Below are 68,448 nucleotides of genomic sequence, written 5' to 3' on the forward strand. Positions count from 1 at the left end.
CTAGGTTGGTCATAACTTTCCTTCCAAGGAGTAAACGTCTTTTAATTTCATGGCTGCAATCAGCATCCACAGTGATTTTGGAGCCCAAAAAAATGAAGTCTGACACTGTTTCCACTGTTTCCCCAGTTTCCCCATCTATTTCCCATGAAGTGATGGGACCAGATGCCATGATCTTAGTTTTCTGAATGTTGAGCTTCAAACCAACCTTTTCACTCTCCTCTTTCACTTTCATTAAGAGGCTTTTTAGTTCCTCTTCACTTTCTGCCATAAGGGTGGTGTCATCTGCATATCTGAGGTTATGGATATTTCTCCCAGCAATCTTGATTCCAGCTTGTGCTTCTTCCAACCCAACATTCCTCATGATGTACTCTGCATATAAGTTAAATAAGCAGGATGACAATATACAACTTTGACATACTCCTTTTCCTATCTGGAACCAGTCTGTTGTTCCATGTCCAGTTCTAACTGTTGCTTTCTGACCTGCTTACAGGTTTCTCAAAAGGCACCATATGACCCAGCAATCCCACTCCTAGTCATATACCATGAGGAAACGAAAATTGAAAAAGACACATGTATCCTATTGTTCATTGCAGCACTATTTACAATAGCTAGAACATGTAAGCAACCTAGATGTCCATTGACAGATGAATGGATAAAGAAGTAGTGGTATGTATACACAATGGAATGTTACTTAGCCATAAAAAGGAACACATTTGAGTCAGTTCTGATGAGGTCACTGAACATAGAACCTATTATACAGTGTGAAGTGAGTCAGAAAGAGAAAGATAAATGTCATATTCTAACACACATATATGGAATCTAGAAAAATGGTACTGAAGAATTAATTTGCATGTCAGCAGTGGAGAAACAGACATAGAGAATACACTTATGGACATGCGGAGAGGGGAGGAGAGGGTGAGATGTATGGAAAGAGTAACATGGAAACTTACATTACCATATGTAAAATAGATAGCCAAAGGGAATTTGCTGTATGGCTCAGGAAACTCAAACAGGGGCTCTGTATCAACCTAGAGGGATGGGATGAGGAGGAAGACAGAAGGGGATTACAAAAAGGAAGGGATATATGTATACCTATGGCTGATTCATGTTGAGGTTTGACAGAAAACAAAATTCTGTAAAGCAATTATCCTTCAATAAAAAAATTTTTTTTAAATACTTAGTTTGAGATACCTAAAAGAGACACTTGCTGAAGGATTAAAATGATACTGCTAACTCTGTCAATTAACATTGTGTTTGGTGTGTTAAATACTGTTATACTATTATTTGCTAGAAATTTTCCTATAAAAATATTATGGATACTAAAAATTATTTTGATTAAAAAATCACCTAATTATTTAATAAATAAATTGGTCATCAATGGCTCATTTTACAGTATAAGTCCTGGTAACCAAGTATATACCAACTTATCTTCTTTTCTGTATTAAAAAAGCTAAGAAGCGCATTTTGTACTTTTGCAAGTTTTGTAAGATGTTCACACTGGTGAAACATTAAATTATACACAGGACCTCTGTGTAATAGTTCTGATATGTGAATCATGTGAATCAATAGTTATCTCAAAACACAGTTTAATCTTTAAAACAACCAAAGAATAAGGGGATAGTTTATAGGTAATGAGCTCAGGGAATCTTTTCTTTTTCCCTGATGAAAGAATTTGACCTTGGATTAGCATTCTATTAATAGCTCTATTCCCCTGGTAACCAGCCAAGAAGTATGTCTACTGTTTCTTTCTGCTGCTACTGCTAAGTCACTTCAGTCGTGTCCGACTCTGTATGACCCCATAGACGGAAGCCCACCAGGCTCCCCTGTCCCTGGGACTCTCCAGGCAAGAACACTGGAGTGGGTTGCCATTTCCTTCTCCAATGTGTGAAAGTGGAAAGTGGAAAGTGAAATGTGAAAGTGAAGTCGCTCAGTCGTGTCCGACCCTTAGCGACCCCACGGACTGCAGCCTACCAGGCTCCTCCACCCATGGGATTTTCTAGGCAAGAGTACTGGATTGGCTTGCCATTGCCTTCTCCGGTTTCTTTCTAATCAATCTTATTTATGGTTTTGATTTCCTTGGTAACCTGCTCAAAAGATTCATCAACTGAATAATGAGGCAACATTGCTTAAAATAAAAATGACTCCTGATTGATAAAGTGTATTTAGACTAGGCAAGTCTCTTGGAGGATCCCTGGAAACTAAACTATGCTCATAGGTTGTTACAAGATGCATTAGATTTGATGGGGCCTGGTGCTGCACTCAATATGCCAGCAAATTTGGAAAACTCAGCAGTGGCCACAGGACTGGAAAAGGGCAGTCTTCATTCCAATCCCAAGGAAAGGGAATGCCAAAGAATGCTCAAACTACCGCACAATTGCACTCATCTCACACGCTAGTAAAGTCATGCTCAAAATTCTCCAAGCCAGGCTTCAGCAATATATGAACCATGAACTCTCAGATGTTCAAGCAGGTTTTAGAAAAGGCACAGGCACCAGAGATCAAATTGCCAACATCCGCTGGATCATGGAGAAAGCAAGAGAGTCCAGAAAAGCATCTATTTCTGCTTCATTGACTATGCCAAAGCCTTTGACTGTGTTGATCACAATAAAATGTGGAACATTCGGAAAGAGATGGGAATACCAGACCACCTGATCTGTCTCTGGAGAAACCTGTACGCAGGTCAGGAAGCAACAGTCAGAACTTTACATGAAACAACAGACTGGTTACAAATAGGAAAAGGAGTACGTCAAGGTTGTATATTGTCACCTTGCTTATTTAACTTATATGCAGAGTATATCATAAGGAACGCTGGGCTGGAAGAAGTACAAGCTGGAATCAAGATTGCTGGGAGAAATATCAATAACCTCAGATATGCAGATGACACTACCCTTATGGCAGAAAGTGAAGAGGAACTCAAAAGCCTCTTGATGAAAGTGAAAGAGGAGAGTGAAAAGGTTGGCTTGAAGCTCAACATTCAGAAAACAAAGATCATGGCATCTGGTCCCATCACTTCATGGGAAATAGATGGAAAAACAGTGGAGACAGTGTCAGACTTTATTTTTGGGGGCTCCAAAATCACTGCGGATGCTGATTGCAGCCATGAAATTAAAAGACGCTAACTCCTTGGAAGGAAAGTTATGACCAACCTAGATAATATATTAAAAAGCAGAGACATTACTTTGCCAACAAAGGTCTGTCTAGTCAAGGCAATGGTTTTTCCCATGGTCATGTATGGATGTGAGAGTTGGACTGTGAAGAAAGCTGATCGCCTAAGAATTGATGCTTTTGAACTGTGGTGCTGGAGAAGACTCTTGAGAGTCCCTTATACTGCAAGGAGATCCAACCAGTCCATTCTAAAGGAGATCAATCCTGGGTGTTCATTGGAAGGACTGATGCTAAAGCTGAAACTGCAGTACTTTGGCCACCTCATGCGAAGCGTTGACTCACTGGAAAGGACTCTGATGCTAGGAAAGGTTGGGGGCGGGAGGAGAAGGGGACAACAGAGAATGAGATGGCTGGATGGCATCACTGACTCCGTGGACATGAGTTTGAGTGAACTCCGGGAGTTGGTGATGGACAGGGAGGCCTGGCGTTCTGTGATTCATGGGGTTGCGGAGAGTCGGACACGACTGAGCGGCTGAACTGAACTGAACTGAACTGGGGCTTCAGAGCCATCATGAGTCTTGCTTCCTTGTACTTGTGCTATCACCTGAAACATCCAAGGAGACAGCTACTGAACAGCTGTATGCACTTTGAAAAGACTATTCCCACTGAATGGAAATGTCTGACAAATACCAGCTGGCACATTGTGCTTCTTGTATCTATTCAAAACATAAATGGAACAATAAAATGGTGTGAAATCAGCTGAAATTATGGCTGCTGTGCCAGAAGAGATGTCTGGATACTTGGTCAGGATGATGGCCCTAATTGCCAGGAGAAATATCAATAACCTCAGATATGCAGATGACACCACCCTTATGGCAGAAAATGAAGAGGAACCAAAAAGCCTCTTGAGGAAAGTGAAAGAGGAGAGTGAAAAAGTTGGCTTAAAGCTCAACATTCAGAAAACTAAGATCATGGCATCTGGTCCCATCACTTCATGGAAAATAGATGGGGAAACAGTGGAAACAGTGTCAGTTTTATTTTGGGGGGCTTCAAAATCACTGCAGATGCTGATTGCAGCCATGAAATTAAAAGACGCTTACTCCTTGGAAGGAAAGTTATGACCAACCTAGACAGCATATTAAAAAGCAGAGATATTACTTTGCCAACAAAGGTCCGTCTAGTCAAGGCTATGTTTTTTCCAGTGGTCATGTATGGATGTGAGAGTTGGACTGTGAAGAAAGCTGATCGCCAAAGAATTTATGTTTTTGAACTGTGGTGTTGGAGAAGACTCTTGAGAGTCCCTTGGACTGCAAGGAGATCCAACCAGTCCATTCTAAAGGAGATCAGTCCTGGGTGTTCATTGGAAGGACTGATGCTAAAGCTGAAACTCCCAATACTTTGGCCACCTCATGCGAAGTGTTGACTCACTGGAAAATACTCTGATATGAGTGATTGGGGTGGGAGGAGAAGGGGACGACAGAGAATGAGATGGCTGGATGGCATCACTGACTCGATGGACATGAGTTTGAGTGAACTCCGGGAGTTGATGATGGACAGGGAGGCCTGGCGTGCTGTGATTCATGGGGTCGCAAAGAGTCAGACATGACTGAGCGACTGAACTGTATTGAACTGAACCTGAACTATATATTCTTGGATAGAAGACATAAGATCTAAACATTTTTGTATGTTAAGATGTATGGGTACGTTTACTAATCATAATTTTCAACCTTTCCTGTTGGGATAGAGAATGCTTACTTCAGCCAAGAGACTTTCTCAGATTTTTCCTTCTGTGTGGGTTCATTTTTACCTGGTGTCTTAGGCCTTTAGAACATACAGAATCACATGCCTTATGAGCATACTGCTTTGGGCAGAGGAGGAAATCTGTAAAGGGTATCTTGAAATCTTTACAAAATACATGCTATGGTACCAAGAGATTAACATGCCACAGTTTGCTGCTACTTAATGTTTGCTAAACAAGTTATTGCTATTTGATTATTGTTAATGAAGGGAACTCAGACTCTACGAATTTTTTTAAAATATTATTCTTGTATCAAACAAAGGTATCTGAGGTTGAAATGCTGCCACTCATAGCTTACTAGAAGTGATTTAAGACTAGAATTGTTTGTTGATTTTGCACCACTAAGTCACATTTCTTGGACTGGTGTATTGCTGAGCTGAGAAATGAAAGAAAGTATTAGTAATGTCATCAATAACATGAATGAGAACAGAATAAGTGTGGATTGCTTTTCAGAACTTGATCAATTGTAAATGTTTCAAAATATGTGCATCTTAAACCAACCAATAGTTTTTGCTGAAGTTCCAGTATTTTGGTCGTCTATGTGAACAGTTGACTCCCTAGAAAAGTCCCTGATGCTGGGAAAGCTTGATGGCAGAAGGCAAAGAGGGTGTCAGAGAATGAGATGGCTGGATGGCATCACCAATGCAAAGGACATGAACTTGGGCAACTTTGGGAGATGGTGAGGGGCAGAGAGGCCTAGTGTGCTGCAGTCCATGGGGTCATGAAGAGTCGGACATAACTGGGTGACTGAATAATAACAATAGGACAAGATTAGAATTGTATTTCAAAGTTATTAACTGGTATAGGTATAAGGCAGAAGGCAAAGAGGAACTAAAGAGGCTCTTGGTGAAGGTGAAAGAGAAAAGGTAAAAAAACTCGCTTAAAACTCAACGTTCAAAAAAACTAAGATCATGGCATCCAGTTCCATCACTTCATGGCAAATAGATGGGAAAACAATGGAAACAGTGACAGACTTTATTTTCTTGGGTTCCAAAATCACTGTGGATGGTGACTGTAACCATGATATTAAAAGACACTTTCTCTTTGGAAGAAAATCTATGACAAATCTAGACAGCATATTAAAAAGTAGAGACATCACTTTGCCAACAAAGGTCCGTCTAGTCAAAGCTATGGTTTTTCCAGTAGTCATGTATGGATGTGAGAGTTGGACCATAAAGAAGGCTGAATGCCAAAGAATTGATGCTTTCAAACTGTGGTGTTGAAGAAGACTCTGGAGAGTCCCTTGGACTTCAAGGAGATCAAACTAGACAATCCTAAAGAAAATCCACCCTGAATGTCCATTGGAAGGACTGATGCTGAAGCTGAAGCTCCAGTACTTTGGCCAACTGATGCCAAGAGCCAACTCATTTGAAAAGACCCTGATGCTGGGAAAGATTGAAGGCAGGAGGAGAAGGGGATGACAGAGGATGAGATGGTTGGATGGCATCACCGACTAAATGGACATGAGTTTGAGCAAGCTCCAGGAGATGGTGAAGGACAGGGAAGCCTGGCGTGCTGCAGTCCATGGGGTCACAAAGAGCCAGACAGGACTGAGCGACTGAACAACAGCAATAGGTATAATGAAGTACAGTACTGATTACAGATATATGTTGTTATGTATTAGGCAATTCAATAATTAAACTTTATATTGAAAAATTTTAAAGATGATGCAAGGATTGGAACCATGAGGATGATGTGCAGTGTGACCCCTAAAGTCTACTGATAGAATGAGCACTGTGCTGCCAACTGGGGTCATCTGAAGACACAGAGCTGTGCTCAGGTACACAACTGAGCAATGATGAACATGGCTTATAATGAGAATGTAGAGTCTCTGCTCAGGATAAATTTCTTGACAGCATGAAATAACTGAACTGAGTTGATAACTTTTGATATCAATTTTTATCAATCTGAGTTTGAAACAATTCAGCCAGGCCTTTCAAAGGGATTCCCTACCTCCAGAATCATTGTTTAACACAACTAAATTTACCAGGGGAAGTTTAAGAGCAGCTAAATTAAGTTAATGTGATCAAAAGACTAAGGGACAGTTTACATTTATAAGGCATCTAGAGGTTTAATAAAATTTAATTTATGGCTGGGAAAATAAGAAAAATAGCTCTAATGGAGAACATTTTACATCACTGCAATTCCTATCTCCCCTTAGACCTGCTTGTATCCTTTGGTACCAAATAAATCATATTTCACAAAAGACTTGAAAACTGTGATTGTGACTTTAAAGAGACTTGAGCAGATATTTCACAAAAGAACATATAAAAATGGCCCATGAGCACCTGAAAAAGGGCTCAAATCATAAGTCTTCAGGTAAATGCAAATTAAAAGTACAAGGAGATGCCATTAATACTCAATAAAAAGGCAAAAATGAAAGAGATGACAGTACCAAACATTGGTGAACTTGTGGGACAAGTGGAACACTCTTGCATTGCTCCTGGATGTATAAAATGATACAATCACTTTGGGAAAATATTTAAAAGTTTGTTTTAAAGTTAAACATTCCCTATTGTTATGTACTGAATGTCTATGTTCCCCCCAAATTCATATGTTGAAGTCCTAACCCCAATGTGATGGGATTTGAAGATGAAGCCTTTGGGAAATAATTAGGGTTTAGATGAAGTCATGAGGGTGGGGCCCTCATGATGGGATTAGGGCTTTTATAAGAAAAGACACTAGACAGCTTACTCTCTTTCCTACACTCACAAAGAAGAGGTCATGTGGCAACAGCCTTCAAGCCAAGAGAAGAGGCCTCAGAATAAATCCACCATGCTAATGCCTCAATCTTAGACTTCTCAGATCATAACTCTCCAGGACTTTGAAGCCTCCAGAACTGTAAGAAATAACCTTCTGTTTTTTAAACCACTCAGTCTGTGGTATTTTGTTATGGCAGCCCAAGCACAGTAATACCCCTACCCCACAATCAGTTGTTCTGGTCTTAGGTATTTGCTCAAGAGAAATAAATGAATGCCCACCAAAATATCTGTGAACCAATGTTCATGGCAACTTTATTCATAATAACTTGTTATTGTTGCTGTTCAGTCACTAAGTTGTGTCTGACTCTTCGTGAACACAAGCACTGTATCTCACCAGGCTCCTCTGTCCTCCACTATGTCCCAGAGTTTGCTCAAATTAATGTCCACTGAGTCAGTGGTGCTACCTAACCTTATCTCATCCTCTGCCACTCCCTTCTTCTGCCTTCAATCTTGCCCAGCATCAGGGTCTTTTCCAGTGAGTCGGCTCTTTGCTTCAGGGGGCCAAAGTATTGGAACTTCAGCTTCAGCATAAATCCTTCCAATGAATATTCAAGGTTGATTTCCTTTAGGATTGACTGGTTTGATCTCCCTGCAGTCCAAGGGACTTTCAAGAGTCTTCTCCAGCACAATCTGAAAGCAATCCAAATGTCCATCAACAGATGAATGAATAAACATTGTACATTTGTGCAATAAAATACTATACAGTAATAAAAAGAAATATCAATACACAGACAAAATTATACAAATAATTAAATGCAAATTAAATAAAATTAATACAAAAGAATTAATCTCATAAATATCTTGAGGGAAAGAAATGAGACACAAAAAAGTACATACTACATGGTTCCATTTATATGAAGTTTTGCAACTGGCAAGACTAATTTACAGCAAAAGATATCACAACAGTGTTTGCTTCTGGGTGGATCGTTTTGAGTGGGAAGTAGCTTGAAGGAACTTCCTGGGATGATGAGAATGTTCTATGTTTTACCTGGGGTCAAACAAATTTATCAACATTTATGAAAATTTACACTTAAAAATCTGCATTTAAAAAATAATAGATAAACTAAGAAGCATCATTAACAGGACTGCTGCAAGTTGCTGCTTTGGCTAGTCTGTGATATTGTGATTTATAAAACAAACAAACAAACAACAACAACAAAAAATATATATATACAAGATCTTCTTCCAGTTTCCCAAAACCCTTGGGATTTCCTAAGTGATAAGAGTGATAATCAAATCCCACTGACCTTCAAAGTCCCTGGGGATTCCCAGTCTCTTCCCCAGATCCCCAGGTTGGGAAGTCTGTTGTGGGGCCTAGACCTTTACCAGCAGTGCAAGAACCTCTTTGGTATAACTGTTCTGCAGTTTGTGGATCATCTGCCTGGCGGTTCTAAGGTAGGGCTAATGACGACCTCCTCCAAGGGGAGTTATGCCATACCGCCACACTTTCCAGGACTGCTGCTGTCAATGCCTCTGTCCCCACAGCAGGCCACTGCTGACCCATGCCTCTGAAGGAGACCCTCAAACACTCACAGGCAGGTCTGGTTCAATTTCCTGTGGGAGTCGCCTCTCCTTTCCATGGATCCTGGTGTGCGCAAGGTTTTGTTTGTGCCCCCCAAGAGTCTCTGGCAGGTATGAGGTTTGATTTTAACAAGACTGTGCCCCTCCTACAGTCTCATTTTGGCTTCTCCTTTGTCCTTGGATGTGGAGTGTCTTTTTTTCAGTGGGTTCCAACATCCTCCTGTCAATGGCTGTGTTGCAGGGAGGAAGCCAATTCTGACTCCATGTTGGAAACTGTTACTTTGACTTGCTTTTCACTGCTTTTATTATTTATTTATTTTAATTGGAGGCTAATTACTTAACATTATTGTATTGGTTTTGCCATACATTGACATGAATCTGCCCCTGGTGTACATGTGTTCCCCATCTTGAACCCCCCTCCCACCTCCCTCCCCATCCCATCCCTCTGGTTCATCCCAGTACACCAGCCCCGAGTATCCTGTATCATGCATTGAACGTGGACTGGCGATTCATTTCACATATGATAAATACATGTTTCAATGCCATTCTCCCAAATCATACTCAATGGCTTGCCTGGAGGCCCCTGCCTCTCTGCTTGACTGTAAACTAAAGTGCCTTTTTTCAGCTCATGGAGATAGTTTGTCCCTGACCACCTGTGAATAGAAGAGATTAACACAGCCCTTCCAAAGGCTGGACATTCTCCTGGAGATGTTTCAGAGGACTGAAGACCATTTCACTTTACTTCCCCACTGCCTCTCCCTCTCTATTCTGCTGTTTGATTTTAGTTCCTCTCTGCTTCTTTCTCTCTGATCTACAAAAGAACCTTGTATCCAGATCCCAATAAGATGGTTATTTTGAGGTGCTAGCCTGCCATCTTCTCAGTCTGCCAGCTCCCCGATTAAAGTCATTTTCCTTGCCTCAACACCTCCTCTCTCAGATTCACTGGCCTGTCGTGCAGCAAGCAGGGCAAGCTTGGACTCAGTAACAACTGTTCGGTAGCTAGTTGCGATTTTGGTGTTCTTGCAGAGAACATGGGCACACGTCCCTTCTGCTCCTCATACTGTGGACAGTGACTCCAGCCATGAAATTAAAAGTGATGTTGGAGAAGACCTTTCAGAGTCCCTTGGACTGCAAAGAGATCCAACCTATCAATCCTAAAGGAAATCAACCCTGAATATTCATTGGAAGGACTGATGCTAAAGCTGAAGCTCCAATACTTTGGCCACCTAATGTGAAGAACCGACTCATTGGAAAAGACCCAGATGCTGGGAAAGATTGAAGGCAGGAGAAGAGGGTGAGAGAGGATGAAGTGGTTGGATGGCATCACTGACTCAATGGACATGAGTTTGAGCAAACTTCGGGAGACAGTGAAGGACAGGGGAGCCTGGTGTGCTGCAGTCCATGGGGTAGAAAACAGTCAGACACGACTGAGTGACTAAACAGCAACAAAGAGTGATAGGTGTGTCTTTTGATATTCATAACACCCCGTTTTCAACCACACCAGACCTTATGTTCTGGTGCTTCCTTGGTGGTTCAGATGATAAAGAATCTGCCTGCAATGTGGGAGACCCAGGTTTGATCCCTGGGTTGGGAAGATCCCCTTGACAAGGAAATGGCAACCCACTCCAGTATTCTTGCCTGGAAAATCCCATGGACAGAGGAGTCCATGGGGTTGTAAAGAGTCTGACACAACTGAGCAACTAAACAGCAGCAGACCTTGTGTTAATGAGGTAATTTCTGGAAAACACCTAAGGATGGGGGCTAACTGCCAGAGACCAAAGCATTATTAGAGGGTTGAAAGCAGCCCCACCCCATCTCTGGGGAGGGAAGAGGGGCTGGAGATTGAGTTCAATCACCAGTGACCAATGATTCAATCAATCATGTCTATGTAATGAAAGCTCTATAAAATTTCAAAATGACTAGGGTTCAGAGAGTCAATCTGTGGAGATGCTGGAAGAGTGGTCCTCAGAGAGAGCAAGAAAGCTCTGCATCCTTTCCCCATACCTCGCCCTATGAATGTCTCCCATTGGGCTGTTACTGATTAATAACTGGTTAGTAAGTAAAATGCTCTCCCAAGTTCTGTGAGCTGCTCTAGCAAATTAATCAAACTGGAGGAGGGGGCGAAGAAACTTCTGATTTATAGCCAGTATGTTAGAGCCACAAATAACAACCTAAACTTGAGATTGGTGTCTGAATTGGGGGTGGGCCTAGAAGTATGGGACAGTATTGTGGGACTGAAGACTTAACTTGCAGCATCTGATGTCATCCCCTGGTAAATTCAGTTCAGTTCAGTTGCTCAGTCGTGTCTGACTCTTTGCGACTGAACTGCAGCACTTCAGGCTTCCCTGTCCATCACCAACTCCTGGAGCTTGCTCAAACCCAGGTCCATAGAGTCAGTGATGCCATCCAGCCATCTCATCCTCTGTCGCCCCCTTCTCCTCCCGCCTTGAATCTCTCCCAGCATCAGGGTCTTTTCCAATGAGTCAGTTCTTTGCATCAGGTGGCCAAAGTATTGGAGTTTCAGCTTCTGCATCAGTCCTTCCAATGAACAGTCAGGACTGATTTCCTTTAGGATTGACTGGTTTGTTCTCTTTACAGTCCAAGGGACTCTCAAGAGTCTTCTCCAACACCACAGCTCAAAAACATCAATTCTTCGGCACTCGGCTTTCTTTATAGTCCAACTCTCACACCCATACATGACTACTAGAAAAACAATAGCTTTGACTAGATGGACCTTCATTGGCAAAGTAATGTCTCTGCTTTTTAATATGCTGTCTAGGTTGGTCCTAGCTTTTCTTCCAAGGAGCAAGCGTCTTTTAATTTCACGGCAGTAGTCACTATCTGCAGTGATTTTGGAGCCCCAAAAAATAAAGTGTGTCAGTGTTTTCATTGTTTCTCCACCTATTTGCCAGGGAGAGATGGTACTGGATATCATGATCTTAGTTTTTTGAATGTTGAGTTTTAAGCCATCTTTTTCACTCTTCTTCCACTTTCATCAAGAGGCTCTTAAGTTCCTCTTTACTTTCTGCCATAAGCATAGCGTCATCTGTGTATCTGAGGTTATCGATATTTCTCCAAGCAATCTTGATTCCAGCTTATGCTTCATCTAGTCCAGCATTTCTCATGATGTGCTCTACAGACTTTTTGTGACCCCATGGATTGTAGCCTTCCAGGCTCCTCTGTCCATGGAATCTCCAGGTAAACTGTGTCACAACTGAGTTTACAGCTTGGTGGGTGTTATAAAAAAAAAGACAGGTCTGACATTTAACATCCTCTCCTGTAGATGAATTTGGCAATAAGGAGTTCATGATCTGAGCCACAGTCAGCTCCTGGTCTTGTTTTTGCTAACTGTATACAGCTTCTCCATCTTTGGCTGCAAAGAATATAATCAATCTGATTTCGGTGTTGACATCTGGTGATGTCCATGTGTAGAGTCTTCTCTTGTGTTGTTGGAAGAGGGTGCTTGCTATGACCAGTGCGTTCTCTTGGCAAAACTCTATTAGCCTTTGCCCTGCTTCATTCCGTGCTCCAAGGCCAAATTTCCCTGTTACCCCAGGTGTTTCTTGACTTCCTACTTTTGTATTCCAGTCCACTATAATGAAAAGGACATCTTTTTTGGGTGTTAATTCTAAAAGGTCTTGTAGGTCTTCATAGAACCGTTCAACTTTGGCTTCTTCAGCGTTACTGGTTGGGGCATAGACTTGGATTACTGTAATATTGAATGGTTTGCCTTGGAAACGAACAGAGATCATTCTGTTGTTGTTGACCATGATGGCTGCTCCATTTCTTCTAAGGGATTCCTGCCCACAGTAGTAGATATAATGGTCATCTGAGGTAAATTCACCCATTCCAGTCCATTTTAGTTCACTGATTCCTAGAATGTCTATGTTCACTCTTGCCATCTCCTGTTTGATCACTTCCAATTTGCCTTGATTCATGGACTTAACATTCCAGGTTCCTACGCAATATTGCTCTTTACAGCATTGGACCTTGCTTCTATCACCAGTCACATCCACAACTGGGTATTGTTTTTGCTTTGGCTCCATCCCTTCATTCTTTCTGGAGTTATTTCTCCATTGATCTCCAGTAGCATATTGGGCACCTACCGACCTGGGGAGTTCCTCATTCAGTATCCTATCATTTTGCCTTTTGATATTGTTCATGGTGTTCTCAAGGCAAGTATACTGAAGTGGTTTGTCATTCCCTTCTCCAGTGGACTACATTCTGTCAGACCTCTCCACCATGACCCGCCTGTCTTGGGTGGCCCCACAGGGCATGGCTTAGTTTCATTGAGTTAGACAAGGCTGTGGTCCATGTGATTAGATCGACTAGTTTTCTGTGATTATGATTTCAGTGTGTCTACCCTCTGATGCCCTCTCGCAATACCTACCATCTTATTTGGGTTTTTCTTACCTTGGTCGTGGGGTATCTCTTCACGGCTGCTCCAGCAAAGCGCAGCCACTGCTCCTTACCTTGGATGAGGGGTATCTCCTCATGGCCACCCCTCCTTACCTTGAACATGGAGTAGCTCCTCTTGGCCCTCCTGCGCCCAAGCAGAGCTGAAGACAAAGTTGACATCAGTGAGTAAGCTTATTATGGTTCTCTGGTTGGCATCCATTTAGAAATATTTTTCACATCATCCCTTGCAGAAGAACAATGCTTGTTTAAAAAAAAAAACGTGGGTATGTGCCATTTTAAGCATTCAATATTGTCTTTATCACCTCATGCGACGAGTTGACTCACTGGAAAAGACTCTGATGCTGGGAAAGGTTGGGGGCGGGAGGAGAAGGGGACGACGGAGAATGAGATGGCTGGATGGCATCACCGACTCTGTGGACATGAGTTTGAGTGAACTCCGGGAGTTGGTGATGGACAGGGAGGCCTGGCGTGCTGTGATTCATGGGGTCGCGGAGAGTCGGACACGACTGAGCGACTGATCTGATCTGATCTGATTGTCTTTATCAGAGCCCTCATTGCTTTGTTCTCACCATACACTTTCTCAAAAGCAGTGCATTATTCAACAGTTTGTTGGCTAGACGAGAAGTGAAGTGAAGTGAAAGTCTCTCAGTCGTGTCCAGCGCTTTGTGACGCCATGGACTATACAGTCCATGGAATTCTCCAGGCCAGAATACTGGAATGGGTAGCCTTTCCCTTCTCCAGGGGATCTTCCCAACCTGGGGATCAAACCCAGGTTTCCCACATTGCAGGCAGATTCTTTACCAGCTGAGCCACAAGAGAAGCCCAAGAATACTGGAGTGGGTAGCTTATTCCCTTTTCCATTGGATCTTCCTGACCTAGGAATTGAACCAGGGTCTCCTGAATTGCAGGCAGATTCTTTACCAACTGAGCTATCAGGGAAGCCCCAACTAGATGAGAAGGCACTATAAAATTACCACCACTGGCAAATTGTTGAAGTATCTGGTTCCAGAGCCTGCTTAGGGCCTGCTGCTGCTGCTAAGTCACTTCAGTCATGTCCGACTCTGTGTGACACCATAGATGGCAGCCCACCAGGCTCCCCCGTCCCTGGAATCTTCCAGGCAAGAACACTGGAGTGGGTCGCCATTTCCTTCTCCAATGCATGAAAGTGAAAAGTGAAAGTGAAGTCGCTCAGTCGTGTCCGACTCTTAGTGACCCCATGGACTGCAGCTTACCAGGCTCCTCCGTCCATGGGATTTTCCAGGCGAGAGTACTGTAGTGGGGTGCCATTGCCTTCTCCTGCTTAGGGTCGGTAAACCCATTTTTAAGAGAAATATGACTGAAGACAGGGAAGCCCCATATGTAGGGTCTTTCAGTAATCAGGGAAGAAGTCTTCCTGGAAGAGACTGATTTCAGTATTCCTAGATTGTGGTACTCCAGAGAGTTTAACACCATTGGGCACTGCATCATTTTAAGAGTCTTCTGGTGACTGGGAAGAGGGCTAAGCTGGGAGGGATTGGGGGCGGGAGGAGACGGGGACGACAGAGAATGAGATGGATGGATGGCATCACCAACTCGATGGACATGAGTTTGAGTGAACTCCGGAAGCTGGTGATGAACAGGGAGGCCTGGCGTGCTGTGATTCATGGGGTCGCAAAGAGTTGGACACGACTGAGCGACTGAACTGAACTGAAAGGAGAAGAGGACCTTCCTTGCTCAGGAGAACAATGGAAATTGCAGCCTAGATATTAATTCCCTTATAGCTAATTTTGTTGAAAGATCTTAGGGGAAATAGATTTGTTCTAGACCGTGATCTACTTGACCTGACTATCATTTACACAGATGCGGAGCTACAAGACACTGTCCTCGATGAACGTCCGTTTCCTCCCGGAAGAACTAGGAACCGAGGAGTCAGCAGCCCACATCGCCCGACGACGAACAGGGGTCTGGGTTTGGGCGAGTGAGGCGCTCAACGAGCCCTCTCCTCGCAGACAAGCGCAGCCAACTACACGTCCCAGAATCCTTGGGTTCTCGCGTGAACTACACTTCCCAGAGGGGTATAGCGACAGTCCCTGCCCCGCCCCTCCTGTACCCACTTGGGGTGCCTGGCTTTTGCAGCTGGCGTGAGCAGCCACCCGGCCTGAGATTGGCCCAGGCAGCACCTCGGGCGAGTCCAGACCCGAAGCTGCTGTCAGGCTGTGGCAGTTCCGGAGCCTCCCGCCTGCAGCCCACGGAACCCCAGAGGCCTAGGCGAGGTAAGCGCGGGATGCGGGAGGGAAGACCCGGCCTCGGGAGGATGCGGCGTCGGGGCGCCGGACACAGGCCCAGCAGGAGCGAGCTGGGCCTTTGTGGGCGCCAGCGGGCCGAGGGCTGGGCATCCGGGCTCTGTCCGCCTGACGCCACCGCCTCCCGCAAACGTGCCCTGAACGCCACAAGTCGGGCACTTCCTCTCTTTTGGCCGGGCTCAGCCATCCTCCTGCTTCCTCCAGATAGGTTCCCAGCGCGCTACCTGCCCGGCTTCGTACGGCGTTTGAATTGCTCTGGGCCGGCAGTGAATGTGAGAAAATAATTTCCTTCCCTTACCATCGCCGCTGCTCTCCCTAGTGACAGGCTTGTTTTGCATGAGAAGTGAATCGCCGTCTTCCCCCGGTGGCAGAATCAGGACTGGAATCCAGGTCTCTGGTTGTCTGTACCTAGTTTCTCAAGACAGCAGCCTCCTCCGCCTTAGGAGAACTGATACTTTCCCTTTCCAAAGCAGTTTTCTCTAAAACTCTGGAAATTGTTTCCTTGCAAGGAGGAGGATGAGTTGGGTGGGAAAAGTCGAAGTCCAGAAAAGTTGTCACATATGCACGCAGGGAGTTTAGAGCAGGTGTCAGCCTCCCTGGCTGTGTGGACTGGGCCAGGTCGCTCCCACTCTGCCCTCAGTTTCCTGATCTGTAAAATGGGGTCCGACAGTGTCAACTGTGTTCAGTAATGCAGGTAGTGCCTGGCACTTCGTGAGGCTCAAGGAGTTGCTGCCGCTGCTGATTGAGTCCTAGGACGTTTTTCACTGAGCCAGGGAAAGAGCTGGGCCTGGAACAGGATGACCCATCCCTTCTGTTTGGTCCTGTCTACCCCTGGCTGCTCCTGACTTCCTTCTCTGAGGGCACTTGGCATCATTCTCAGGGAGTGTAAATGATTCAGAGCTGCTGATTCAGAGGGGTGGAAAACAGAGGGGCTTCCTCCTGGCTCGCTTTGTCTTCCCTCAGATCTGGCTTCTGGAGACTTCACCCATCCTCAGGGGACACTGCCCAGAAAGAAGACATGGCTACTGAACAGAGGGAAGCAAGGTCTCAGGTGAGCTCATTGTCATCTCAAGTCTTAGGGACAGCTGGGGTTTTTTACCCTCAAAGTAAAATTCTCTACCCAATACAATTTTCACCAGGTTTTGGAGCTCAAGTCCTTTTCTCTTGAAAGAACTCTTACAACTGGTCCACCGCGGGGGATGATGGGTTCTGTAGAGAATATTTGCCTTCCCCCTCCCCAGTCCACCCTCCCCCATCCATGTCTAGTGTTTCTCTTTTTTTTTTCCCCTAATAGGTGCTCTTTTAGTCATTAACCACAATTTACTATATGATTACTGGTTTGAGAAGTAAGATACCACATGTCTTATACCACTTGGGGTCAGAACATACAAACATACACCTTTGGCAGAGTTCCTTTCTGACATACTCCCTTTGCCCACTCATGTCCCCCTCCCTACCCTTGGCCAGAATGGTTTTCTTTTTCTTTCCACCCCTGAGAATCCTCATGATACTTTCCAAGGCTTTGCCCAGTCCACAGTTTCTAGTTTTTTCTCCTTCCTAACTTTCTGGATCATGCAGCTTGTTTCCATCACTGTCTTGATAACTGATCTTGACCTGCCATTTTTCATCTTTATGCTGTGAAAATGAGAGTGGGACCCCATCCAGGTGAACCAGTGTGCAAATAATGGATAACCGTGTCGGAGGGGACATAGATGGAGTAGTCTCTTGACTTCAAGTGTAGAGAGAAGACTCCTCAGGAAGCAGCAGTAAGAGTTCCATAGGATATTGGTAGTGGAGAGCAGGGTATGCAGTGATTACTGAGTGGTTCTTTGGAGCTATATGGCCAGGTTTGTGCCTATATTCTCTGTTGCTGTTAATGTGCCTCAGTTTCTTCACCTGTGAAAGGAAAACAACAACCATGCCTACCTCCTAGCATAGATGAGAGGATCCTGGGAGTTAGTGCATGGAAAAAGTTTTGATCAGGGCCAGGCACATAATAGATGTTCAGTATGTGATGGTTGGGAGAAGGCAATGGCAACCCACTCCAGTACTCTTGCTTGAAAAACCCCATGGACGGAGGAGCTGTAGTCCATTGGGTCCCAAAGGGTCGGACACAACTGAGCGAATTCACATTTACTTTTCACTTTCATGCGTTGGAGAAAGAAATGGCAAGCCACTCCAGTGTTCTTCTTGCCTGGAGAATCCCAGGGACAGTGGAGCCTGGTGGGCTGCCGTCTGTGGGGCCGCACAGAGTCAGATACGACTGGAGGTGACTTAGCAGCAGCTGCAGCATGGGATGGTTGTGGTGGCTGATTGATATTAATATATGATACTATTATTGTTGGTAGATAGAAATGACTGTACAGTGTCCTTCCTTTACTCATCCTCATCTAACCATAATAGGTAATGTTGCTAGGGAATATCCCAAGGGCTTTAGCTTTCTTCTCACTATTATAGCAAAGTAGAAGTTATTACCCCCATTTTACACTTGCCACTGAGACTCAACAAAGTCAGGTAATCTGAAATCAAACCCAGGTTCTAAGTTCATGTTGGTTATTGTCCATTCATTCCTCTTGTACCTCTTTTCAGAACACAGGGCAAGCCTAACCCCCAAGATACCAGAGCTGTCTGCAATGGGATATTGTATATTTTCTGGACCCATGAAATGTGGTGGTTGATCTTCTGCAGCTATGGCTAGGACCTGCCTTTGCACATTTGGGTTGCTTTCTTCTAAGGCTTTCACATTCCATTCCAGCAGAGCCAAGCTGCTCTCTTGCCCCAAATCTTCCCTGTCCCTGTGTGTGAGTCCTATATGACATTTCTCCCTAACCTCACCTGCTGCCTGTATATCAGTACTGTGTAGCTGCTGCTGCTGCTGCTAAGTCGCTTCAGTCGTGTCTGACTCTAGGCAACCCCATAGATGGCAGCCCACCAGGCTCCGCCGTCCCTGGGATTCTCCAGGCAAGAACACTGGAGTGGCTTGCCATTTCCTTCTCCAATGCTGAAAGTAAAAAGTGAAAATGAAATTGCTCGGTTGTGTCTGACCCTTTGGTACCCAATGGACTGCAGTCTACCAGGCTTCTCCGTCCACGGGATTTTCCAGGCAAGAGTACTGGAGTGGGTTGCCATTGCCTTCTCCGTACTGCATGGGCTTGTGTGTAAAACTCAGTGACAGGACGTTTAATAAGACTAGAGAGAGAATATACCCACGAAGTGCTGGGTTAAAAGAAAACTTCCGTTACTGTCTTGTCTCTGCCATGGATAAAGTATGTGCCCTGGATCTTATGTTCCTCATCTCTAGAATGAGGATTAAACTAGGAAATGGTATATAGTCTTGTCCAGCAACACTTTTTTCTTTCATTGCTGAAATTATTCATGAATTTTCCTGTCTGCCAATTGGATTATTATTTCTTTTGAGGGTAAAGATCATTTCTTGTATCCCTCCCCTGTGCCAATAAATTATCTTATTATATGGCACCTGCATGTTAATGTTAAAAATTTCAGAAAATACGTATATAAAAAAGAAAGTAAAATCACTCTTACCCCAACAGCCCCTGGACAAAATAATGGTCATTCCTTTAATTTTCTATGCACCTTTATTATTTATTTATGTACATATGTACGTGTGTATTTTTCTTTTCTTTGCATTGTTCATTTAAGAAGACTTTCTTTTCTCTCCTTGCTATTCTCTGGACTTCTGCATTCAGTTGGGTATATTTTTCCCTTTCTCCTTTGCCTTTCACTCCTCTTCTTTTCTCAGAATTGTAAGGCCACCTCAGACAACCACTTTGCCTTCTTGCATTTCTTTTTCTTGGGGATGGTTTTGGTCACCACCTTCTGTACAGTGTTATGAACTTCTGTCCATAGGCACTTCAGGCGCTGTCTACCAGATCTAATCTCTTTTAATTTTTCATTGTGATATGTATACATAAGATTAAATTTACCACTTTAACCATTTTTAGTATATAATTCATTGACATTAAATACATTCAGATTGTTGTGTTACATCATTACTGTTTATCTTCACTGTATGGATTATCTCATTTATTTCTTAACCCTGTGAGATAGGCGTTGAGAGGAAGTTTTGCAGAGTGGTTAAGTATGAAGCCTTGGATGTTCCCTGGATTGGAATTCTATCTCTACCACTGACTAGCTGTGATATTGTGACTTATAATATGAAGTATATATTTGGTCTTTGTCCTTGTTTCTGGCACATAATTTCCAAAACCCTTGTGATTTCCTAAGTGATTAGTAATAAATGATTTTTATCCCTGAAGTTACTTCAGAGCGATGAAGGCAAAATGGATGTGCTTTGTTATTCATAACAAACCCTTTCATTCACACCAGAGTTAATGAGGTGACTTTTGGACCCCACCTAAAGATGGGGACTAATTGCCAGGGAACCTTGATTAAAGGGTTGGAACTTTCAGTCCTGCCCCCCTATGCCCCTGTTACCCACCCACCACCACCCTAGGAGATGAAAGTTGAATCAGTTGCTAATGGTCAATCATGCCTTTGTAATAAACCTTCATAAAAATCCAAAAGGGTTCAGAGTTCTTCCAGGTTGGTGAACATTTAAAGAGTCAGAGAGAATGGCAAATCCATAGTGCACCCCTTCCCTGTACATCTCTTTCATCTGCCAATTCCTGAGTTACATTCTTTTTATCATAAACCAGTAATCTAGTAAGTAAATGTTTTCCTGAGTTCTGTGAGCCACTCTGGCAAATTAATCAAACCTTAGGAGAGGGTTGTGGAAACCTCCGATTTACAGCCAGTCAGTCAGAAACACAGGTAATAACTTGGACTTGTGATTGACTGAAGGGGGCCAGTGTTGTGGTACTGATCCTTTAGCCTGTGGATTTGACACTGTCCTCAGTGTCAGAATTGAGTATCATTTTAAGACACCCAGCTGGTGTTGCGCAGTTGCTTGGTGTATGGAAAACCCCCCACATCTGGTGTCAAAAGTGAAACAGTACTGTATTTAGAGTCAAAGAGACTTACAAGAGGAGTGATTTTTTTCCTTCATACCAGCTGTGTGACTTGGATAAATTTCTCCTTTGCTTTCTCGTGTGTAAAATGGAGACAATTTCATAGGATTGTTGTGAAGACAAAATAAAGATTTACACTAAAGATTAATATAAAGCTCTAAGAATAGTACTTGGCCTGAAAAAATAGATGACAAGTGTGTTACTTTCCATCGTTACTGTCTTCAAGTTTCAGGAAGCATAAAGAGAGTGCCTTAAGTTATGTAAACCAATCCCTCTCAGTGATTATTTCTGTTTCCATTTCTTTGCTGTTACTAGGACGATGATAAACATCCTTTTATGTACATTTTTGTTCACTGTTCATTATCAAACAAATACGGTAATTGGAGCATTAAAGAATATGCACAGTTTACAGCTTGTAATGTGTGTTATCAAATCGCCATCAGAAAGATTATTCTAATTGACACTCCCACTAATGGAATTGATACCTCCACACATCTTTTGTGGTGGTTAACAGGGCCTGCTTCATACTTCATGCCACTCAGTATATATTTGTCACAGGTCAATTGTTCATTAAACAAATGATCTGGAAGTTTCACAACCCAGAATAGTATAGAAGCATTTCATGGTAGCCCATCTACTACCCACTGCCACCTTTTTCACCCTGTGTGATGGGTGGTCCTGGCTGAGCTGGGATGGCTTGTCTCTACAGGTGTCAGTGACGTTCGAAGATGTGGCTGTGCTCTTTACACGGGATGAGTGGAGAAAGCTGGCTCCTCCTCAGAGAAACTTGTACCAAGATGTGATGCTGGAGAACTATAGTAATCTTGTCTCCTTGGGTAAGGAAATTTCCCCTGTAGATACAGAATTCAGACATCTGGATACCTCAGTACCTGATTCCCTGGATAAAAGCCCTGGGTCATTTAAAAACTTTATCTGAGGTGTTTTTTTTTTTTTTTCCTTAACACTGTACAAACTGGATCTCCATAAATGAATCCAAAAAACTTTTTCACCCTCATAGGCATGGAATTGCCCCATGGATGGGACAGTCTACAGAGCTGCACATTAGAAATTCCCTCATTGTAGGCACTTCCTTATTTTCCCTCCAAGACTGAGCTATGATGTGTTTGCTCATCTCTTAACAGAGCACCCCTCAACCCTCTTCTTTGACCCAACACTTGCTTTTCTCAATTCTCTTTTACAGGGGTCAGCAAATTTTTTCTTTAAAGGGCCAGGGAGTAAGTATTTTAGGTTTTGTGGGCCATATATGGTCTCTGTAACATTTTTTTTTTTCAACCATTCTTTGCTCAAGAGCCATACATAAACAGATGGTAGCCTAGATTTGGCATATGAGACCCATAGTTTGCTGACCGCTGCCATCTTTCAAAGGGGTCAGTTAGTGTTTTCTCATTTTAAACAAGCTTCTTGATACAGAATCGTTTCCATAGATACCTGTTACAAATGTTAATTTAGTCTGTATATGTAACATGCATTTAACAGTGTATGCATATTCCCTCTTGTATGGAAAACTGTTTTTCCCTATTAATCAAGGCTGCACGTTTATCATGCCTCACTGACATGCAACTAAATGTTGCATTGTCTTTACCCTAACATACCCCCTCACATCGTGGGGTCACAGCTTAAGCACCCCACAGGAGTTCTTTGTATCATCCTTTGAGTTTTCTACTCAGATTTCAGATTCTTCTTTGCATCAAGGCAAAATCAAGTCTTTTTTTTTTTTTTTCTTTTTTTGCTCTATGAGCAGGACTCCTATTTCCCAAACCCAAAGTGATCTCCCTGTTGCAGCAAGGAGAAGATCCCTGGAAGGTAGAGAAAGAAAGCCCTGGAGGCTCCTCTCTAGGTGAGTGGGTGGGGAATCTCTGCAGGCAGCAGTCTGGTAAATGAGTGGGTGTGTGACTTGAAGATGTTGGTCAGGGAAGTTTTTCTGGCTTCTCAGTGCTCAGAAAGTGGTAGAGAAGGGATGCTAAGGCCCCCATTTGCAAGCTTCCTCTTTTTCTCTGATACTTCACAGGTGAATCTCAGGATCTTTTTTCTTATTCTTTCCTGTTGTTTCAGAGGAGAGCGGCATTTTCAAGTATTCATTCAGCAAGCTTAGTGTATTGAAGGAACTGCAGCAGATTCATTCTGACTGAAGCCCAGGGTCATGGGAAAAGAAAGAGATGAGGAAGGAAATAGATTAGAAAGCCAGGTGGGGGCCACACTATGAAGTACTTTGGTTCAGTTCTTATGGATGGGAGCTGTCCATGGTTGACTGGAAAATATTCAAGGAACCGAAGAATTATATGGTCCTTGATATCCTAGAAAAAATGGCCTCAGTCTGAGACACTATAGCTAACCTTCGGTAAAATCATACCTAAAGATGCTGAGTGCACCTCCACTGGCAGATAACACCACAGTCATAAAGAAAGAGCACTGGTGGAGGCAGAGCTCCAAGGCATGTAAGGGACTACAAAGCAAGTTATGGAGCATGATTATGACATGTCACCATTTATGTCTAGAGAAACTTACATGTATGTTTGTCTGTATGCATACTAGGTGTGTAAGTCCTGAGAAAAAAGTCAGGGGACACCTAACCTGGTAACTAGTTCCGTTTGGATTAGGATTGAGAATGGGCATGATGAAAAGTGACTTTATTTACATGTAATATAATTAAAATTTTCACAGAGAATATATTAATTCAGTCCTTACTTTGCAATTTGAATTTAATAAGGATGGTCACTTCAGAAACATTATTGAGCTTAGATTTGAAATGAGGAAAAACTAGAGGTGGGAACCTTCTGGAGATTATTGCATAATGTAGGCAAGACATTACCTAGAAGGCACATGCAGTGGGTTCAGGAGGAAAAAATAAGGGCCCCTTTTTTAACGGTATAGGACAAGTTTTGTGTGGGATGGGTTTCATTTGAGATGTGAGCAAAATACAGGTATACGTTACCAGTAAACAGCTGTAGAAGAGTTTATGGGTTGGAACTGAACAGGGAGGTCAGGGAGGCGTCAGTGCGAAGGTGGCATTTGAAGCCTTGAGCTGAGCGGTTAAAGGAATAGAGGAGCAGACAAGAGTCCCAGGAGACCTCGGTGTTTATGAGATGGGTTAAGAGGGAAGAATCTGTGATTGAGCCTGAGAAGAAGTCACCAGCAGACGGACTGTAGGATAGGCTATATCCATCCCTAAAGCCCACACACCTTTAGAACACTTTCTTCCTAAGGTGAGATCGTACAAGGTGAGATCTTTTGAGGTAGAAACCACTCTTGTCTTTGTTTATATCTTTTAACTGTCATTTGGGAAAAATGCACTAATTTTGTGGGAATTTCTGGAGACCACCACAGAGTAAACAGAGAATTCAGGCAGCAAGAAACCAGTGGAGAGTTGGGAAGGATATCAGTCCCACTGTCAGGTGTGGGCTGAGTCTGGAATGAAAGATCAGAGGAAGAAAAGGAAGAATTGTTCCCTTTCCCTTCACCTTAAGAGACTCTGATCCATGAGGAGTCCCCCTACCTGAGTGAAGTATTAATTGGATTAAACTGAACAGAAAGTATGACTGGAGTCCAAAGCTGTCCAGAGAGACCCCAAGGCCACCTCGCAGAGATGTGGAGTCCTTCTCAGGTTTGGAAAGTTGAAGGAAAACTCTGAGTGGGTGTCTGGAGGAAGTAAAGACGTCAGAGCCAACCAGTGTGTGCATTTCTTTTGATGCAATGAACTTCCTCTCTATGGTCAAAGGTGACAGCCAGATGGGGTGTCCTGGGAGTGCTGGCATGTGTTGTGTCCCTCCTGCACCCCTGGTGAATCCCCCATTTTCCTGGGCTGAAGTACCCTCGGAACAATTTCCTTCCAAGAGGAACTCACTTCACTGTGAGCTCAGGTGAAGGACCTGGATATTCTTGGAAGCACTTCGATTATTAACTTTAGACCAGAGCCAAAAACCAACCTTTTGAACAACCAGTGACAGAAAAGCTTATGCTTCCAGGGTAGGACTCCTAGGATCTCTAGTTGACAACAAATATGTTTTTTAAAATATTATTTTCACTTCAAAACTACTCACAAATAGGAAAAACAAACAAAAAGGGAAAACATACTGTCATCCCTGGATCAATATGTTTTATATTGAGAGATAGGAGGGAATGGCTCAAAAGGTACATACCTTATCTGAGTCTCTTACTTAAGAAATGAGTCCAAAGTCTATAATCAGTTTTCTGGAATATTATGTGTGTTATATGTGTGTATACGTATGTAATAGTTGTTCAGTTGCTCAGTCGTGTCTGACTCTTTGTGACTTCATGGTCTGCAGCATGCAAGGCTCCTCTGTCCTCCACTATCTCCCAGAGTTTGCTCAAACTCATGTCCATTGAATCAGTGATGCCATCCAACCGTCTCATTCTCTGCCACCCCCTTCTCCTATGCCTTCAGTCTTTCCCAGCATCAGGGTCTTTTCCATTGAGTCGGCTCTTTGCATCTGGTGGCCAAAGTATTGGAGCTTTGTCTTTAGCATCAGTCCTTCCAGTGAATATTCAGGGTTGATTTCCTTTAGGATTGACTAGTTTGATCTCCTTGCAGTCCAAGGGACTCTCAAGAGTTTTCTCCAGTACCACAGTTTGAAAGCATCAGTTCTTTGGTGCTCAGCCTTCTTTATAGTCCAACTCTCACATTCATATATGACTACTGGAAAAATCGTAGCTTTGACTATTTGGTCTCTTTTGGGGAAAGATATCTGTTTTTTAATACACGCTCTAGGTTTGTCATAGCTTTACTTTCAGGGAACAATCTCTTTAGATTGTTGCTATAGCATGCAGTGGTTTATATATATATAAAACAGGAATAATATGATTAAATCAACTTGAAGATCTCATGAGTTTGGTTTACATCCAATGTAAACCAATATTCTTTAATTAAAAAATTAAAAAACCCAATGATGATCTGAGTAAACAATTCCCTGTGATGAGAAAGTGCTTTTCTTTGTCTTTTTCTCTTCCTTTGTTGTATTTATGCAAGAATTCAGGGCAGACTGAACCTGGCAGGATGGTCAGCTGAGCAGTCACTTGTGGGCTGCCTTCAACTTGCTGAGATTTATTGGGGTTACATCTGCACAGAGAGTAGGGATCTTTTTCTGATTTGCAAAGAAGTACTGTAGGGGATGGAGAAAGCGATGGCACCCCACTCCAGTACTCTTGCCTGGAAAATCCCGTGGGCGGAGGAGCCTGGTAGGCTGCAGTCCATGGGGTTGCGAAGGGTCAGACACGACTGAGTGAATTCACTCTCACTTTTTACTTTCATGCATTGAAGAAGGAAATGGCAACCCACTCCAGTGTTCTTGCCTGGAGAATCCCAGGGACGGGGGAGCCTGGTGGGCTGCTGTCTATGGGGTCGCACAGAGTCGAACACAACTGAAATGACTTAGCAGCAGTAGCAGCAGCAGCTGTGGGGGATATAGCAGCAATCTAATGAAATAGCATGCAGTGATTTTAAACAGTGGATTTCTTAAAAGGTGAAAGTGTGTTTAATATGTTTAAGTTAGTCTTGTTCTTGCCCCCTGCCCTCCCCTCTTGCCACCAACATCTTTTTTCCTTGTAGCTGCTAGAATGGTCTATTTAAAATGTAGATCAGGTTATCTCACTCTCATGCCCAAAGCCTCTAGTGGCTTCTGCCACATAGAACACAATATAAAGCCCCCCAGCATGGCCCTCAGAGGCCTTTGTGGTCTGGTTCTGGCTACCTTTTCACCTTCAATCTCTTTCCTCTCTGCCCTTTATTGGAGAACTCTAATCACCCTGGTCTCCTTGTAGTTTGTCAGGTAGGCCAAACAGGCTCCCACCCCAGGGCCTCTGCACTTGCTTTTTCTTCTCCTGGATCATTTTTCTTCCTGGCAGCCAGGAGCCCATATGACTTACTTCCTTGCACTATACAGGTTTCTGCTCAGATGGCACTTTATTGCTTAGTCACAGCTCATCTGAACATGGTCTTTTGTCCTCCACATTCTTTATTCCTTCACCATGCTTTATTTTCTCTGAGTACTCGTCACTGCAAAAGAGTACATATTTATTTATTATCTGCTCTTACTCTGGATTATAAGTTCCCTTGTGCTGGATTGTCTGTTTATTTGTTCCCATATCCTTAGTACCTAAAGTAGTGCTTGGTTAGAGTCAGCTTCCAGTTAGTGAATGCATGAATGACTTGGTTAGGTAGTGGTGACAGTGCTAGAAAAAAGGGAACCAATTTCAGAGTTATGTGGCAGATAAAAGCAGCAGGACTTAGAGATGGATCAGATATGGAAGATAGAAGAGATGGAGTTGTCAAGGAGCTTCGCTTGGTTTGTGGCCTGTTCTGGGATGAACAATGATATCATTCACTGAGGTAGTGGTGATAGGAGATCAGATTTGGGGGTTAGTATAAATATGGTTTTAGATGAATTAAATTGAGTTGTCTTTTGGTTGATCCAGTTATTCAAGTGAAGATGTCAAATAGCCTGTTAGATTTAGAGTTCCATCCCTCATACACTGAGCATTAAATGTGAAGACTCTGTCACTAAAAGTGAAAGTGAAAGTGAAGTCGCTCAGTCGTGTCCAACTCTTTGCGACCCTGTGGACTGAAACCAGGTTCCTCTGTCCATGGGATTACTAAAAGATCATGAAGCAATGCTTGAATTTGAGTTAACCTGTAGAGTGGATTCAGGGTACAGCAAGAGCAAGAAAGAAGATAGGACTCAATCTAGAGAAACTGGCATTTCACGGCTAGGTAGAGAGAAATGAACCTGTAGGGATGATAAAGATAAGGTGTACTACAGAAGGAAACTCAGGAGTCTAGTGTCATTGAAGTCAAGGCTCATAAAGGATGGTATCAGTAGAGGTAGGGAAAATTAAATGAATTTGAGACTTATTTAGATGTTAGAAGAAACAAGTCTTGGTAATCAACTGAGGGAGAAGTATGAAGGGTGCCTTTTAAAGTTTTGATTCAGAACTGGTGCCATTTATAGAAACAATAGGTGCCATTTATAGGTTATGCAGGATGGAGGGAGGAATAGTCATAAATTCAGTTTTAGGCATGTTGAATTTGAGCTGTCTTTGAGACATCTAATTGCTGGTTTGAGTAGGATGTTGTATATTTAGGTATGGAGAGTAGAGAAGTCTTGCCTAGAATGTAGATGAACCTGGCCTGTGCAAAGGGTACAGAGTGAAAAGAATTGGGGGCCTAGCACTCAACCCTGCGGAACTCCAAGGATTAAAGATCAGGTAGAGGAAAAGGAGTGCACAAAGGAGACTGAAAAGCTGCAAAGGAAACTGAGGGTAGTGGACCATGAGAAGAATGTGGAGGCAAGCTCAGGCAGAGAACTCTGGCAGCTGCCTACTGTAGCTTAGGCAAAGAACTTCTCAATGAAAAGGAGTCACTGTTGGATGCTGCTGAAACGTAAGTTAGGTGAGGACTGAAGAGCACATCTTGCTTTATTACATGGAGTTCATTGTTGCCTTAAAGAGAGTGATGGTAAGAATAGAAGCCAAAAATGAGCCCATGAGGTGCATGAGGAAATGAACACATGTGGGATACTATAGAAGGTGAGATGTGTTGAGAAGGCAGCAGCAGCAGCTGGCAGAGCTCTTATATGCAAATATAAATAAACATATTTCTTTTTTCCCTTTGTCCACTCCATTATTCTACCCCTTTCACTTGGTATATATTGAAGCTCTTTGCATGTCAGTTCACAGAGGGCTTTCTCACTCTAAGGAGTGGTTCAGTGGTCTTCGGCTGGCTCTTTTCTAGGCAGAAGAGGTGATTTTGATTGTATGTGGCTTTGGGTAATGTTAACCCAGTTAATCCAACTATCCATCAAAGAAATCTGCTTGAATAAACTGGGTACGTTCTCACCAAGAAATTCTTTGCAACTGTAAAAAGGAATGAGGGAAGATCTCTATAAATTCCATTGTTGGATGATAATATTACTAAGTGAGGAAAAGTGCAGATAGCAAAGAAAAGAGGAGATACCAAAAAAGAAAAAGTGTGTATTTGCTTGTATTAAAAAAAAAAAAGAAAAGCCAAAAAAAAAAGAAAGATAAAAGTAGATCAATAAAGAACACAGCTGCCAGTGCAGGAGATGCAAATCCCATCCCTAGGTTGGGAAGATCCCCTGAAGGAAGGCATGGCAACCCACTCCAGTATTCTTGCCTGGAGACTCCTATGGACAAAGGAGCCTGGTGAGCTACAGTTCATAGGGTTGCGAAGAGTCAGACATGACTGAAGTTACCTAGCACACACACACGTATCAATAAAAAAGCTTACTTGTAAGGTGAAAGAATAAAAACAAAAAGGATTAAGAGAATAAAGATAGAATTAAATAAAACTGGAAAAGTGTTCCATAAATATTAAAACAAAATGAAACAAATGACCCTAATAGTTTATCATGCTGTTGGCTTAGTCGCATAGAGAAAAATTATCTCAATTGCCTTTAAATCACAGCAGTTTAAATAAAGGTCCTTAGTGGTTTATATCAATATTATGATTTATAATAAAAAATATATATTTGGTGCATGAGTGCTCAGTTGTGTTGAAACCTCATGGACTGCAGCCCACCATACTCCTCTGTCAATGGAATTTTCCAGGCAAGAATACTAGAGTGGGTTGCCTTTTCCTACTCCAGGGGATCTCACCAACCCAGGGATCAAGCCTGCATCTTCTGCATTGGCAGGAGGATTCTTTACCCCTGAGCCGCCTGGGTACAGTTCTTAAAACCCCGGGAAATCCTAGGTGATGAGAACCTAAAGGTGTCTTTGTTATGTTAATGATGTTTCTCTTGGACCCTACCTTAGAATGGGATTTGGTTTCCAGGACCAGTCATGGGATGAAAGGGTTGAAACTTTTAGTGCCACACCAGGGAGGGGAGGGGTCCTGGAGGTTGAACTAGTTGCCAATGGCCAATGATTTAATTAATCATGCCCATGTAATGAAGCCTCCATAAAACACCAAAAGGACAGATTCAGAAAGCCCCTGAGTTGCTGAACATGTGGAGATTTGGGGAGAGTGATTCACTCGGGGAGGGCATAAAATTCCATACCCTTTCCCCATACATTGCCCTGTACATCTGTTCCATCTGGTTTTTCTCAAGGTATATCCTCTTATAATTAACTGGTGATCTAGTAAGCAAAGGTGAGTTATGAGCCACTATAGCAAATTAATCAAACCTAAGAAGGGGGTCGGAGAAGGCAATGGCAAGCCACTCCAGTACTCTTGCCTAAAAAATCCCATGGATGGAGGAGCCTGGTAGGCTGCAGTCCGTGGGGTCACTATGGGTCGGACACGACTGAGCGACTTCACTTTCACTTTTCACTTTCACACATTGGAGAAGGAAATGGCAACTCACTCCAGTGTTTTTGCCTGGAGAATCCCAGGGACGGGGGAGCCTGGTGGGCTTCCGTCTATGGGGTCACACAGAGTCGGACACGACTGAAGTGACTTAGCAGTAGCAGTAGCAGTAGCAGCAAGAAGGGGGTTGTGGGAACCTTTGATTTATAGCCAATTCGTCAGAAGTACAGATGATAACCTGGGCTTGTGACAGATGTCTGAAGGTGGCAGGGGAAGTCTTATAGAACTGATCCCATAACCTATGGGATATGATACTATCTGTAGGTTTTAGTAGGAAATAGCAACTCACTCCAGTATTCCTGCCTGGGAAATTCCATGGACAGAGGAGCCTGATGGGCTCCAGCCCATGGGATCACAAAGAGTTGGATATGACTGAGCATGCATACTAGGTATTATAGATAATGTTAGAGTTGAATTGTAGGACACCCAGTTGGTATCCAAGAATCCTGTATTGATGTTTTAACCACCCCTGAGAAGCACATTGGAATTGAGTGAAGAACATTTACTATCTTACAGGCAAAGATAACTTCAAATAATTATGTTGATTTTGGTGGATATAATCAAAGTGTGTGGTTGTGTTTACAAGTGGAATTCTTATCTTTGAGAAATGTGTTCTGAAATATTGATGAAATGATATAATAGGGCGTTATCATACTTTAGCATACTCTAATGGAAGAAAAGTGAAGTGAAGTGAAGTCACTCAGTCGTGTCCAACTCTTTGCGACCCCATGGACTGTAACCTACCAGGCTCTTCCATCCATGGGATTTTCCAGGTAAGAATACTGGAGAGGGTTGCCATTTCCTTCTCCAGGAGATCACTACGAACAAAGCTAGTGGAAGTGATGGAATTCCAGTTGAGCTAGTTCAAATCCTGAAAGATGATGCTATGAAAGTGCTGCACTCAATATGCCAGCAAATTTGGAAAACTCAGCAGTGGCCACAGGACTGGAAAAGGGCAGTCTTCATTCCAATCCCAAAGAAAGGCAATGCCAAAGAATGCTCAAACTACCGCACAATTGCACTCATCTAACATGCTAGTAAAGTCATGCTCAAAATTCTCTAAGCCAGGCTTCAGCAATACATGAACCGTGAACTTCCAGATGTTCAAGCAGGTTTTAGAAAAGGCAGAGGCACCAGAGATCAAATTGCCAACATCCGCTGGATCATGGAGAAAGCAAGAGAGTTCCAGAAAAACATCTATTTCTTCTTCATTGACTATGCCAAAGCCTTTGACTGTGTGAATTACAATAAACTGTGGAAAATTCTGAAAGAGATGGGAATACCAGACCACCTGACCTGCCTCTTGAGAAACCTGTATGCAGGTCAGGAAGCAACAGTTAGAACTGGACATGGAAGAACAGACTGATTCCAAATAGGAAAAGGAGTACGTCAAGGTTGTATATTGTCACCCTGCTTATTTAACTTCTAGGCAGAATACATCATGAGGAACGCTGGGCTGGAAGAAGCACAAGCTGGAATAAAGATTGCCGGGAGAAATATCCATAAGCTAAGATATGCAGATGACACCACCCTTATGGCAGAAAGTGAAGAGGAACTCAGAAGCCTCTTGATGAAAGTGAAAGAGGAGAGTGAAAAAGTTGGCTTGAAGCTCAACATTTAGAAAACAAAGATCATGGCATCTGGTCCCATCACTTCATGGGAAATAGATGGAAAAACAGTGGAGACAGTGTCAGACTTTATTTTTTTGGGCTCCAAAATCACTGCAGATGCTGAATGCAGCCATGAAATTAAAAGACGCTTTCTCCTTGGAAGGAAAGTTATGACCAACCTAGATAGTGTATTAAAAACAGAGACATTACTTTGCCAACCAAGGTCCGTCTAGTCAAGGCCATGGTTTTTCCACTGGGCGTGTATGGATGTGAGAGTTGGACCCTGAAGAAAGGTGATCGCCGAAGAATTGATGCTTTTGAACTGTGGTGTTGGAGAAGACTCTTTAGAGTCCCTTGGACTGCAAGGAGATCTAACCAGTCCATTCTAAAGGAGATCAGACCTGGGTGTTCATTGGAAGGAGTGATGCTAAAGCTGAAACTCCAATACTTTGGCCACCTCATGCGACGAGTTGACTCACTGGAAAAGACTCTGATGCTGGGAGGGATTGGGGGCAGGAGGAGAAGGGGACGACAGAATGAGATGGCTGTATGGCATCACTGACTAGATGGACATGAGTTTGCGTGAACTCCGGGAGTTGGTGATGGACAGGGAGACCTGGCATGCTGTGATTCATGGGGTCGCAAAGAGTCGGACACAACTGAGCATCTGAACTGAATGGAAGAGATGTAAGGGAGTTATATTGGGTTGGCCAAAAAGTTCATTCGAGCTTTTCCATAACATCTTATAGAAAAACCGGAGTGAACTTTTTGGCTTTCTCAGCCTGTTCCAACAAAGTACCACAATTGTGTGGCTTTAAGCAACAGAAATTTATTTTCTCACAGTTTTGTGGGACCATGCTTTCTCTGAAACTCAAGATAGGGTCCTTCCTTGCCTCTCCCTACCTTCTCTCGTGGTGACCAGCAGTCCTTGTTCCTTGGGTTGCAGCTGACACAGTCCAGTCTATGCTTCTATTGTTATTTGGTGTTTCTGGGGGTATCTTGACGTGATCTTTCTGTGCTTGCCTGCGTCCAAATTTCCTTCTTATAAAGATACCAGTCATATTAGATCCCACCCTAATCACCTCATCTTAACTTGATTGAATCTGTGAAGTTACTATTACCAAATAAGGTCATATTCTGAGTTACTGGAAATTAGGACTTCAACACATCTTGTTGGTGATACAGTTCTACCCATAACAAGGTAATAAATGTAACAGCATTAGTAATTGTCGATGCTGGCTTGGCCATTCATTGTACAATTCACTCTACTTTTGTACGTGTCGAACATTTTCTGTAATACAAAGCTTTAAAAATTAGAATTACAAAGAACAAAATCTTTAAAACAGCATTTGTCTTTTTCATCAACATGTAAACATTACGGGATATATTTCAGATGTGCAGTTCTAGCCCCATTGTAGTGTTATGTATGCTGCTGTTGCTGCTGCTGCTAAGTTGCGTCAGTCGTGTCTGACGTGCGACCCCATACACGGCAGCCCACCAGGCTCCCCTGTTCCTGGGATTCTCCAGGCAAGAACACTGGAGTGGGTTGCCATTTCTCTCCAATGAATGAAAGTGAAAAGTGAAAGTGAAGTCGCTCAGTAGTGTCCAACTCTTAGCGACCCCATGGACTGCAGCCCACCAGGCTCCTCCATCCATGGGATTTTCCAGGCAAGAGTACTGGAGTGGGGTGCCATTGCCTTCTCTGGTGTTGAACTGCAGCCCACCAGGCTCCTCCATCCATGGGATTTTCCAAGAGTACTGGAGTGGGGTGCCATTGCCTTCTCTGGTGTTATGTATAATTCTCAGCAAATAACTCCCTCAGTTCTCTGACTGTGGAAAGTCTTGAAACTGCAAATGTATGTGACATTTTTATAGGAATAATTTTGAATCTGACCACCTGTAGAATAAGGTGGGGAAGGATATAGGTCTGGAAAGTTGACTTGGGTTCAAAGATTTTAATGCTGCCTTTAGCCTTCACACTACCCCATCTATCTAACCTATGGCTAAGCCTTTAAAATGCCATTTTAGACATTTCTTCCCCAAATTTTTGACCACACCTGTATGCCTTCCCTGCTTGCACTCACTACTATCTGAAGATAGTTTGGATGCTGTTCTAAGCTCACATTTGTATCCATTTCTGTCTTGTGTTTTTGTTGTACAGATTATCACATTGCAGTGTGATTGCCTACTCCTTTTTTGTCTTTAATGCAAAACAGTGAACTCCTTAAAGAAGTTAACTGTTTCTTTTCATTACCAGAACTGGAATGTCTTGTGGATCATGTACCTAGGATAGAGCCTAACATATTGTAGTTGCTTTTCAATTATTTGAAGAATGAATTAAATAAAGTACAATCAATGCTTTTTGAAATAAGAATTCTATATAATAAGAAGGTTAAATTTGGTAGGAAGTAATATTGGAAAAGTGAGAAACAGATCAAAGGATTAAATTGAAGGTCAGAAGCAATAGTCACTATAGAGTAAGAAGGTCCCGAACTTGGATGTATTAATGATGGTTGTTAGAAACATCTTAGTGATACAATTTAAGGGAATATGATGACTGACTATACATGGAATGCAGGAAAGAGAAGGTTCTGAGATGAAACTAAGAATTTATGACAAAGGAGCTGAGGAGGTTATGATATAATTCAGAGCTAGGAAGCACAGAAAGAAAAGTTTGAAAGGAATGCACTGGTTTCAGATTTGGACAAACTGAATTTGAAGAAAAATACACAAATGGAAAATCTAGCAGGCAACTGGAAATAACTCTAAAGTGTTTTGAGAGTCAGTGTAGTCATTGACATCGGAGGTGTGGGAGTAGATGAAATCACGTGGGAAGAGAAGATTGAAGAGAGACTCACAGATTCATAAGCACCAGGGAAGAGAATCTAGACCTAATGGACAGGTTTTAGTTGGGGTGGTAGTCACTGGCAAAATCACCTGGTCTCTAAACTTCTGACCTAAGTTATAGCCTTGTTTATGACATAGCTCAGGCCCAGGCTTGACTCTGAGAAGAGCAGAAGTTAAGGAGACACATCTGCATACTTACCAGAAACTTTAAACAGATCATAAAGAACACTAAGGATGTCCACAATCCAGGACTCATGTCCCCTTCAGCAGGAAACATGAATTTTGGACTAAAGTATTGGCACTTGAAGTAGAGTGAAATGAGTTTCCCATTATTGGTATGGAACCTTGTAGCTGTAATTACTTCCATTAAAGAATTAAAACTGCCCAAATCTGTTTCTCTATTCTCCTTTAAACAAAACTTTTCAAAAGCATTTCTATACTTGATGTTTCTCCCAGTGTTTCTTTGGTGCACTCCAGTGAGGCTTTATTCCTGTTCCATGAAAGGTAGTTATTAAATCCCAGATAGTCTCCATCTTGGCACAACCACTGTTAAGTTTTTAGTTCTCAACACGCACAGTCAACTAGCGATTCCAGTTCTGTTAGTAGGTGATAAGAATGCAGTCACCATATACCTCTACCTTCTTTCTAACCTACTTAACTAAAGGAACCTCATAATCTTCCCTGTTTCCTGCTTCTACTTGTGTGTCAACACTGTTCTCTACACAGTAGCCAACTTGAGTGAGGATGTAATTGCCTGTGACTTCCCTGCATACACAGAATAAAATTCCAGAGTCCTTATATGACCTGTTAGGCCTTATATGACTTGCCTCTACCTATTGCTTCAATATTATTTACCATTTTCTCTCTTGCTCAATGCACTCTAGTAGCCACACAGCCTCTTTGCTGTGTCTTAGAAGTCACCATACTTTGATATTTGCTGTTTCCTTCGCCTAGGAAGCTCTTGCTTCACACATCCATATGGTTGTTGTTTATTTACTTATTATTTGTCACACCTTCCCACATACACACACAGACACAAACACAAAACCAAGGTATAAGCTCCTTAAAGCTGAAATTCTTAGTCATCACATTTTCTACATTCCCTAGAACTTTACCTGGCCCATAGTAGGCACTTAATAAGTATTCGGGAATGGAAAGGATGTCTCCAGCATATGCAGAGATAACACACACACACACAAAAACAAAAATGTAGGGCTCTGGAAATTGCATGTAGTTCAGCATACCTGGCAAGAAGCCAGGGGAAGGAGATGAGTTCCCAGCTGAACAAAGGTTAGATCATGACATACTTTGTTCACTGTGTTAAGTACTCTGTACCTCATAAGTTGAAGATAAGTTGGAGAATCTTAAGGAAGTTTGCAGCATGGTAAAATGTGAATTTTAGAAAGATTACTCTTACAATGTAGAGACTGAATTGGCAGAGAGCAAGACTATTCAAAAAAAATCTTCATAACCCAGATAACCATGATGCTATAATCACTCACCTAGAGCCAGACATCCTGGAATGTGAACTCAAGTGGGCCTTAGGAAGCATCACTACAAACAAAGCTAGTGGATGTGATGGAGTCCCAGTTGAGCTATTTCAAATCCTAAAAGATGATGCTGTGAAGTGCTGCACTCAATATGCCAGCAAATGTGGAAAACTCAGCAGTGGCCACAGGGCTGGAAAAGGGCAGTTTTCATTCCAATCCCTAAGAACAACAAAGCCAAAGAATGTTCACACTATCACACATTACACTCATCTCACACGCCAGCAAAGTAATGCTCAAAATTCTCCAAGCCAGGCTTCAACAGTATGTGAACCGTGAACTTCCAGATGTTCAAGTTGGATTTTAGAAAAGGCAGAGGAACAAGAGATCAAATTGTCAACATCTGCTGGATCATCGAAAAAGCAAGAGAGTTCCAGAAAAAACATCTATTTCTGCTTTATTGACTATGCCAAAGCCTTTGACTGTGAGGATCACAACAAACTGTGGAAAATTCTGAAAGAGATGAGAATACCAGACCACCTGACCTGCCTCTTGAGAAACCTGTATGCAGGTCAGGAAGCAGCAGTTAGAACTGGACGTGAAACAATGGACTGGTTCCAAATTGGGAAAGGAGTATGTCAAGGCTATATATTGTCACCCTGCTTATTTAACTTATATACAGAGTACATCATGTGAAATGTTGGGCTGGATGAAGCACAAGCTGGAGTCAAGATTTTCAGGAGAAATATCAATAACCTCAAATACACAGATGACACCACCCTTATGGCAGAAAGTGAAGAAGAATGAAAGTGGAAGAGGAGAATGGAAAAGTTGGCTTAAAACTCAGCATTCTAAAAACTAAGATCATGGCATCCAGTCCCACCACTTCATGGCAGGTAGATGGGGAAACAATGGAAACAGTGACAGACTTCATTTTGGGGGGCTCCAAACTCACTGCAGTTGGTGACTGCAGCCATGAAATTAAAAGATGCTTGCTTCTTCAAGGAAAAGCTATGACCAACCTAGACAGCATATTAAAAAGCAGAGACCTTTGCTGACAAAGGTGTGTCTAGTCAAAGCTATGGTTTTTCCAGTAGTCATGTATGGATGTGAGAGTTGGACTATGAAGAAAGCTGAGTGCCGAAGAATTGATGCTTTTGAACTGTGGTGTTGGAGAAGATTCTTGAGAATCCCTTGGACTGCAAGGAGATCCAACCAGGCAATCCTAAAGAAAATCAACCTTGAATATCCATTGGAAGGACTGATGTGAAAGCTGAAACTCCAATACTTTGGCCACCTGATGTGAAGAACTGACTCATTAGCAAAGACCCTGATGCTGGGAAAGATTGAAGGCAGGAGGAGAAGGGGTTGACAGAAGATGAGACAGGTGGATGGCATCTCCAACTCGATGGACATGAGTCTGAGCAAGCTCCAGGAGTTAATGATGGACAGGGTAGCCTGGTGTGCTGCAGTCCACAGAGTTGCAAAGAGTTGGACACGACTGAGCAACTGAACTGACTGAAGTCTAGAGGTGGTGATGGTTGTTGTTGACCAATCATGTCCAGCTCTTTTGCGACCCCCATGGACTGTAGCCTGCCAGGATCCTCTGTCCAAGGGATTTCCTAGGGAAGAATACTGAAGTGGGTTGCCATTTCCTTCTCCAGAGGATCTTCCCAACCCAAGGATCAAACCCACATCTCCTGTATTGGCAGGTGGACTCTTTACCCCTGAGTCACCAGAATTAGGATACCATGGTAGAAACATTAAAGCGTGAGAAGCAGAGTACCATTTAGGTACCCGAGTCCAGTGCTTAAGAGCTCTAGTAAACTTGTTGGTCATAAAACAGCAGTCTTTACATACAGACCTATATAAAGGTATAGGTTTCTAACTAAGGCAGGATCTCTAACTACATTATAAATGACAATCCACAATTTTGGAATCTTTCTGTCTTTTTCCCAGCACATGTAGCCTGCAACCAATGACTGGTGTTCACAGGGAAAGTACTCCAGTTTTATGACTGCCTCCCATTCTTCTAACCAAATAGTGTTATTGAAAGTTGATCATTTAGCAAGATTTAGATGGACAAGGAACTTGGAAGGTATGAACAGAAAATTAAAAAAAAAAAAAACTCTTCTTTCTGTAACAGTAAATAGGAAAGATAAGAGAGATTTTGAAACAGCAGAAAGATTTTATGATTGGCTAAGTGAAAGAAGCTATTATTACTCTAAGTACACACTGTGGGCTTTTCTAGAAGATGTGGTCCCTAATTGAATGAATTATTTATTGACAGTTGTTGTTGTTGTTTTTAAATGAGTGTTATTCTCACTTGCCCTGCATGGCAAGCCTTGAAAAAGAGGAAAAGAAATAGTAAAAATGGGTGCATATAAAATTAGTCAAAGAGAATGTGTAGAGTGAAGGGAAAAAATCCCAAACTCTAGAGAAAGCAATTTTTTTTAAGGGGGAAAAGAAGTAGTTACCCATGAAGGAAACTGAGAAGTTAACTCTGGTAGAAGAAAAGAGAAGAGCAGAATATATTATGTTCACCAAGCAGAGACAATCTATACACAGATTGTGAACGTCAAGTAGAAATGTCAAAATACAGTAAGATGCAGAGGAACCCTTGAAATGGTTACTCTAACCCCAGAGACAATAAATAACTATATGTATACCTGTTCCCCTGGCAAAATTTAATATTCAATTAATTGCATCCTTACCCAATTAAAATTTATTTAACTTAATTCTGTTTTTTACCATGTTATCATGTTAGCCCTTTTTACCTTTTTTATATTTGATATTTGACTCTTTTGTATGTTGCTTGCATAGCCTTTCTTGCTTGATGCATTAGCAAGGTTACTTTCCTATCTTGCAATCTTTGGTTTCATGCCTACCTGTTGTTACCTCAGTTCAGTTCAGTCGCTCAGTCATGTCCGACTCTTTGCAACCCCATGAATCACAGAACGCCAGGCCTCTCTGTCCATCACCAACTCCCGGAGTTCACTCAAACTCATGTCCATCGAGTCGGTGATGCCATCCAGCCATCTCATTCTCTGTCGTCCCCATCTCCTCCTGCCCCCAATCGCTCCCAGCATCAGAGTCTTTTCCAGTGAGTCAACTCTTCGCATGAGGTGGCCAAAGTATTGGAGTTTCAGCTTTAGCATCAGTCCTTCCAATGAACACCCAGGATTGATCTCCTTTAGAATGGACTGGTTGGATCTCCTTGCAGTCCAAGAGACTTCCTTCCTGTTTGAAGTGGCTCTGAAACTCTCTCGTTACTTGTGTAATGTACTATTACATTAGTTACATTACTTGTGTAATGTACTATTACATTAGTTGCCTGGAGGCAACTGCTACAAGTGTTTGAATCGTGTGTGTGTGTGTGAAATTAATATATAAATTATTGAAAGTATTTGACATTGTTCAAAAATTTATATATATACTGTTGAGGAAGATTAATAAAACATTTTGTATATAATTCAGATGCCATTAGGAGGATCTATAGGTTAAAAGGGCATGCTAATCTGCTTGCAAAGAATACTTAGGATAGAAAAGGAAAGTGAAATATATTTAGATATAGGTAGATAGATAAGTATAATTACATGTATAGAATATATATATATATATTTAATACTGTGATGAGTGCCTGTGATAAGAGGAATGGATTGTGTAAACCCACAGTACCCCTGTGTTCACTATTTACAATAGCTCGGACATGGAAGCAACCTAGATGTCCATCAACAGATGAATGGATAAAGAAGTTGTGGTACATATACATAATGAAATACTACTCAGCCATAAAAGGAATGCATTTGAGTCTATTCTTATGAGGTGGATGAACCTAGAGCCTATTATACAGAATGAAGTAAATCTGAAAGGAAAAACAAATTTCATATATTAATGCATATATATGGAATCTAGAAAAATGGTACTAATGAACCTATTTTCAAGGCAAGAAGAGAGATGCAGACATAGAGAACAGACTTTGGAGACAGCAGGGAAGGAGAAGTTGGGACAAATGGAGAGAGTAATATTAACATATGTAGATTACCACGTGTAAAATAGCCAGTGGGAAGTTGCTCTAGGCACAGGGAGCTCAACCTGGTGCTCTGACAACCTAGAGTGGGGTGGGATGGGAGTTGGGGAAGAAGTTCAAAAGGGAAGGGACATGTGGATACTTATGGCTGATTCACGTTGTTGTATGGCAGAAGCCAACACTGTTGTAAAGCAGTTAGCCTCCAATTTAAATATTATTGTTTTCTACAAAACAATTAAAAACATTCAGTTAACTTTTGAATGGATTCTGACGGATACAAAGGAATTTGGCATGAGGGAAAAGAGATGAAGACTTTCCAGATTACGAATAATTATACAAATAAGAGAAATGTCATGAAGATAATTTAAAATTTTGTCATGGGCTTTGGACTCTGATCCCAGACTGCCTTTTCCAATTTATGGCTACCCTTTTAATCCTTCTTCTCTATTTTTCCATTAACTGATTCTCCTGGTCACTCTTACACTTACCCTCTTTAAATGGGTTTGTTTAGTATTTTCTCCACCCTCTTGTTCTCAGCTTGTGTTGGCTTCTATCTCTGTACTGCTTAATTAAATCTCCTAAGTTTTTCTTATTACCTTTTGGCTAGATATTGAGACCTTATTTGAATACCATAAATATTCAGTCTATACATTTAGTAGCCAAATGCTCTATCACATGAAACATTTTCAGTTTTTTCTTTCCTCTCCAGGATGGAAGAACAGTTATAAAACCACAAAGTCAACTCAGACACAAGGTCATTCATTTCAGGAACTGATAATGAAACGATCCAAAAGGAGTGGACCCTGGGACTTAAAATCAGAAAAACCCTGCAGATATGAAGTCAGATTAGAGAAAAAGCAGGAGAAAAAAGAAAGTGTACAGATAGTTTCAGTCACTCACAAGAAAATCCTCACTATAGAGAGGAAACATAAAAATACTCAATTTGGGCAAAACTTGAGCCCAAAGTCAGTCTTTTTTAGGCAACAGGTGTTCCCAAGAGAAAAAGCTCCACCAAAATGTGAAATACAAGTAAACAGCTTCAAACAAAATTTTAGTTTATTTAATCAACAAAAAACCAACACAGCTGGGAAACGTTATAAATGTAGCATGTGTGAGAAAACTTTCATAAATACTTCATCCCTTCGTAAACATGAGAAAAACCACAGTGGAGAGAAATTATTTAAATGTAAAGACTGTTCAAAAGCCTTTAACCAAAGTTCAGCACTTATTCAACATCAAATAACTCATACTGGAGAGAAACCCTATATATGTAAAGAATGTGGGAAAGCCTTCACTCTCAGTACATCTCTTTATAAACACTTGAGAACACATACTGTGGAGAAATCCTATAGGTGTAAAGAATGTGGTAAATCCTTCAGCAGAAGATCAGGCCTTTTTATACATCAAAAAATCCATGCTGGAGAAAATCCCTATAAATATAATCCAGGTAGGAAGGCATCTAGTTGCAGTACATCCCTTCCTGGATGTCAGAGAATTCATTCCAGAAAAAAGTCGTACTTATGTAATGAATGTGGTAATACCTTTAAGTCTAGTTCATCCCTTCGTTATCATCAGAGAATTCACACAGGAGAGAAACCTTTTAAATGTAGTGAGTGTGGGAGAGCCTTCAGTCAGAGTGCATCTCTTATTCAACATGAAAGAATTCACACTGGAGAAAAACCTTACAGATGTAATGAATGTGGAAAAGGCTTCACTTCTATTTCACGACTTAATAGACACCGAATAATTCATACTGGTGAGAAGTTTTATAATTGTAATGAATGTGGTAAAGCCTTAAGTTCCCACTCAACACTTATTATTCATGAAAGAATTCATACTGGGGAGAAACCATGTAAGTGTAAAGTGTGTGGGAAAGCCTTCAGACAAAGTTCAGCTCTTATCCAACATCAGAGAATGCACACTGGAGAAAGACCCTATAAATGCAATGAGTGTGGAAAAACATTCAGATGTAACTCATCCCTTAGTAATCATCAGAGAATTCACACGGGAGAGAAACCGTATCGCTGTGAAGAATGTGGGATATCTTTTGGCCAAAGTTCAGCTCTTATTCAGCATCGGCGGATTCATACAGGAGAGAAACCCTTCAAATGTAGTACATGTGGGAAAACTTTCAGACAAAGCTCATCACGTATCGCCCATCAGAGAATTCATACTGGAGAGAAACCCTATGAATGTAATACATGTGGGAAACTTTTCAATCACAGGTCATCTCTTACTAATCATTATAAAATTCATGTTGACGAGAACCCCTAGGAAGTAGATTTGCATGTTTCTGAAATCAAAGCTCACCAGAATACATGAGAGTGATGTAATAAATGTAATGGATATGAAAAGCCTTTCTATAGTTTCGTCCTCATCAGATAATAAGTCCCAAGGACAAACCTATTTAATGCATAATGAGGAAGCCTGACAGACAGTTTGTAATAACCTAAAATGAAGAATCCCTGACTGGAGACATTGACTTTGGGCATTTGTAAAATAATTGTTTTCTCTCCACAGCAGTGTAGTCTACCTGTCATATGTAATTGTTATAAGCATCTGGGTGATGAGGGGAGGTGTGCACTCAGTTTCGCATTGAAATAAATTAAATGTTAATGCTTTTTTTAAATAACTGACATTGTAATAGCATATAACAGGTGTGGTCAAAGAAATTATACATTTTTAGAAAAAAGGACCAAATAAAAGATAAAAATGAACTGTAAACTACCTCTCAATTTCTGGGGTTTGTCCTTTTCCTGACTTGCTGTCAAACTTTGTGCATGGATTTTATTTAAAAATAGAAATAAAAGTCTGTTCTCTTCTTCCTTTGTTCTTCTAGTAATTGCTATAAATTGCAAATATTATACTCAGAATTTTTTCTTTTTTTGCTCTGAACTAATTTATTATGAAAGTATACTTGCTAAATACTGTGAGCTGTCATCTTAGGGATATTAAATGGAAAAATAAGCAGTTTTCAAAGCTATTTAAAGTATTTAATACAGTATTGAAAGTTATTAAATGTTTAATATATGTGTATTTAATAATATAGATTCTAATTTCACACCAGAAGGGGCTGTCAAAAGTAGTTTAATGAATCTAGCATATGTGCCAAAATGTTGAAAGGTACATTGATCACATTGTGAAATAGAGTGTGTTTTTCCTTCTTGGTGTTCTTTAGTGTCAAAATAATTTCAGGAAAACAAAAGGAATAATTATAAACAACTCAGTGGTTTGTTTTTCTCCTAGCCTTGGGGCAGGTACTGTATTGCACACTGGAAACTTTAAGAAAAAAGTCACAGGCCTTTAAGAAGCTATATGAATGAAGTAAAGGGAATAGAGTTGAGGGACTATCAGATGAGTAAAGCAAATTATGTCAGTGTATATGAGTGTGGTTGTTTTAACAGGCAAATAGATTATGAAAATATTTTGCAGTGCAAGAACATTGTAGCAATTTGGACATGAAGAAAGAGATTGAATCTAACTAAGGAAGCCTGATTACATCAGAGAAAGTTTTCCAGAAGCAATGATTCCTGAGTCAGGTTTTGAAAGAATAACATGAACTCTCCAGAGGTTGAGATAAGCCTTCCAAATAAGAGGAAAGGTAAAGGCATATAATACCATGACATCTTTGTGGAAATTCAAGTATAAAACTAATGATTAGGAGAATGGCAGATGTTAAAGTTTGAGTAGAAGGCAAGAGACCAGATAACAAAAGCCCTGTTTGCCATGCAAGGGAGTTTAGATTTTATCCTGAAATTGATAGTCAGTTAAAGATGTTAAGCAAGGGACATTGTTTTGGCAACAGTGTGTAGAGAATGTATTTAGGATTTATTAAAGCCGGGGACTGATGCTAAAGCTGAAACTGCAATACTTTGGCCACCTCATGCGACGAGTTGACTCACTGGAAAAGACTCTGATGCTGGGAAAGGTTGGGGGCGGGAGGAGAAGGGGACGATGGAGAATGAGATGGCTGGATGGCATCACCGACTCGATGGACATGAGTTTGAGTGAACTCCGGGAGTTGGTGATGGACAGGGAGGCCTGGCGTGCTGTGATTCATGGGGTCGCGGAGAGTCGGACACGACTGAGCGACTGAACTGAACTGAACTGAACTGAGACTGATGCCTAGAAATCTGAGCTATGATAATTCAAGTGATAGATGAATGAGAGTCCAAACTAAAACAGAAAGCACATTTGGAGAATAGGATACAATATATTAGAACAAATAAGATGGTGTTCAGAAGCAGATAAATGAGTTTGGTGAGTGAGAAGAAAGCTAAGATGGCAAGTAAGTTTGACAGGTATCCTGTATATAGTGAATATGTCTTGTATGGACTGATTTTGAACTGCGTCTTGTGTTGATTTTTTTTGTTGTCCTTAATGTAATTAGTTGTGTTTTTTTTTTCCCGATAATGAAAATTGAGCAGTTAGAGCTGTATTTCTGTTTCAATAATTGGCACTTTCAGTTCAGTTCAGTTCAGTCGCTCAGTCGTGTCTGACTCTTTGCGACCCCATGAATCACAGCACGCCAGGCCTCCCTGTCCATCACCAACTCCCAGAGTACACTCAAACTCATGTCCACAGAGTCGGTGATGCCATCCAGCCATCTCATTCTCTGTCGTCCCCTTCTCCTCCCACCCCCAACCTTTCCCAGCATCAGAGTCTTTTCCAGTGAGTCAACTCGTCGCATGAGGTGGCCAAAGTATTGCAGTTTCAGCTTTAGCATCAGTCCCTCCAATGAACATCCAGGATTGATCTCCTTTAGAATGGACTGGTTGGATCTCCTTGCAGTATAAGGGACTCTCAAGAGTCTTCTCCAACACCACAGTTCAAAAGCATCAATTCTTCGGCGATCAGCTTTCTTCACAGTCCAACTCTCACATCCATACATGACCACGGGAAAAACCATTGCCTTGACTAGACGGACCTTGGTTGGCACTTAAATTACTTAAATAGCAATGCTATCTGAAAATTGTATCTCCACAGGGATCTGAACAATTATTTATAGTCTCGCCTATATTTTTGGCTGAGAAAAAACTGAAGTTGGAGGGTTGGGAGGTGGGGGTGGGGTATGTGCTAAGCTTAGTCACATCTGACTCTTTGCGACCCCATGGATTGTAGTCCAACAGGCTCCTCTCTCCATGGGGATTCTCCAGACAAGAATACTGGAGTGGACTGCCATGCCCTCCTTCAGGGGTCTTCCCAGCCCAGGGATCAAACCCAGGTCTCCCACATTGCAGGCAGATTCTTTACTTTCCCCGGGAACCTTTTGGGGTAGGGTGGGAGAAGGTAACAGAATTGAAAGTCTTCTTTTCCATGTTAAAGACTTTTTTGGTCATAGTCTCTCAAGTTGTAAGCAAGTAATCACCATTAGTTAGAGATTACTTTGGATCAGTACACATCCTCTAAAAATCAGCAGCAGTGGGCCCTGCATCTGACAGTTAGCTAGTTAATGAGACTCCAGCTTCTGAAAGTCAGCCTATCTTTTACCATCCCATGCCTGTAAACAAGTCAATCAGCAAATGCCTCAGTTCAGTAACTATATTTCTGAAAGTATGCCAGTCAATAACAACTTTATTCCAGTGATCACACTAACATAATTGAAAGACTGTCATTCCATAAACACTCCTGCTTCTGAAAATCCACCAATCGGACCAAGCTTCCCAAAACCTTGTATAAGATCCGCTGTGGCTTTCATTGGATAGGTTGTTCCTTGCAGATACAGCTCTCCTTTGCAGCCATACATGAAGTTCATTTTTTCTGCAGCACATACCAAAGTTCAGTTTATTGTTAGGCTGCAACCACTTCAACAGTTTAACCCCAGTTTACTGTTATAAATTTAGCTTCATGAGTGACAAATACATTAATGATGCTATGATACTATCAAATTCAATATTTTCAGTTTCTGTGGTGTTTGTTAGCATCTATTTTTTATTTTTGTATTTGAATCTTGAATGCAAATGTAGATTTGTGATTAACTTTCAGAACATTGGTTATCTATTAAATGAGGGAAAAATCCTTTTGAAACTTTTTTTGCAGTATGAAACTGTTTGTTCAATATAAAAAATGATAAAAAGTCAATTATAAACCAGTATCTATTAACAGCTAAACCTTAGAGATATGTGGTTCCTCAGCTATTAAAAAAAATACATTTTCTAATTAAAACAAATTCAGATGAAAATAATCACAGCAGAAGTTGTAAGGCTGTCCACATTGTATATCATCATGATCAACCTTTTCAGCACATATAACTGGTCAAACATACCAGGAGTATTTTCTGATTCTAAAATTGAAAGCAAATTTTAAGTGCCAGGATAAAATGCTACAATAATAAAAAATGTAATAGCTCTATTTACTATTACAGACATTATTAAAGATCTAAAATACATCATCTTTTTAAAACATAGCCCAAGGTGCAGGTATCAATATCAGAATAAATTATATTATTTTATATATGAATAAATTATATTAATTTATATAAATAAATTATATATATAAATAAATTATATTTATAATATCAGAATACAATATCAGAAAAAAATTCCCTTTCCTTGTATGTTTTTCTCATGAAAAAGACTTGCTTAGAAGGCTGCTGCTCACTTAATGAGTTAATGAGATGTATACTGCTTTTCATAGAGATAATACAAAATGCAAATTTGGGTGTATATGCAGGAGTGCAAATAATTTAAAGTTGAATCAAAGTGTAATGGATTCTATGCAAGGTGCTGGCTATCCTGTGCACAATTCTGCACTTTTGCATAATTCTGCGCAGACAACATCTGACATTCTGTTGACCCCAGAGTAATTATTGTGAAATTGTTGCATTACTTGAGCATTTAAACATTTGAGGAGTTGAAAGAATTTTTGTGACTTTGTTTGCATTTTATAATCTTCAATTTTCTAGCATTAAAAAACTTGTTTGGACTTCCTGTCTCAGTTTCTATACTGTGAACAGCTTGAAAGTGATCGCTCACATCCTTACAACAAGAATAAGTTGGACAGGCTGAAAATCAATGACTTTCCTTTTATCTTCCTGAGAACTGAGGTTGCTGGGCAAGTTTCAACACTGGTATGCAAAATCTGGTATGACAGGCATACCTGTATTCCAGAGAAATACAGATCTGCTTACCTGGAACAGAAACTACAGGAACCACAAAACATTAGAAATATTAAATGCTCATTTTGATAAATTGTCAATGGTTGAATGTGGACTGTCTTGAGAGTGAGAAATTCCTTGGGGGTTACAGTCTTAAGAGGTCGCCCATATTTCCACTGCCATTAGATTCAGAAACTCCTATGGATTTGCATGGTGGAGACCTGAGAAATATTCCCTCAGTGCTCTAAGAGATGAAGGATAATCATCGTGAAACACATCTAGAGTTCACCAAAAATGTCTACTCTCCTGGGGAAAAGAGTTTACCAGAGTCTTATGCTAGCTGAGATAAGGACATTCCTCCTACTTTGGCCCCATCTAACCTTTCTGTCTCACTAAGGAGGAGAAAAAAATAAACATGGAGTTGGGGGTAGGGGGTTTATTCAAGGAAAATCATTAGGAATGTTGCAATCAGAGGAGGGAGCACAGGGCAAGGAGCTTGGGAGAAAGCTGTACCACTGGATAAATATTTGTCCTAGACAGTCCCACTAAGAAAGAAAGAAAGTGAAGTTGCTCAGTCATGTCCGACTCTTTGCAACCCAGTGGACTGTAGCCTACCAGGCTCCTCCATCCATGGGATTCTCCAGACAAGAGTACTGGAGTGGGTTGCCGTTTCCTTCTCCAGGGATCTTCCCAACCCAGGGATCGAACCTGGGTCTCCCACATTGGAGGCAGACGCTTTAACCTCTGAGCCACCAGGGAAGTCCTGTAGTCCCACTAAGACTGAGATTTAATTGGAAAATTATAGACTCCTCCACCATACCCTGACCCCCACCCCAGAACTTGCCACCACACCAGCAACTCTGGATTACAGCAGAAAGAGCTACAAGATACAGACTCTCCTTGAGTGTTCCGCTTGCAATGTGGGCGACCTGGGTCCTATCCCTGGTTGGGAAGATCCCCTGGAGAAGGGAAAGGCTACCCACTCCAGTATTCTGGCCTGGAGAATTCTGTGGACTGTTTAGTCCATGGTGTCGCAGAGTCGGACACACCAGATCGACTTTCACTTTCACTTCAGGAGTGTTTAGTGTTTTGTCAATAGTGGAGACAAAGACAAGGATACTAGAGGAATTTGAGGACTCTGGCACCTATGGTTGCCCAACTCCTAGCCAAGTTAACATAAATCTGGGATAAAAAACTATGACTGTGTGGGATTTATCCCAGAAATTGAGGATATGTACAACATAAGAAAATCAATCAATATAATGCACTGCACTAGTAGAATGAAGGCAAAACACACACACACACAACCATCTTGATGCAGGAAAAACATTTCACAAAATTCAGTAACCTTTCATGATAAAATTACTGAGCAAACCAGGAATAGAAGGAAATTTCCTTAACATGATAAAGTACATTAATGAAAAATCCACAGCTAATCTCATATTGAAGAGTGAAAAACTGACAGCTTTCCCCCTAAGATTAGGAACAAACAAGGATGCTTGATTTTGCCACTTTTATTCAAGACTGCACTGGAAGTTGTAGTCAGAGCAATTAGGCAAGGCAAAGAAATAAAAGGCATTCAAACTAGAAAGCAAGAATTTTCTCAATTTTCAAATGACATGACTCTACATATAGAAATCGAAATAACCATCAAAAATCAATTAGAACTTTTAAATGAGTTGACAGTGTTTCAGGATACAAGACCAGCATGTAAAAATCAGTTTTATTTCTACATGCAAGTAATAGAAAATATAAAAGGAAAATTCATGTACAATAGCATCAAAAAGGATAATGTATTTAAGAAGAAATTTAACCAAGTAAATCCAAGACTTATACACTGAAAACTACAAAACATTGTTGAAATATATTAAAGAAGACCTAGATGTAAATAAATGGAAAGAACATTTGATATTCATGAACTGGAAGACATAATACTGTTAAAATAACAATGCTACCAAAATGATCTATAAATTCAATGCAATCATTATCAAAATTCCAATAGCCTTTCTGCAGAAGTGGAAAAGCAAATCCTAAAATTCATATGCAATTGCAAGGGATACCACACAGTGGAAACAATCTGGAAGTAGAACACATCTAGAACATTTCCCAGGTTCAAAACTTACTACAAAGCTACAGTAATCAAAACAGTGTGGTATTGGCATGTAGAAAAATATATAGTTTGCTGCTGCTCCTGCTAAGTCACTTCAGTTGTGTCCGACTCTGTGTGACCCCATAGACGGAAGCCCACCAGGCTCCCCCATCCCTGGGATTCTCCAGGCAAGAACACCGGGGTGGGTTGCCATTTCCTTCTCCAATGTGTGAAAGTGAAAAGTGAAAGTGAAGTTGCTCAGTCGTGTCTGACCCTTAGCGACCCCACGGACTGCAGCCTACCAGGCTCCTCCATCCATGGGATTTTCTAGGCAAGAGTACTGGAGTGGCTTGCCATTGCCTTCTCCGAATATATAGTTTAATGGAATCAAATTGAGAGTCTACCCAAAAATATTGTAAAATTGATTTTTACAAGAGTAAAAAGACTGTTCAGTGGGGAAAATAGTCTCATCAATGGCTAATGCTGAAACTACTTGATATCCACATGCAAAAGAAAAAAAAAATGATTCTGGACACCTACTTCACAACACATACAAAAATTAACTCTGAATGAATCAAAACCTAAATGTACGCTAAAGCTGAAACTCCAATACTTTGGCCACCTCATGCGAAGAGTTGACTCACTGGAAAAGACTCCAATGCTGGGAAGGATTGGGGGCGGGAGGAGACGGGGACGACAGAGAATGAGATGGCTGGATGGCATCGCCAACTCGATGGACATGAGTTTAGTGAACTCCGGGAGTTGGTGATGGACAGGGAGGCCTGGCGTGCTGTGATTCATGGGGTCACAAAGAGTCGGTCAGGACTGAGCAACTGAACTGAACTGGACTGAAAACTATTCTTAAAAACTAAAGTGATTAGAAGAAAACATAGGTGAAAATCTGCATGACCTCAAATTAGGCAACATTTTCTTAGATATGACACAAAATACAAGCAAAGAAAATGTCAATAAATTGAACATCATTGAAATTAAGACTTTTGTGTATCGAAAGACACTAGCAAGTGAATTAAAAGGAAATCTCATAGAATGGAACATGATATTTGCAAATATTTTCTAAAAGCCTCAAGTCTGAAATATTTTTTAAAAAATTCATAATGCAACACAATTCAATTAAAAACCACAATGCAATTAAAAGGGGGGCAAAGTAATTGAATAGACATTTCCCTAAGGATAATATACAAACAGCCAATAACCAAATGAAAAGATGTTCAACATCAATAATCATAATGCAAGAAATGCAAGTCAAAACCACAATGAAATATATCAGATCCATTATGTGATATAATAAATCCAAAAATACCACATGGCTATTTTTTAATAACAGATGTTGGTAAGGACGTGAAGAAATTGGACCCTTGTGCATGAATGGTGGAACGTTAAATGGTGCTGCTCCTGTTGAAAACAGTTTAGTGATGTTAAATACAGAATTACCATAGACCAAGAAATTCAACTCCTACCCAAGAGAACTGAAAACAATTGTTCACACAAAAACCTGTTCATAACTGTTCAAAGAAGCACTATTCACAATAGCCAAAAGATGGAAATAACTCAAGTACTCAGTAAATGGATAAATAAAATGTAGTATATCCATACAGTGAAATATTATTCAGCAATAAAAAGGAGTAAAATGTAGATACATGCCAAAATATGGATGAACCTTGTAAACATTATCCTAAGTGAAGGAAACACAAAGATTATGCATTGTATGACTCCATTTATGCAAAATATCCAGAATAGGTAAGCCAAGAGACAATAAATTACTGGTTTCCAAGGGCTGGAGAACAGATGAATGGGGAGTGACTGCTTAATGGGTACAAGATTTTCTTTGGGGGATTATGAAAATGTTCTGAAGCTAAGTAATGGTGAAGGTTGCACAAAAGTGGTTGTACTAAATGTCACTGAATTGTATGGACTGAAAACAAATAGACTGCCAGTTATTTCACCAGAAAAATTGGGTTTATTCAACAGAGAATTAACAATTCAGGGTCTGCAAGCATGGCAAATCACAGGCAAGTCCCCCAAAGAGCAAAAGAAGTAGAACTCAAACATTGTCTGCTTCAATTCTGGGAAATCTTTACTTTCAGGTCACCTGATGATGTGCAGGTCCATTAGGATAGGAATTTTAGTTTCCAGTAAGACTGGATTGTTGTTTGGTCCAAGCCAGAGCATTCTTTTTTAAAAAATTAATTTTTAATTAAAGAATAATTGCTTTACAATATTGTGTTGGTTTCTGCCATACAACAATGTGAATCAGTCATAAGTATACATATATCCCCTCCCTCTTGAGCTTCTCTCCCATGCTCACCTCCCCAACCCCCCAGGACAACACAGAGCACTGGGCTGAGCAGATCATTCTCTTTTTATCAAAACAGTTACTGAATTTCCAATCTTGTTTTTCCTTTCCTGAGGCCAATTGTTGAACTTCTCTGGGCCAGTTTTCCTAAGTTATCATTTGGGGAAATACTCTTTTGGACCATGACAGAGGTTCAGCTGCTATCGGTCCCTTTAAGAGAAGCATTCCTTGTGGAAATGTCAATAAGATAAATTTCCCTTAGCTTCTAGAGCATTAAGTTTAGAATGCCCTGAAATCTTAAGAGCTAAACTGGCAGGTAAAAGTATTGTATCTAATAACACCTAAACATAAGGGCCATTTTAAATTTTACTTCAGCTAGAAGTAAGCCATGACACATTTACAACATTCCAAAATAATAAGCTACAAAACATACAGAAGTTTGTCTATATGAGAGAAACTTGAAATACATTTTCAGCAAAACCTGACTAATCTGAGAAAACCTTGCAATTAATATTTGGCGTTTGGGGACACTTAAGACACCATAAAACCTATCTGGAACTAGGTATAGCTCTTGTTATGATATCAGATGCCCTAAATATCAAACCTGGGTTTTGGCAAACTACAATTTTCCTTGACAACTCGTGTCCCTTTAATGCTAAAAACTTTAGCAAGTGGATGCTGTCTTCCTGTGAAGAGGCCTGAGGATAGCAAAAAAGCAAATCATCCACATATTGCAACAAAGTAGAATTTCTGGGAACTTTATATTATCTAGATCAGCCTTGAGGATTTGTGAGAAATAAGAACTCTCAGTAAAACCCTGAGGCATTACTGTACAGGTGAACTGGTTTTATTCCAAGGTGAAGGCAAAAATGATACAAAATAGTCCATCAACTGAAATACTAAAAAATGTACTGCATAAATTGAATTGCAGTGGAACATTTACATCCAGTGGGAATGGATTTTAGTAAAGTATGAGGGTTAAGAACAACAGGGTGTGGAGGGATAACAACATTGTTTATTTTTCTGAGGTCCCCAGCAAACCTCCACCCTCAACCTTCAGGTTTGCTCATTAGTAAAATAGGGGTATTTCAGGAACTATTGCAAGAAATGGGTCTTTGAGACTTGTAATGTCCTATCATGGGCTTTATGCTATGAAAGGATTCTTTACTTATAGGATATTGATTAATTCTGGGGAGAGGTTTTGAGGGATCTATTTGAATCAATGGATAGTACACTGTGAATTTTGTCAATATCAATTGGCAATTTTGTCTATAAGGAGGGTAGTAGTTGATTTAATAAAGATAAACAATCAGTGTTTCCAGAATCAGCTCAGAGACAGAGCTGATAAAAGATGTCAAACAGGAGAGCCAGTGGGTGGTGGCCCTTGCTGGGGACCCTCCAGTGGACCCAAGGGGACAGAAGTGGCTCTTAGTCCAGCACATGCATATTGAGGCAAGTTAAAGGATTTAATATGAAGCTGCTGCTGCTGCGTCACTTCAGTCGTGTCCGACTCTGTGTGACCCCATAGACAGAAGCCCACCAGGGTCCCCCGTCCCTGGGATTCTCCAGGCAAGAACACTGGAGTGGGTGCAGATAATGCCAGAAAGCAAGCAGTAGTTGGTATACATTTAGTGAGTGGGGCAGCATTTCCTTCTCCTACTGCTGCTGAGATGGCAGAAATTAATCGAATTCAGTAGGAAATGGAATACACCAAATGTCAGTAAGTGAGGGTCCTGGAAAAATGAAAGATACCACCAACAAATGCTGACCTGGAACAAGCATTCCAAGAAGGAGTTTCAAATGCTAGTGTGATTATGCAGGTTCCAGAGAGAATTCTAGCAGGAAAAATGAACATTCCATTTTCAGGACCAGCAGATTTCAAGACCAGACCTTACACAGTCTACTCCCTTTAAGCCTATGGCACTAAAAACACCACCTCCTGTACTTACCCTAAGTGAAAGACCACTAGATTTTTGGATTTAGAAGGACCTCCTCCATCCTCTCAAAATGAAGAAATCCATGCAGTTGGCAGGCTAAAAGTAAAGCTCTCTATGAGTGAAAATGCTGTTCACCAAAATGGACAGCTAGTTAGAACTGACTCCATGTATGGTTTTTCAAATATATATGCAATGATTGAAGGAATTTCAGGAGACATGACAGTTGTAGATACAGTTTCATAACAACTACAGATAAACTAAATAGATATCTGCAGCTTCTGGAAGAGGAGAATAAAGAACATGCTAAAAATAAATGGTCATGTATAGTGTAGCATTCTGGCTGCTTAATAGCTGGCTCTGGTTTTGCTGCTAGAGGTAACCTCAACTCAGAAACGTTGTCTCAATAGCTGGAAATATAAAGAATTTGCAAACTTAAAAAAAAAAAAAGATGTCAAAGAGTCATTTAATTCATCTGGTTGGCTGCTTTGATGACTATTGTCAAATTCTAGAATTATTTCCCTTTTCAGAAGAAAGCAATTTCAGCATGATACTACGTTAAGAATAATTATCAGTATAATATAGGAAAGGGGGGCAGAGGAACTAAGGAGAAAACAGTGTGTGTCTCTCAAAGGGCCCAAACAAAAGGGAACCAGTTCACAGACAGGAATCTCTTGTGAATCTCATTAGAGATCCCCATTATTTGAATTCAAGGCAGGGACTGCTTTCTAGTAGTGGGGTTGAGCATCAAGAGTGGCTCAGATGGACTAGAAGAGATCCATCTCAAATCTGGAGGAATGGTTCTCCAAGCTGATTAAGAGGGAGGATTGAGAAAAGCCCCTACAGTTCCTTGGAGCCCCACAGCCGGGAATTGGGAAGAAGTTGGAAAGACCGATTAGAGGGCTGATGGTGACTAAAGTGCTTGAGTCTGTTAAAAATCTCTGTTCCAGTGTCCTCTTTGCATTAATAATAGAAGCTAGGAAGGTTTTTGTTTCTTTTAGGAAACTTTATTTGCTGAAATTTAAGATTAATAATTCTGGCAGTTTTCCTTTTAGGTGACTCATCCAGAGTGTGAGAGAGCTGGTTTCTCAGATACTAAATCTGGATTGGACAGTTTCCCATTATACCCTGTTCCTTTTTACTAGATCCTTGTTCAGACCATTAATAATCAGAGTTATATCTACATGAGTGGGATCAACATCTGAAAGAAGACCAGAATTTTCTTCAAAAATAACCTGAAGTTGATTATAATAGCGATGGATAGATTCATCAGATGTTTGTATGAAAGCATGAGTTTTGTTCCTTTATTCCAATCGTTAAGCTTTGGGAAAGTGCTAGGAATTGCCTAATGAAGTCATCTAGGGATTTCTTGGGCCTAATGGTATAAGTTAGAAGGTTGCTCTCCTGGTTCTAATTCTAGAGACCTTTCAGGACTTTCCCAATCAGAAATTTTCATTCAATGCTGGAATTGGCCTTCACCAACAAGCTTATGATCTAACTGATATAGATTAAAGAAACAAGATTGGTAAGATTGATATATTAAATTCAGTAGCAAATCTGCGAGGATCTTTGTTTACTTTGGGAAACACTTTGAATAATGCTTACAGTTCAGTTTTAGCCCAAAAAATATAAAAATCTAAGAGTTTAACCTCTGGATTCTCAAAAGGCTTACTTAATTCAAAGGGACAGGTTCTGAGGGGTTCAGAAGAAAATGGGATGAGGAGAGCTTCAGGAGGAAAGGGAAGTTCAGTGAGAAAGTTAGTGTGGGGAAACTGAGGGTACAGAGGAGGAACAGGCAGTATAAAGGGGGAAGGAAAAAGGTGCCCCTGGAGGCAGGGTCTGAGCACAAGCCCCCAGAAGAGGGGGGCGAGATAGTGCTAGAGGCAAAGCCTGCGGCAAAGAGGCTGGGGAAGAAGAACGGGAGTCTTCAGCAGCCATTTTCTCTTTCTTTAATCATTCGTTTGCCTCAGTTGATCTTAAAAATCTTCTTTTGCAGAGAGGCAATTTTAGAACACCTGATCATCACCCTACACTGGGTCATTTGCGCCTTCCAACACAAATACAAGGCTCTATCATGTCAGGTTCTTAGCTGTGTGCAATAGAGGGTTGTGGTTTGTTTGTTTTCATCTTTCCTGTAGCATTTAGGAGGACAGGAAATTGAGCTCAGAGCCCCACTGAGGTAGATTCTATGGGCTGTTGCTCGATTTCAAGTTTCTTGTTCCTATGTCCAGATTCAGAGTCTGCATGAGGGTATCTGATTCCAGAAGTGCAGTGAGGAGGCTGCAAATGGAAGCATCTGTTATTTTCTGGGAAGATTGTGTTATTTCTTCCCAAGACCATAAAGTGGGGAAACTCCTAAAACATAAGATAGAGGCTGAGCTGCTGCGAAACTGATAGGATGGATGATGGGTTCTAGAGGGCCCTGCATACTTCAGCTTATACAAAGAGGCATCACTAGAGACCATGCATGCCATCTGCCCTGGGATTTCCACTCTAATGTGCTGTGCTTAGTCACTCAGTCATGTCTGACATTTTGTGAACCCACGGACTGTAGCCTGCCAGGCTTCTCTGTCCATGGGGATTCTCCAGGCAAGAATACTGGAATTGGTTGCATGCCCTCCTCCAGGGGATCTCCCAACCCAGGGATTGAACTTAGATCTCCTGCATTGCAGGCAGATTCTTTACAGTCTGAGCCACCAGGGAAGCCCTTCCACTCTAATTGTTTCATAGTTGTTGATGCCACAAAGCATGACAGTCAGCTAGATTGCCACAGGGAGTTGCCATCTAGGTGAAAGCAGATGCCATCTTTACGGGCCCCTAGTAGGTATTTTTTCAAGGATACCATTGAGAAGAGTTGGCATTTTAAGCAGATCTGAGAGGACTGGATGGCAGTGAATAAGACAGAGAACAGGAGACATTGATCTTGGTTCAGAGAAGGTGAAAGTGGAACCAACAAAAAGTGGACTATGGCAGCTTAGATGATGGATAAACAAAATGTGATATATCCATACATTATATATTGTTCACTCATAAAAGACATAAAGGGACAAACACTGCAGTATGGATGAACCTTGAAGACATTACACTAAGTGAAAGAAGCTGGTCAAAAAAAGCCAATATTATATGATTCCATTTATATGAAATGTTAAATAGAGCAAATCTGTAGAGACAAGTGGATTAGTGATTGTTTAAGGCTGGAGGTGGGAGGAAGAAGTGACACTCTATTTCTTTCTTTTTGTTTTTTCTTTATAGATATTCTCAGTATGCTGACATCATTTTTCTTTATTTTTTTAAATGTAAATGAAATATTTATGTCAACTAAACAGCAAAGAATGTCAGACTACATATAAAAGCCATATTCAACTATATGCTGCTAATAAAAGTTGCACTTTTTTAAAACTTTTTTTATTGAAGGATAACTGCTTTACAGAATTTTGTTGTTTTCTGTCAAGCCTCAGTATGAGTCAGCCATAGGTACACATATATCTCCTTCCTTTTGAACCTCCCTTCCATCTCCCTCCCCATCTGACTCCTCTCAGTTGATACAGGGCTCCTGTCTGAGTTTCCTGAGCCATATAGCAAATTCCTGTTGGCTATCTATTTTACACATGGTAATGTAAGTTTCCGTGTTACCCTGTCCATACATCTCAGCCTCCCCTCCCCTCTCCGCATGTCCATGAGTCTATTCTCTATGTCTGTTTCTCCACTGCTGCCCTGTAAACAGATTCTTCAGTACCATTTTTAAGATTCTGTATATATGCATTAGAATACGATATTTATCTTTCTCTTTCTGACTTACTTCACTCTGTATAATAGATTCTGGGTTCATCCACCTCATTAGAACTGACTCAAAGGTATTTCTTTTTGTGGCTGAGTAATATTCCATTGTGTATATGTACCACAACTTCTTTATCCATTCATCTGTCGATGGACATCTAGGTTGCTTCCATGTTCTGGCTATTGTAAATAGTGCTGCAGTGAACAATGGGATACATATGTCTCTTTCAATTTTGGTTTCCTCACAGGGTATATGCCTAGAAGTGGGATTGCTGGGTCATATGGTGGTTTTATTCCTAGTTTTTAAAGGAATCTCCATACCTCTTCAATAGTGGCTATATCAATTTATATTCCCACCAACAGTGCAAGAGCATTCTCTTTTCTCCAGGGAAGTTTAAATCATTTGTAAGAGGGCAGTCTCCCATGTCTTTGTTTTTCTCTGCCCAATCAACCTGCTTTGTTCTTTGACTCAGGGCCCTTCCCTCCATGTGTGCACATCCTTTAGCCAAGATGGATTTTCACACAAGGGCCTTTGGGAAGTTAGTAAAACTTATTACGGTTTGGCGTCACCTCCCTCTTTGACCCCACAGAACCTTTCTGCACATGCACAGTCAAGGTCTCCCTGACCCCAAGGATGAGAAATACGTGACCTCTTGATCTTTTACCCAGGCAGTGCTTAATCCCTCTCTGTCCCTGTCATTATTGTTATCTTAAAGTGTCCACAGGAGACAAAGTCCAGCTATTTACCCTGTTCTTGTTGTTATTTCTATCTTGAAGTATAAACAGGAGGCTGGCTGTAAACTTCTGATCTGGAGTCTATCTACACTCTGCCTCAAGAAATATGAACAGGAAGCTAGTTGTAAATGTCTGGCCTGGAGCCCATCTATCTCCTGCCTCAGGTCCACACGGAAATGCACATGAGAAAGGACCCCAGTTTTTAAACAGAAAATCCAGGGTCCCTGTGGTTGAGGAGGGCTGGGGCAAATGCTCCTTCAAAGCATTTAGGTAACCGGGACCCTATTTCCCAGAAGTTTTTCTCTAGAGTAGAAGGACAATTTACAAAAAGCCCTAACAGCTCAAAAACCCTGCAGGTGTTAACACCAGCCAGTTTCAAGGGCACAGCCCAGTCCTGAAAGACTCAGGCTAAATGCTTAATAGCACAGATTTAATAGAAGAGTCCCTGTTCCAAAAGGAATCAAGCTGAAAGTGAGGGAATTCCAGTTGAAACAGCTTGATTTCAAGTCAGGTCAATGTGCCAAAAGAGTACTTGAAGATAAACAAGGCTTTAATCAGAAAGGACAAAACCTTAATATAGATCCTGAATAAAGCCTGGAGATCTGCAAAGCAAAGAGAGCAACTCAGATCCAGGAGAAAGACTTAAACTTCAAACCCCAGGGTCCCTAAGAAAAGCATCAAGCATCAGTGAGCTCAGTGTTGGTAACACACCTGTTTGAGAACCCACCTTCCAATTGTTGGAGGTCTTCTCTGTATCCCTATGTGGGCCAAAAATGCTGACCTTAAATAGACTGACAGTTATTTCTCCAGCAAAAATGGGTTTGTTCATGATCATCAAAGAATTGCAATTTGGCATCAGCAACCATGGCAAGCCACATGCAATCTTTTGCATTAAAGAGAGAACTTATTTATGGGGGGAGTTGGTGAAGGAAAGAGTTCAATCTATAGTAGCTTCTCATTGATTGCACTGTAACCATCTTTCTTTGACTGAGCTCTTGCCAGGCAAGAGAAAAAGTCTTTCACATTCCACTATGGTTGTAGGGTGTTAGAGCTCCCCCTTCTGGCCTTCTGGCTCCATTTTTATCAACGGTTGAGACTTCTGTGTATTAATTTTTACAGGCATCATCTTTTGATTGAGCATTACTAGGTCTTCTCAATCCTGAACCAGTCAGTTGTTCTACACAAAGTTCTATCAGTTACTTCTTTTTTTATATTTATTTATTTTAAATTTTAATTGGAGGCTAATTACTTTACAATATTGTATTGGTTTTGCCATACATTGACATGAATCCACCCCGGGTGTACATGTGTTCCCCATCTTGAGCCCCCCTCCCACCTCCCTCCCCATATCATCCCTCTGGGCCATCCCAGTACACCAGCACCAAGCATCCTGTATCATGCATCGAACCTGGACTGGCGATTCGTTTCACATATGATAATATACATGTTTCAATGCCATTCTCCCAAATCATCCCACCCTCACCCTCTCCCACAGAGTCCCAAAGACTGTTCTATACATCTGTGTCTCTTTTGCTGTCTCGTATACAGGGTTATCGTTACCATCTTTCTAAATTCTATATATATGCGTTAGTATACTGTATTGGTGTTTTTCTTTCTGGCTTACTTCACTCTGTATAATAGGCTCCAGTTTCACCCACCTCATTAGAACTGGTTCAAATGCATTCTTTTTAAAGGCTGAGTAATACTCCATTGTGTATATGTACCAAAGCTTTCTTATCCATTCGTCTGCAGATGGACATCTAGGTTGCTTCCATGTCCTGGCTATTATAAACAGTGCTGCAGTGAACACTGGGGTACACGTGTCTCTTTCAATTCTGGTTTCCTCGGTGTGTATGCCGAGGAGTGCGATTGATGGATCATATGGCTGTATGCAGGTCAGGAAGAAGCAGTTAGAACTGGGCATGGAACAACAGACTGGTTCCAAATAGGAAAAGGTGTACGTCAAGCTTGTATATTGTCACCTTGCTTATTTAATTTATATGCAGAGTACATCATGAGGAACGCTGGGCTGGAAGAAGCACAAGCTGGAATCAAGATTGCTGGGAGAAATATCAATAACCTCAGATATGCAGATGACACTACCCTTATGGCAGAAAGTGAAGAGGAACTCAAAAGCCTCTTGATGAAAGTGAAAGAGGAGAGTGAAAAAGTTGGCTTGAAGCTCAACATTCAGAAAACAAAGATCATGGCATCTGGTCCCATCACTTCATGGGAAATAGATGGAAAAACAGTGGAAACAGTGTCAGACTTTATTTTTTGGGGCTCCAAAATCACTGTGGATGCTGATTGCAGCCATGAAATTAAAAGACGCTTACTCCTTGGAAGGAAAGTTATGACCAACCTTGATAGTATATTAAAAAGCAGAGACATTACTTTGCCAACCAAGGTCCGTCTAGTCAAGGCAATGGTTTTTCCCGTGGTCATGTATGGATGTGAGAGTTGGACTGTGAAGAAAGCTGATCGCCGAAGAATCGATGCTTTTGAACTGTGGTGTTGGAGAAGACTCTTGAGAGTCCCTTATACTGCAAGGAGATCCAACCAGTCCATTCTAAAGGAGATCAGTCCTGGATGTTCATTGGAGGGACTGATGCTAAAGCTGAAACTGCAATACTTTTGCCACCTCATGCGACGAGTTGACTCACTGGAAAAGACTCTGATGCTGGGAAAGGTTGGGGGCGGGAGGAGAAGGGGACGACGGAGAATGAGATGGCTGGATGGCATCACCGACTCTGTGGACATGAGTTTGATTGTACTCCGGGAGTTGGTGATGGACAGGGAGGCCTGGCGTGCTGTGATTCATGGGGTCGCGGAGAGTCGGACACGACTGAGCGACTGAACTGAACTGAACTGAACTGATGGCAGTTCTATTTCCAGTTTTTTAAGGAATCTCCACACTGTTCTCCATAGTGGCTGTAATAGTTTGCATCCCCACCAACAGTGTAAGAGGGTTCCCTTTTCTCCACACCCTCTCCAGCATTTATTGCTTGTAGACTTTTGGATAGCAGCCATTCTGACTGGCATGAAATGGTGCCTCATTGTGGTTTTGATTTGCATTTCTCTGATTATGAGGGATGTTGAGCATCTTTTCATGTGTTTGTCAGCCATCTGTACGTCTTCTTTGGAGAAATGTCTTTTTAGTTCTTTGGCCCATTTTTTGATTGGGTCATTTATTTTTCTGGAATTGAGCTGCAGGAGCTGCTTGTATATTTTTGAGATTAATTCTTTGTCAGTTGTTTCATTTGCTATTATTTTCTCCCATTCTGAAGGCTGTCTTTTCACCTTGCTTATAGTTTCCTTTGTTGTGCACAAGTTTTTCATTTTAATTAGGTCCCATTTGATTATTTTTTTTGCTTTTATTTCCAATATTCTGGGAGGTGGGTCATGGAGGATCCTGCTGTGGTTTATGTTGGAGAGTGTTTTGCCTATGTTCTCCTCTAGGAGTTTTATAGTTTCTGGTCTTATGTTTAGATCTTTAATCCATTTTGAGTTTATTTTTGTGTATGGTGTTAGGGAGTGTTCTAGTTTCATTCTTTTACAAGTGGTTGACCAGTTTTCCCAGCACCACTTGTTAAAGAGACTGTCTTTTCTCCATTTTATATTCTTGCCTCCTTTGTCAAAGATAAGGTTTCGATAAGTGTGTGGATTTATCTCTGGGCTTTCTATTTTGTTCCATTGATCTATATTTCTGTCTTTGTGCCAGTACCATACTGTCTTGATGACTGTGGCTTTGTAGTAGAGCCTGAAGTCCAGCAGCTTGATTCCCCCAGTTCCATTCTTCTTTCTCAAGATTGCTTTGGCTATTCGAGGTTCTTTGTATTTCCATACAAATTGTGAAATTATTTGTTCTAGCTCTGTGAAAATTACCATTGGTAGCTTGATAGGTATTGCATTGAATCTATAGATTACTTTGGGTAGTATACTCATTTTCACTAAATTGATTCTTCTGATCCATGAACACAGTATATTTCTCCATCTATTGGTGTCCTCTTTGATTTCTTTCACCAGTGTTTTATAAGTCTGGTGTTGGAGAAGACTCTTGAGAGTCCCTTATACTGCAAGGAGATCCAACCAGTCCATTCTAAAGGAGATCAATCCTGGATGTTCATTGGAGGGACTGATGCTAAAGCTGAAGCTGCAATACTTTGGCCACCTCACGCGACGAGTTGACTCACTGGAAAAGACTCTGATGCTGGGAAAGGTTGGGGGCGGGAGGAGAAGGGGACGATGAAGAATGAGATGGCTGGATGGCATCACCGACTCTGTGGACATGAGTTTGAGTGTACTCCGGGAGTTGGTGATGGACAGGGAGGCCTGGCGTGCTGTGATTCATGGGGTCACGGAGAGTCGGACATGACTGAGCGACTGAACTGAACTGATATATAAGTCTTTTGTTTCTTTAGGTAGATATATTCCTAAATATTTTATTCTTTTCGTTGCAACGGTGAATGGAATTGTTTCCTTAATTTCTCTGTTTTCTCATTATTCATGTATAGGAATGCAAGGGATTTCTGTATGTTGATTTTATATCCTGCAACTTTACTATATTCATTGATTAGCTCTAGTAATTTTCTGGTGGAGTCTTTAGGGTTTTCTATGTAGAGGATCATGTCATCTGCAAACAGTGAGTGTTTTACATCTTCTTTTCCAATTTGGATTCCTTTTATTTCTTTTTCTTCTCTGATTGCTGTGGCCAAAACTTCCAAAACTATGTTGAATAGTAGTGGTGAGAGTGGGCACCCTTGTCTTATTCCTGACTTTAGGGGAAATGCTGTCAATTTTTCACCATTGAGGATAATGTTTGCTGTGGGTTTGTCATCAGTTCAGTTCAGTCGCTCAGTCGTGTCCGACTTTGTGACCCCATGAATCACAGCACGCCAGACCTCCCTGTCCATTACCAACTCCCGGAGTTCACTCAAACTCATGTCCATCGAGTCGGTGATGCCATCCAGCCATCTCACTCTGTCGTCCCCGTCTCCTCCTGCCCCCAATCCCTCCCAGCATCAGAGTCTTTTCCAGTGAGTCAACTCTTTGCATGAGGTGGCCAAAGTATTGGAGTTTCAGCTTTAGCATCAGTCCTTCCAATGAACACCCAGGATTGATCTCCTTTAAAGAGACTGATTGAATCTCCTTGCAGTCCAAGGGACTCTCAAGAGTCTTCTCCAACACCACAGTTTAAAAGCATCAATTCTTTGGTGATCAGCTTTCTTCACAGTCCAACTCTCACATCCATACATGACCATGGGAAAAACCATAGCCTTGACTAGACAGATCTTTGTTGGCAAAGTAATGTCTCTGCTTTTTAATATGCTCTCTAGGTTGGTCATAACTTTTCTTCCAAGGAGCAAGCGTCTTTTAATTTCATGGTTGCAATCAGCATCTGCAGTAATTTTGGAGCCCCAAAAAATAAAGTCTGCACTGTTATATAGCTTTTATTATGTTGAGGAATGTTCCTTCTATTTCTGCTTTCTGGAGGGTTTTTATCATAAATGGATGTTGAATTTTGTCAAAGACTTTCTCTGCATCTATTGAGATAATCATATGCCTTTTATTTTTCAGTTTGTTAATGTGGTGTATTACATTGATTGATTTGTGGATATTGAAGAATCCTTGCATCCCTGTAATAAAGCCCACTTGGTCATGACGTATGGTCTTTTTAACGTGTTCTTGGATACTGATTGCTAGAATTTTGTTAAGGATTTTTGCATCTATGTTCATCAGTGATATTGGCCTGTAGTTTTCTTTTTTTGTGGCATCTTTGTCAGGTTTTGCTATTAGGGTGATGGTGGCCTCATAGAATGAGTTTCTAAGTTTACCTCCCTCTGCAATTTTCTGGAAGAGTTTGAGTAGGATAGGTGTTATCTTTTCTCTAAATTTTTGGTAGAATTCAGCTGTGAAGCCGTCTGGACCTGGGCTTTTGTTTGCTGGAAGATTTCTGATTACAGTTTCAATTTCTGTGCTTGTGATGGGTCTGTTCAGATTTTCTGTTTCTTCCTGATTCAGTTTTGGGAACGTTGTACTTTTCTAAGAATTTGTCCATTTCTTCCAAGTTGTCCATTTTAATGGCATATAATTGCTGATAGTACTCTCTTATGATCCTTTGTATTTCTGTGTTGTCTGTTGTGATCTCTCCATTTTAATTTCTAATTTTATTGATTTGATTTTTCTCCCTTTGTTTCTTAATGAGTCTGGCTAGTGGTTTGTCAATTTTATTTACCCTTTCAAAGAACCAGCCTTTGGCTTTGTTGATTTTTGCTATGGTCTCCTTTGTTTCTTTTGCATTTATTTCTGCCCTAATTTTTAAGATTTCTTTCCTTCTTCTAACCCTGGGGTTCTTCATTTCTTCCTTTTCTAGTTGCTTTAGGTGTAGAGTTAGATCATTTAGTTGACTTTTCTCTTGTTTCTTGAGGTATGCCTGTATTGCTATGAACCTTCCCCTTAGCACTGCTTTTACACTGTCGCAGAGCTTTTGGTTTGTTGTGTTTTCATTTTCATTCATTTCTATGCATATTTTGATTTCTTCTATGATTTGTTGGTTATTCAGCAGCGTGTTGTTCAGCCTCCATATGTTGGAATTTTTAATAGTTTTTCTCCTGTAATTGAGATCTAATCTTACTTCATTGTGGTCAGAAAAGATGCTTGGAATGATTTCATTTTTTTTTTAATTTACCAAGGCTAGATTTATGGCCCAGGATGTGATCTATCCTGGAGAAGTTTCCGTGTGTGCTTGAGAAAAAGGTGAAATTCATTGTTTTGGGGTGAAATGTCCTATAGATATCAATTAGGTCTAACTGGTCTATTGTATCATTTAAAATTTGTGTTTCCTTGTTAATTTTCTGTTTAGTTGATCTATCCATAGGTGTGAGTGGGGTAGTAAAGTCTCCCACTATTATTGTGTTATTGTTAATTTCCCCTTTCATACTTGTTAGCATTTGTCTTACATATTGCGGTGCTCCTATGTTGGGTGCATATGTATTTTTAATTGTTATATCTTCTTCTTGGATTGATCCTTTGATTATTATGTAGTGTCCTTCTTTGTCTCTTTACACAGCCTTTGTTTTAAAGTCTATTTTATCTGATATGAGTATTGCTACTCCTGCTTTCTTTTGGTCTCTATTTGCAAGTAATATGTTTTTCCAGCCCTTCACTTTCAGTCTGTATGTGTCTCTCGTTTTGAGGTGGGTCCCTTGTAGACAACATATATGGGGGTCTTGGTTTTGTATCCATTCAGCCAGGCTTTGTCTTTTGTTTGGGGCATTCACCCCATTTACATTTAAGGTAACTTTTAATAAGTATGATCCCGTTGCCATTTACTTTATTGTTTTGGGTTTGAGTTTATACACCCTTTCTGTGTTTCCTGTCTAGAGAAGGTCCTTTAGCATTTGTTGAAGAGCTGGTTTGGGGATGCTGAATTCTCTCAGCTTTTGCTTGTCTGTAGAGCTTTTGATTTCTCCTTCATATTTGAATGAGATCCTTGCTGGGTACAGTAATCTGGGCTGTATGTTATTTTCTTTCATCACTTTAAGTATGCCCTGCCATTCCCTCCTGGCCTGAAGAGTTTCTATTGAAAGATCAGCTGTTATCCTTATGGGAATCCCCTTGTGTATTATTTGCTATTTTTCCCTTGCTGCTTTTAATATTTGTTCTTTGTGTTCGATCTTTGTTAATTTGATTAATATGTGTCTTGGAGTATTTTGCCTTGGGTTTATCCTGTTTGGGACTCTCTGGGATTCTTGGACTTGGGTGATTATTTCCTTCCTCATTTTATGAAAGTTTTCAACTATTATCTCCTCAAGTATTCTCTCATGGTCTTTCTTTTTGTCTTCTTCTTCTGGGACTCCTATGATTCGAATGTTGGAGCATTTAACATTGTCACAGAGGTCTCTGAGATTGTCCTTTTATATTTTTTCCTACCTCCTTCTGAAGACAAGGGGCTGCTTTTCTGGGTGCCTAATGTCCTCTGTCAGCATTCAGAAGTTGTTTTGTGGAATTTACTCAGCGTTCAAATGTTCTTTTGATGAATTTTGATGAAAGTGGTCTCCCCGTCCTATTCCTCCACCATCTTAGGACCGCCTCCTAACTGTTGCTTCTTGACCCGCATATAGGAACTAAAGAACCTCTTGATGAGGGTGAACGAGGAGAGTGGGGGAAAATGGCTTAAAACTCAACATTCAAAAAACTAAGATCATGGCATCTGGTCCCATCACTTCATAGCAATAAAAATGGAAACGGTGAAAGCAATGACAGATTTCCTCTTCTTGGGCTCTAAAATCACTGTGGAATAGTGACTGCAGCCATGAAATTAGAAGACCATTTCTTCCTGGAAGGAAAGCTATGAAAAACCTAGACAGTGTGTTAAAAAGCAAAGACATCACTTTGCTGACAAAGGTCCATATAGTCAAGGCTATGGTCTTTCCAGTAGTCATATGTGGATATGAGAGCTGGACCATAAAGAAGGCAGAGAGTCAAAGAATTGATGCTTTCGAACTGTGATGCTGGGGAAGACTCTTAAGAGTCCCTTGGACAGTAAGGAGATCAAACCAGTCAATCTTAAAGGAAATCAACCCTGAATACTCTGTGGAAGGATTGATGCTGAAGCTGAAGCTCCAATACTTTGGCTACCTGATGTGAAGAGCCAACTCACTGGAAAAGACCCTGATGCTGGGAAAGATTGAAGGCAGAAGGAAAAGATGGCATCAGAGGATGAGATGGATGGATGGCACCACTGATTCAAGGGACATGAACTTGGGCAAACTCCTGGGAGATGGTGAGACAGAGGGAAGCCTGGTGCACTGCAGTCCATGAGGTCCCAAAGAATCGGACAAGACTCAGCAACTGACAACAACAGGCCTCCTGTTCCTCCTGGCAAATTTACAGCAGGTGTTTCTTCCTTCACAATTTCTTTGACAGTATAACATGCTGCTGCTGCTAAGTCGCTTCAGTCGTGTCCGACTCTGTGCAACCTCATAGACGGCAGCCCACCAGGCTCCCCCGTCCCTGGGATTCTCAAGGCAAGAACACTGGAGTGGGTTGCCATTTCCTTCTCCAATGCATGAAAATGAAGAATGAAAGTGAAGTCACTCAGTTGTGTCCGACTCTTAGCGACCCCATGGAATGCAAGCTTCTCCATCCATGGGATTTTCCAGGCAAGAACACTGGAGTGGGTTGACATTGCCTTCTCCGACAACATAACATAGATACATGTTATTATCTCTGTGTCTTTTTCATCACTTTCTGCACATGTCCTAGGAGATACTTATCAGAAAGAAAGCACTTCTCTGTGCAGACACTACTTTCACAAGTCTTCATCTTAAGCAACTTTTACTGTTATTCATACACATGCACACGCGCTCACACACATCCGTTTTTCACTTCTCTAATAATAAAAATACAAGGCAAAAAATATGAGAATTGCATCCCTTGTCCAAAATTGCTTTCTAGGAGGAGATTATGAGTTTTGTGAGAACTCACTTAACTGTGTGGCCAACTTAGGGCTCCATTCACTAGTCCTTAAGGTGAAATATCCTTCAAGAAGATCAAACCTTTGGGCTTGTTTGGGAAACCCTAGGTGATGCATGGGGCTCTGCCAGACCCCTTGGTTATGTGCTAAGGACATGTTAGTAGGCCACTTAGGCAGGTGTAGTCACTGGCATCATATCAAGATGTGATTGTAGCACTCCAACCTGGGCTCAGTGGCCCTTCCCCATGGGATCTACTCATTTTGTGCCCTGAAGAAGATGCCCAGAGGCTCCGGATGTCCCAAAGGTGCCAGGTCCTTCAGTGATTCTCCAGAGATCAGGCAGAAGAAGCAGGCCCAAACTCATCAAGGGCTCTAGGGGCTGCCACTGGGGTGTTCATCTAAGGGCAGGGGCCTTCCTGAGATGGAGTGGCCCTAACCCTCATTCATCCTCTCTCCATCCCCCATCTGCCACAGGATGCTAGCAACAACATCACACTGTGAGAGAGCATAGAAGTCTCTAGGAGTCTCAGTGGAATACCATGATGCTTTGTTTGCATGATGACCCAGAGGTCAAGGGCATCTGTCACCCCACATTCACCTCAGAAACCAGTCAGAGGAGTCAATGTGTCCCAGCTTTTAGAATGTGCTCAGGAGCACCTGACTTATGCTCATAATTTCCTCTAACTATCTTGTACAAAGGAAAGAGTATATTTATAACTGATATATAAGGCCCTTGTCCAAGTTGGTCAACAGTGTCTTCTCTGGATATGCTTCTATTGATCAATTCACTCTTGTTTTGTTGGGACTGAAGTATT

At 41.3% G+C, this 68,448-nt stretch overlaps 1 protein-coding gene and 1 pseudogene across 1 annotated transcript; both read left to right on the plus strand.

Annotated features, from left to right (window-relative positions):
* The first annotated feature begins 15,684 nt into the window (after positions 1 to 15,684).
* ZNF354A (zinc finger protein 354A) lies at positions 15,685 to 43,035 on the plus strand. The gene is made up of 5 exons (XM_055430058.2): positions 15,685 to 15,857; positions 16,851 to 16,938; positions 21,585 to 21,711; positions 22,638 to 22,733; positions 40,920 to 43,035. Exons 2-5 carry the CDS (start codon positions 16,906 to 16,908, stop codon positions 42,482 to 42,484), a joined length of 1,821 nt encoding a protein of 606 aa, XP_055286033.1. The 5' UTR covers positions 15,685 to 15,857; positions 16,851 to 16,905; the 3' UTR covers positions 42,485 to 43,035.
* An 8,768-nt stretch (positions 43,036 to 51,803) lies between these two features.
* Positions 51,804 to 55,091, plus strand: LOC129558885 (mitochondrial fission factor pseudogene; annotated as a pseudogene).
* The last annotated feature ends 13,357 nt before the right edge of the window (positions 55,092 to 68,448 follow it).

The sequence above is a fragment of the Moschus berezovskii genome, chromosome 8 (assembly GCF_049115385.1).
Source record: "Moschus berezovskii isolate FMDL1 chromosome 8, NW_MosBer_1.0, whole genome shotgun sequence".
Lineage (NCBI taxonomy): Eukaryota > Metazoa > Chordata > Mammalia > Artiodactyla > Moschidae > Moschus > Moschus berezovskii.

Excerpts from the sequence above, each read along its gene's own strand:
- ZNF354A (XM_055430058.2), top strand. The coding sequence starts at position 16,906 with ATGGCTACTGAACAGAGGGAAGCAAGGTCTCAG. Across the intron at positions 21,712-22,637 it reads TAGTAATCTTGTCTCCTTGG|GACTCCTATTTCCCAAACCC; the intron begins GTAAGGAAATTT and ends CTCTATGAGCAG. Across the intron at positions 22,734-40,919 it reads CCCTGGAGGCTCCTCTCTAG|GATGGAAGAACAGTTATAAA; the intron begins GTGAGTGGGTGG and ends TTTCCTCTCCAG.